This window comes from Oryctolagus cuniculus, chromosome 2 (genome assembly GCF_964237555.1).
Source record: "Oryctolagus cuniculus chromosome 2, mOryCun1.1, whole genome shotgun sequence".
NCBI classification, from domain to species: Eukaryota; Metazoa; Chordata; class Mammalia; order Lagomorpha; family Leporidae; genus Oryctolagus; species Oryctolagus cuniculus.
This window is the reverse complement of record NC_091433.1, coordinates 157,463,128-157,534,579: the sequence shown is the minus strand read 5'-3', so window position 1 is coordinate 157,534,579 and position 71,452 is coordinate 157,463,128. Positions and strand designations below refer to the sequence as shown.

Genomic DNA, 71,452 nt, shown 5'->3' with positions numbered 1-71,452 from the left:
ACGAACCAACAGTTGGAAAGATTTCTTTCTCTCTCTCTCTCTCTCTCTCTCTCTCTCCCTCCCTCCCTCTCCCTCTCCCTCTCCCTCTCCCTCTCCTCCCCTCCTCCATCCCTCTGCCTTTAAAAATAATAATAATAATGCCTTACTGAGATACATAGATGGCAGAAGCACTAAAAATAAAAAAGTATGCTGGAGACGACATGGGACAATCAAGACAAGCACACTGTGGATGGTATAGTGTAGTAGAACCACTTCTAAAAGCTATCAGGATCTGCTGGAACCACAAATTCATAACCCCAGACCCAGCAACGGCATTCCTGGTATAGACCCAAGATTGCATTCATCCATCAAAAGGAATCTCTATATATTGGCTTGTATATTTCGTGTGTAAATATAAACATTTATTTATATATTTATCAAATTTATTCATTATGTCACCAACCTACAAACAACCCAGACTGTAGTATACTTGTACCAGGGTCTCAAAAAGCTCACAGAAAAAGTGGAATTACAGATTTGGAAATCCATGTATATGAGGGGGGTCTTCCCAAAGTTCATGAGAAATGCATACTATGAAAAAGCTATGCATGGATTTCAATTTTTTTTGCACCAAGATAAATATGTCTTTCACTACCATGAACTTTTTGGAAGTACTCTTATATAATGGAATATCATATAGCAATGAAAAAGAACTTTTTACACACAGTGTGGATGAATCTTATAACACAGAGTGAAAGGAGGCAAGCATCAAAGAGTTTACACTGTGCGATTTCATTAACATGCAGGACGTGTACAGGCAAAACCAATCTATGGTGATGGAGGCAAGATAGGACTTACTTTTGCTGGGGGTGAGGGGGTGTTGTATTGATTGGGGGGGCACAGGGGCCCGCGGTGCTGACTTATGTTACTGACTTTCTGAAAAGTGATTTGGAAATGTGGTCAAGTAAGAGCAGCCTGCTGTCCTGCAGAGCTGGTCCTCCTAACTGGTTTTATGTTACAAAAATATTTGGCTTGAGCTGTGTGACCATGAAGGAAGCACAGAGGCAAGCTACACCAGCAGAAGATTTCGACAACAGATTTATCTGACAGAAGGCTTGTGTCCAGTGAGACAAATGCCAAAGACTGGAAATGCTCTTTTCAAAAGCACGTAACCAAATGGCCAGCAAGTGTGCGGAAAGCTGCTCAACATCATTACTGGTAAGGGAAATGCAAACCAAAACCCTGATGCCTGTACGGATACACCCACCAAAACGGCTGCAATTAAAAAGACTGGCAGTTGCAAAGGTGGGCAAGCATCCTGGGTGGTGGACCCCTCCTGCACTGCTGATGGGAACACACAACAGCTTGGCTGTGTCTGTTAATACTCACCATGTCTGTCAGGCTAGGTTCTGGCTAGTCTAGGAACCAAGGTAAATAGGAACGGGATGAGGGGGTGGGCATTTGGCACAGTAGTGAGGATGCTGCTTTGGGACGCCGGCATTCCATACTGGAGTGCCTGGGTTCAAGTCCTCGCTCCACTTCCAGTCCCAGGTTCCTGCTAATGTGCACCCTGGGATGATGTGGGTAAGGGCTCAACTACTTGAATCACAATCACCCTTGGAAGAAATGTGGATTGACTTCCCGGCTCATGGCTTCAAGTTGGTCCAGTCCCAACTATTGTGGGCATCTTGGGAGTCAGCCAGCAGATAAAAGACCTCTCTCTCTCTCTCCCTCTCCCTCTCTCTCTCTCTCTCTCTGCCTTTCAAATAAGTAAAAATAAAATAAATTTAAAAATTAAAAAAAAATTAGGAATGTGGAGAAGAACCAGGGATCTTATCCCACGAACTCTTCCAGGTTTAGGAAACTCAATTGCGGCTGTTTGGGATTTTCCTTAGGTTTCTAGTAAAGTTCTTTTTTAAAAAATTTATTTATTTGAAAGGCAGTTATAGAGAGGCAGATGGAGAGAAGGAGAGAGAGGTCGTCCATCCACTGATTCACTCCCCAAATGGCTGCAACAGCCAGAGTTGGGCCAATCTGAAGCCAGGAGCCTGGAGCTTCTTCTGGGTCTCCCACACAGGTGCAGAGGCCCAAGCACTTGGGCCATCTTCTACTGCTTTCCCAGGCCATAGCAGAGAGCTGGATTGGAAGTGGAGCAGCCAGGACTTGAATTGGTGCCCATATGGGATGCTGGCACTGCAGGCAGAGGCGTTACCTACTACGCCATAGCGCGGCCCCTCTAGCAAAGTTCTTGTGCGAGATCCCAGCAATATCTTGGTTTAAAGACAAAAGGGAAGAGATCTGTTGTATATCACGGTGACCATAGTTAATAGATATTGGCTTCAATAAGGTTAGAAGATAACCTTATTCTGTTGCAAAAATGGTTGAAATCCATATATATGAGGAGTCTTCAAAAAGTTCATGGAAAAATGTGTATAATGAAAAACTATGCATGATTTCAAAATTTCTTTGCACCAAAATATGTATCTTTTAATTCCACTTCTGTGAGCTTTTGGAAATACCCCTGTATTATATACTAGAAAATTACTAAGACAGTAGATTTTGTGTTCTTGCTACACAAAAAGGTCATGCATATGTTAAGTAGCCATTCCACAATGTATATATACACCAAAACATGTCATACAGAATAAACAGACAAATTTTACTTGTCAATTAAACATTTATGGGTGAGACAGGAGGGAGAGTTGGTAGATGTAGTTTGGAATTTTAAGGAAGGAGAGCGAGCAGGTCCACTGGTGAAGTGGCCAGCCACCACGCTGGGAGTCCGGGCATGAGTGAGTCAGGATGGCTAAAGGGTTCTCACGGGGCCCCAAGTGGTGAGACTGAGAAAGCCACTCACCTCTCCCCACCGCTGTCCCTTAGAACTCAGCTGCCCGCGGTGGCGTGCAGGACACACTGCTGCCGAGCCGGCGTTTCTGCAGCCCTCGCTTCTGTGCAGGAGCCGGTGCCGCGGGAACTGACACGTGAGCCCAGCAGGAACGTGCAGAATCCAGCTTGGGCAGTGGGGAAGAGGAACAAAGTGCCTGCAGAAGCGAAGCAGCCCAGACCCGAGGGCAGACGGAGGCCTGGCCTGTAGCTCTCCTCCCTGGGCCCATCTACCAGCACGGCCTCCGGCCACACATCCACGCTTCCCATGGAAATCGGTGCCCACCGGGATGGGCTCCAGGGTGACTCATAACAAACAGCCAGCAGCCAAAGAATGGCTGGGGATTTCACATCTGTTCTGCGGCCCCTAATTAAAACTCCTTTTCCCCCAAACACTGAGGATGGGAGTTCCAAGTGCTGGCCTTAGTCTGTCACCGTCAGGGAATTTTCCCGTGGTTCGAGAATTTTCTCAGGAGGTAGAACCAATGAAACAGCTGCCCCAGATTTCCCAGGTCCTGTGTTGAACTTCCATGTTTTCATTGTCTCATGGCTGCTCCGTCCTGGAACAAAATCTGCAGTGCAAGATACTATCTCTTTTGCAAAAAAAAAAAAAAAAGATTTTTATAAAAAGATACTGATAAACCGGGACCCTATTTTCATGTCCTGTTGTGTTCATTTGGCTTTGAGATTTGGGAGACTGCCTTTGCAACCTCACATTCACTGCTGTCGTCGTCCACTGTGTGTGGGAATCTGTCATAGGCAGGATGTGCACAGACGCATGAAAGGTACCCACGGAGTGACCATGGTCTCGGCGCTAAATCCCCAAACACCGTTCATCCGTTCAGAGACTACTCACGAAGCCCTGCCATGTGCCCAGCGCCATGTAGCAGCTGGCAACACACTGAGTGTACCAGGCCAGAAACAGTCTGTGCCCCTGGAGGGCCCACAGTCCAGAGAGGGAAGAAGATGTAATTTTCAAAAACCACTCCATTCTGCACATTTCCCCCCTTCCCCCTGAAGGAAGACGCTTGGCGACCTCAGGATTGGCAGAGGTCCACCGTGGGACACGAGCTCCCTGCACCCGGAGATGGAAACAGAGGGGCAGAGGGAGAAAGAAGCAGACAGGCCGAGGCAGTTGTGGATGGTGGGTCTACCATGCGTATTAAGGGACTTGGGGGTGTTGGGTGGAGGGCAGCTGTGACACCCTCCAAACCAAAAGACATGATCCTGGGGGAAGACCTGGTTGTGAGAGGCCTGCACCCCCCACGTGGTTGAGAATCCCCACTGACTTGGGAGAGCAGGCAGCACCTGGGGTGTGGGGTGGGGGCTTGGGGCAGGCAGAGCCCCCGGCTGAAGGCAAGGACAACATCATTCCAGGCGTCTTGCACCCTGACTCGGTCCCTACAAAGAGGAAGGCAGGCCAGGAGATGAGCTGAGGTGGCTCCTCACCTATGAAGAGGAGAGGTGATGTATTTGCAGCAGCTGTCAAACTTACAAACGCCTTCACATACATGATTGCATGTGTTTCTCTTAACGGCCTCTGAAGTAGCCAAGGCTGCCCACTTCACAGATGAGTGCATTGAGGCTTCTTTTCACAGGCTACAGAACTTGCCCCATACCTGCAAGTGGCAGAGGGGGACTGGAACCCGTTTCCTCTGACTGTGAGCCCTGCGTTCTTTCCACAGGCATAAGTAAGTTTCCAGAGCCGAAAGCACGGATGAGCTCCCCCGCCGAGGAGCCCAAGAGCTCCCAAGGTGGAGGTCTGCTTCTGAACTTGGCAAATAGCAAGACTGTGCCGGGAAGGAATTCTGTGTTTGGCGGGATGCTTCCCAGGAGGACTTGTCTCGGTGTGAAGAGAAAACAGATGTGGGGGACAGGTTCTCAGCCTCCTACACAGTCCACACAGCTCTCTTCCTCAGACAGAACAAGGCTGGGCCAGGGCCCTGCACACAGAAGAGACAGCCGTCTCCACCGTGTGCTTCTAGATCAGCAAGCTCTGCACGGGCCAGACAGTAAACGTGCTCTTCGGGCCACAGGTCACCTCCGTTACAGCTGCTGAACCGGCCCCAGACAACATGTACAGGGAGGGGCACAGCCGTGCTGCAGTCAAGTGTATGGACACGGAGCTGCCTGTTTCATTCGCGTGTCACTCAACACTGTTCCGTCGATTTCTTTCAGCTTCTAGAGAGTGTAAGCATCATTCCTAGCTTGTGGCCTATACAGAGCAGGTTGGGCCGCTGGGTAGTAGAGTGTTAATCTCTACTCTAAAAGACCAACGAAGACTCTCAGCCTCAAATACTGCCCCTGCAGCTGGCGCTGTGGTGTAGTGGGTTAAGCCACCTTGGCTTGTGGCACAAACATCCTATGTGGGTTCTGCTTTGTATCCTGGCCGCTCCTCTTCTGATCCATCTCTCTGCTGTGGCCTGGGAAAGCAGTAGAAGATGGCCCAAGTGGTTGGTCCCCTGCACCCATGTGGGAGACCCAGAAGAAGCTCCTGGCTCCTGAGTTCAGAACAGCCCAGCTCTGGCTGTTGTGGCCAATTGGGAAGTGAACCAGCTGGTGGAAGACCTTTCTTTCTGTCTCTCCCTCTCTATGTCTGTCACTCTCTCTCACACATAAATAATAAAAAATCTTGAAAAAAAAATGCTGTCCCCACAGATAGCTGGAATTCTAGCATTAGTGCTTCATTCCTTTGGGTTGAACAATCCTTCTCCAGCTTTCTTTGTACAAAGGAGACATCCCGGGTGGAGAAACGTTAAATTCCTAACATCTTCATTTTAAAAAATCCATTAGGTGAGTTAGAATGTAAGTGCCATGAGGACAAGGCTTTTTTTGTTTGCTTGTTTGTTTTGTTCACTGTTAAGTCCAGCCAGTATTGCCAAGGACAGTGAACATGGTTGTAAGCATGCTCTCTCAATGCTGATGGAAGGGGTGAGTGAACTTTCCTCCCGAACCTGCAAGGTAGGAGCCATCAGAACGTTGGTACCTGGAGTGGCAGCGCCAAGGCCCAGTGGACTCCCTGGGTCCATTTCATCGAGGTGGTGCAGTCCCTGATAAGGAAAATGTTAGGCCTTTTCAAGATCTGGCAAGTTCCTGAGCCACGAATCTGCAGTGTCAAGGTCAAAGGGCCTTTTGGGAGATGGGGCAAATGGGATGTGAAATCCACTCCCTGAGCTGGGAAGTGTCAGGGAAGGGAAGGCTAACACAGGGCAGAGAACAAAGACCCTGGTGCCCAGACCTGGGCACCACCTGTCCTGGGTCCAATGCACCGTAAAATGCTGTGGTGGGGCAGCTTGTTATCAAAGACAGCCAGGGCCCCTCACTGCGAATGTCCTGACAAACATCCACCGGGACACCTACTGGGCGGAAAAGTCTGTGATGATGAACTGGCTCAGCACAGGGGCTTCGGCTGGATGTCTCCTGCTGAGCTTCCCTTGTGCAGAACGAGGTTCACAACCAGCCATTGCCTTGCCCCTAGTTAGGTGACCATCATCCCCCGTATGGACCTGGAGATCTGACTTGGCAATTCCAAAGTAGACAGAAATGGACCAGATCAGCACTTCATCCCTGGTTAGATATGGCAAGCTGGGGCCCCCTGAGATCTTCCAGATGTTGGTACAAGGGTAAGGTCCCCACACACCTGGTCCCAGAGCCCCAGGATGGGGAGGAACTCTTAGGACAGAATGAGTGCTCCATTTGACCTTGGGTCTGTACCTGTGACACAATTCAGCATTTGGAGCCAGCACAAGAATGACACAACTACAGAGAAGGCTTACGATGGGTTATGGACACGCGCTGATCTCTTCCTAATGCACCCATAGCAGTTCAGCTAGCAGCTAATAGTCCACTCACTGGACCTGTAATCAAATCTGGACTTATTCTTACTAGCTTTGTTCTTTATTTATTTATTTCAGATTTTATTTATTTATTTGAGAGGCAGAGTTACAGACAGTGAGAGGAAGAGACAGAGAGAAAGATCCTCCTTCTGGTTCACTCCCCAAATAGCCACAATGGCCAGAGCTGCGCCGATCCGAAGCCAGGAGCCAGGAGCTTTTTCCCGGTCTCCCATGTGGGTGCAGGGGCCCAAGCACTTGGGCCATCTTCCACTGCTTTCCCAGGCCATAGCAGAGAACTGGATTGGAAGAGGAGCAAGCGGGACTAGAACCAGTGACCATATGGGATGCTGGCATCGCAGGTGGAGGATTAACCTACTGTGCCATGCACCGGCCCCACTAGCTTCTTTCAAAAATGATTTCTTCCTTTCTTTCCTTCCTTCCTAAGTCAGAGTGACAGACAGACAGACACACACACACACACACAGAGAACTCATCCATTCACAAGCTCACTCCCCAAATGGCCTCAACAGCTGGATTTGGGTTGGGCCATGCTGAATCCAGGAGCCAGGAACTCAATCCTGGACTCCCACATGGGTGGCAGGGGCCCAAGTACTTGAGCCATCTTCTGCTACCTTTCCAGGGGCATTAGCAGGAAGCTGGATCAGAAACAGAGCACCTGGAACTCAAACCGGAGCTCATACCAGATGCTGGCATTGCAAACAGCAGCATAATGCACAATGCAAGCCTCCTAGCTAGCTTTCTGTTACTGTACCTGTCTGTGGCTTGTTTCATCAGCGGTCCAATGGAGCAATGTACCCCTCACTGGCTCGTGGTGAGCGCTGGCTGAAATGAAATGTGTCATGCAGCTAGCATGGCGCCTGGCACGGAGCAAGTATGGGATAAATAGTATTTGCCGTAGTTGTTTTTTAACTGCAATTTGTACAACCATTTCCACGTGCTCTTCCTTAGCAGGGCTTCCAGTCCCCATTGCCCCGCCTCCATGAAGACAGGCAGTCCACCTATGTCACCTGAGTTCAGAGCACCTGACCCCCCAGGAGAGAGTGAGCAGCAGGGCTCCAGTTGGGTGTGGCCCAAAGCCACAGGACATTCCTGGGATGTCATGTGAACATTTGGACATTCTTGCCAATTTTGCATTTCGTGCCACAGGATGTTTGAATGCATGTGAAGTCTTGGGAAATCCATTCTCCCAGAATCAACATAAACACCTATCCCTGCTGGAGAATTTCAGACTCATTCCCCCCCTGCCTGTGGCAGGTCCCAGGTTATACGAGGGCGATTTCAAGTTAGACCGTCAGGGTGACTCCCTGGAGATGGCCAGGCCTGTGCTAACCCCACAGGGCATGCAAACGCGGAAAGAAGGAAGAAACGCCGAGAGCTAAGGTCTGGAAGTGGGGAACACAAACGAAACCCAAACGACCACGAGGACACTTTGTTGCAGGAACTGGGGTTCCTTCTCACCTCTGTGCATCTTTCTAGAAAAACCCGATCCCCAGGAGCCTGTCCATTTGCTGTCCTGAGACCCTCAGTCACCTTTAGCAGCCCTAATCTCCTCCCATCCTCCCCACCACTCCCTACACAGTTTCCATCTGGACAGGAGCCCCCGTGTAAGCCGGGCTGGCGCCAGGCCTTGCTCACATGCCTCCCTCAGGACTCACGGTCATTAGGAAAGTCTCATAAGCAGCACTCAGGCCCCAAAGTGTCCAGGCTTCCCTGCGCCTCTCAGCGGGCAGCCTTCAGGGCCAGGCCTCCCCAGGCCAGGCCAGGGACCTTCTTGTTGTGGGAACTACCCTGGCTTTGCTCCCTCTCCCCTTTCCTTCCTCTGTGAAACGGCCTTCCTGGAAGTCGTAACAGAGGCTCCAGGCCGAGGGGAGCCCCTGCAGAAAGCGTGAGCCACCTCCGCGAGCACGGCTAAGCGGCTTCTGCACCAGGCCACCCCACTTTTCCCTTCCCACGTTAGCATCTTCCTCCACCCAGGATGCAAAGCAAGGCGTGCTCAGCTGGGAGCTCGAACAGTGCCCTCCTCCCACTGGCACCCTGGCCAGCACGGAGGGGGCTGCTGCAGGAGCCCCTGGCAGGGGACGGGACCCCAGGGACCCACTGTGTCCTCAGAGTTACTCTTGCTGTTCGTGCTGCATCTTGAAATGACAGCTGTGCCTCTGGGGCATGGCTGCAAGGGAGTTCGGGAAAGTGCACACGTGTTTCTGCGTATTCCAAAGCAGGGAGGCTGCCCTGCCTCGGGGCCATTACACTTGGGGGAAGATTCACCGGTCTCCAGCCAGCAAGCTTTGCTGTCTAGCCACCAGCATGCAGCAGAGAACAGGGCACTGATGCTCTGGCACCGTACGAGGAAGCAGGCAGGAAGACGAAAGGTGGAGAACAGGCTAAGGCTTCCATCAGTTACTACAGTCTAGCTCTCCATCTGTCAAATGGGGATAAAGTTACCCAAATCAAGGTGTGCCGTGAAACCACTGGCAAAGGGCAATACTCAGTATACCTCCCAGTCATAATCCCTTCCTTCTGCTTGCCTGTGAATGTTCATCCAATTCAGGATGGGAAAAGTGAAGCGGCTCCTTTGGAAGCTGTGTTAACTGACACCAGGATTCTCCATCCCTGTGGGAGTGCACACCTTGCGGCAGCTCTGATCCCACTGAATTTCCAAAACTAAACTGAGTAGAGTCTGTTCAATATCTGTGTAGCTTTTTTAAGACAAATGTTTATTTATTTATTTAAACAATTTGAAAGGCAGAGAGAGAGAGAGAAAGAAAGAGAGAGAGGATCTTCCTGAAATGCCTGCATAGCCAGGGCTGGATCAAGCTGAAGCCAGGACCCCAGAACTCAACCCAGGTCTCCCACAAGGGTGGCAGGGATCCAAGCACACGAGCCATCACCTGCAGCTTCCCCGAGTGTGCATTAGCAGGAAGCTGGAATCGGAGGCAAAGCCAGGATTCCATCCAGGCACTCTCCTAGAGGATGCGGGCATCCTAAGTGGTGAAAAATGCTGTGCCATTCGCCCACCCCAATATCTGTGCACCTGTGGTAACTGTATTCCACATCCGGAATCAGTCAAAGAGCAGTGAGGTTTAGCTAGACTGGGTTTGTTTTGCAGCTTTAATGAGAGGGCAAGAACTGCCGACTTGTGTGGAACCCACCCTCTTTCTTAGCAGGGTGGTCTTTATTTAAGTAGCACCTTCTTTCCAGGAAGCTTGTAAATCAACAGAGGGTGTCCTCAAGGTAGATGGGTAATGACGTGAAGAGGGTGAGTCACCCACCCGGGTCACACCGCACGGGGAGGCGGAGGCACGGCAGCAGGCAGTTCTCCAGCTTCCAGTTCACAATTCTCTCGGGCAGAGGGGTGTGGTTTTACTTAAAATCTCAGCCCCTGACAAGGACACCCAAGTCTTGCAAATGCAGCTCCCACATACCAAGAGAAGACCTTCCGGCTGTAGACTGTCTCCCTGGCTGGCAGGGAGGGGCCGCCGTGCCTCGGGGCCATTCTTTCCGCTGCTCCCCGCAGCTGCAGTGCCATCCACGGCCAGAGCCATCTCACTGCTACTTTTGGGGTTTTTCTTTCTGCTTCCAGCCTGCCAAGAAAGGCTGAGCAAGTGCAAGGCGGTGCAGCCGGGCTCCGTCTGCAGTTGGATTCCTAGCGCTGCTCCATGCCCGTTCCTCAATCCTGCTCCGCTCTCCGTCCCCATGCCTGCCCGCCTCCCGTGTGCAGGCCACCCCACTCTCCCATCCCTCACTCTCTGCACACGGTCTCACTGCTTCCTCTCCCGACAGGCTGTCAGCACTCTCCCCGGTCTGTGCCATCACCCGGCTTCCTGCAGCTTTCCAAGGCCAGCCCCTTTCTGCTTCTCCAGGATCCTGCTCCCTCAGAGGCCCCTCTCTGGTGCCTTTTTCTTTTCTCTCTCTCTCTTTTTTTTTTTTTTTTCAATTTGACAGGTAGAGTTATAGACAGTGAGAGAGAGAGACAGAGAGAAAGGTCTTCCTTCCATTGGTTCACTTCTCAAATGGCCTCTATGAACAGCACTGCACCAATCCGAAGCCAGGAGCCAGGTGCTTCTTCCTGGTCTCCCATGCAGGTGCAGGGCCCAAGCACTTGGGCCATCCTCCACTGCCCTCCCAGGCCACAGCAGAGAGCTGGACTGGAAGAGGAGAAACCGGGACTAGAACCCAATGCCCATATGGGATGCTGGCACTGCAGGCAGAGGATTAACCAAGTGAGCCACAGCGCCGGCCCCTCTGGTGCCTTTTTCATTTCTCCCTCCTTGCTGATTCCTGCACCCAGGAAAACTCTCCTTGCATCAGCACTGTGAGTGCCCCCTCTTGCTGCCTCAACTTCTCACGCCCGACCCAACTCCCCTTTCCCTTGGGCTGTCTTCCCGGGGATGGCCACTGTCCTCTCCCTGGCCAATCTCCACCGCCTTGCCAATCTGGCCAATTGCCCTGACTCCTCAGGGTCCCCAGCGTCCACCCCTCCCTTGAGAGACACTGCCTGTGCCCTACCGGCCCCTCCTCCCTGTCCTGAGCTGTTGAAGTCCCCTCCACCCTGCAGCCTCCAGTGCCTCCCCTCCTCGACCTCCCCTTTCTTACGGCTCACAGGGTCTGTTCTGAATACACCAGGAGATCACCGCCTTATCCCTCACCCACTCACACCCACCCTCAAGGCTCCAGCACCTGTAGTGGGTGCTCCTGGTTTGGAAAACAGAGCATGGCCTCTGTAGCCTGCTGATGGAGGCTGTCAAGACAGTCCCATGTTTCTTTCCCATTCCATGTCCCACTCCCTTCCAGTGCCTACCTCCCCCCACACACACCACACAGGCGCAGGTACCTGCCTATCCCCCATTTGCTTGGGACCATTCAGCATTCTCCGGATACACCTTGCTGGCTCCTTACCTCCCCTTTGGATAGCCTACTCATCCTCAAAGGCTCTCCTCTTCCATGCAACTTTCTCCATTCCTCCTGGAACAACGTGCTCCTTCCTCCCCTGCTGTCTGTAGCATTCTGTGTGTCCCTGCCTCCTGAAAGGGCCTAGCAACATGGCTGGCACACATGAGAACTTGAGAGCTGCCGGATGAATGAATGAGTGAACAAACTGTTCCCCTGCCACAGCGCGGAGTCGGGGTGCTGTAACAGCTGTTAGAATGTCAGTGGATGATCTCAGAGCTTCCAGGTTTTCCTGTTGTACTTGCAACAGGATCTTGGCCCCATCTCTGCGCAGGAGTGATCTGCAACTCTACATCCACACTGCCTTTCCAGTCTTCTCTCTGGGGCATGGGCTTCTCTGCCCCTTTGCACCAGAGAGCATGAAGTATCCACTTCTTCCATAAATCCACTGGCTGCCATTTTTTTTTAAGATATATTTATTTGAAAGGTAGGGTTACAGAGAAGGAGAGGGAGAGAGAAAGAGAAAGAGAGAGAAAGACAGAGGTCCTCCATCTGCTGGTTCACTCCCCAAATGGCCACAACGGCTGGAGCTGGGCCGAATCCAAAGCAAGGAGTTTCATCTGGATCTCCCACGTGGGTGCAGGGGCCCAAGCATTTGGGTCATCTTCCACTGCCTTCCCGAGCCATAGCAGAGAGCTGGATTGGAAGTGGAACAGCTGGGACCCAGGCAGCGGCTTTACCTGCTACACCACAGCACTGGCCCCATGGTTGCCATTTTTAAAATGAAGATTTGTGTATTTATTTGAAAGGCAGAGCAACACACATACACACACAGAAAGAGAGAGAGAGAGAATCGATTTCCTGTCTGCTGGTTCACTCCCCAAACAGCCACAGCAAAGCCAGGATCCTGTAACTCCACACAGGTCTGCCACGTGGGGACAGAGGCCCAGACACACAGGTGTGTTAGCAGGGAGCTGGGTCAGAAGGCAGGACTAGAACTGGCACTGTGATACGGGATGCCAGCCTTTGCAAGGGGCAGCTGAATCCACTGCACAACTCCAGCCCCAGTAGCTGCCATTTAACCAAGTAACATTCTCCGGCTTCATGGCGCCATGCTGAGGGTGCCCGTTGGCTTCCATGCTTGTCTCTCCACTCCTTTGCACCTGCCGCTGCCTACTGTTCAGAGGGCAGGCGGCCTGCTGGGTGTGGCCTTGCCCCTGGCTGCCGCCTGAGTGGAGATGCCAGTCCCCATGTCTCCTCTCTGAGGGCTTTCGCAGAGGCTTCTCCGCTGACTGCAGTGAAGGGCTTTGTGCCCTATCTGAGGCACCTTGGCAAGGGCTTTGGAAATGGGTCCCCTCCTTTATCATCCACTGTCCTACGGAGGCCGGGACCCCACGGAAGCCCTTGCCTAGGCTCTAGCCCAGGCCACAGCACAAAGAGCCCAGCCTGGTAGGACAGCTTGTGATTCTGGCCCGTGCTCCTGGGTGAGTCAGCATTTACGCAGTCGGCCTCTGGCTCCTGGCCCCCGGCTCGGCAAGAAAAGGCTGAGTGGCATACCTCGTGGGCAGCCGCCCTTCCCAGGCCTCAGCCAGCTCGTGGGCCTCAGACCCTCCCTCTCGGCCTAGGACATGGGACCTAGCAGGCTCCAGAGCTGTGGGCGGACTGGGAGGCTACCCCGCTGGCGGTCAGATGAAACGCAGGCCTTCGGGGAAAGGCCAGAGCCAAAGGCCTTGTGTCCGCTGCCTGAGTCTGCGAGCAAGAGCAGCAGGGCCCCTTCCCCAGGCTGCTGCAGGCAGAAGTGGAGCCAGCCACTTCCCGCCAAGCCCACGGCCCGCCAATCGGCCAGTCCAGGTTTCCATTCAGGAGCCTGTACAAGTGCGAGGCTGGAAGGCCGCCTCTCTTGCCACCAGCTTAAGGTGCTGTGCATGGACCGCGTCCAGATATGTAAGAGCCGGGCTCTATTTTCTATAAGAAGATTGATGCAAAAATAAATTTACCTAAGGGGGAAAAAGTAAAAAAAAAAAAAAAAAAAAGACAAACAGAGGGACAGATCTTCCCCATTGACTGGCTGCCAGCGAGTGAAAGATGGAGGAGCCATCCCCCTGGGAGGAGAGGGGCAGCTGCAACGTTTCACGGGGTAAAGTCGGCGAATTTCCACGGGCCCGCCTGCCAGAGACCACAGGCCGGTTTCAAACAACAGCTCGCTTCATGATATTTGTGCGTGTGCGTGCATGCATGTGCGTGTGTGTGTGTGCGTGTGTGTGTGTGTGTGTGAGAAAGAGGCCAGGGCAGGGGCGGGCCTCCGGGAGAGCTGGAGAGAGCCCTTGGCTGGCCGCTGCAGCGGGCAGGGGCGTCCTGAGCAGATTGATGGAAACGTTTGGCTGGCACGAGGGGTTTGCTTGCCCCACTGCAAAATTGCTTGCAGATTGGAACACAGCATGTTTCATTTCAAACTCATTCTCTTGCCATACATTAGCACTTGTCAGTGTAACCATTAAGCACGGGCAGTGCAGAAATTTAATTACAAAACCATTTATTTTATTGAAAGAAAAATAAACCCAAGCTACCTCAAATGCATTAGGTAGGTTCAAAACATGTTCAGCTGATAACACCCAAGGGTAGGGAGCTGCTGCCGGAATCAATGCGTCTTTCATGTGAAGCGGGGACTCCATATTAGAAACAGCTGCCTATGGGTCCTCTTTATTTAAGTTCAATTATGGATTAAAAAACAACTGAGTTAATGAAGGCACTTCTTCTAGCTGAGGCTCCTCGGCTGTGGTCGCTGCTCTCTTCTGCCCATTTTTGCCTCTGCTTTTGCGCGTCTGAATTAAAAATGCTAATGAGACGCACAGAACTTTTTATTGAATGAGTCTCCCCGCCAGCCTCCCTCCTCTGCCTCACCCCGGCTCAGGCTCGTCTTTTGTTCTCCTAATGCAAGAATGCAAGGGCTGTGGTATTAAAGGAAGTCACAAAAATGTGCTAAACACATCAAAAAGTCTCCAATCTGTATCTTATTTATGCCAGCCTCCCTCTCCCCAGGTCCGTCCTCCCCGCAGCCGCAGCCGGGGCTCGGCAGGCAGCGCGCAGCTCTCTGGTGAAACGCTAGATTTTGGGTCAAGCGGTGGGCTGATGTCATGCTGGAGGCTGCCTCTCCTTAGCACTAATGGGCTGCCAATAACGACTCTGTTTTACTATTCTGCTGGAAAGCGTGGAGGGGGCGGGGGGTAGGGTGGAGAGGGAAGAGTTATAGCCTTAGTGGTTTGGACTGATTTGTCAATTTAAAGTGCATTTTCCCTCCCTGTCTGAGCGATCGCCCCACCACTGCTCAACGACATCTCATGCAGTCCCCCCAGGAGGAATCTGGAAAGCCAAGACCTTCCTGATTTTTAAAAAATTTCCCTGGAGAGGATATGAATCCGCAGCGTTCCTGGGAGGCAGCATTTGACGGGGGAACAGGAGGCAGAGAGAGCGCGGCTGCTCTTGTACTGGGGTCGCCTGCTGCTCTTGTCACTAAAGTACGCCCAGGAGCAGACCTGTGTGACTGGGCCAGGGTCCTTCCTTCCCAGCAGGGAGTCATGTTCCAGAAGGGTCTGCAGGCCTGTGCTGCCCCTGGCAGAACCACGCAGGGCTCCCCGTGTTGGGGTGGGGTGCCCATAGTACTGTCTGAGCTGCCCCACACCCACTGGGAGCCAAGGCTGGCAACCACTAGGAGCAGCCACCCTGGAAGTGGTGGTGCGCCCCAGCCCGCTGCCTGCGACCCGGCCACACAGCCTGGGAGCCTGCAGCAGGAAAAACAGAGTCGCTCCCCGCGCCAGGGGGCAGCCCCTTTCTCAGCAGACTCTACATCATCAGCCACATGGAGGGGAGGAAGGAGGGCAGGAGGAAGCCGGAAGGCGAGGCGGGGGAGAGCCACTGGGGCGCAGTTTAATATTCTACGAGAACTGGCATTTGAATGGAGTCCTGCCAATGGAGGAAGTCCCAGACTGAGCGGGCCTCCATCCTGTTATCACAAGTGTCCCAGCAGAGAAAACAGCAACGCTGCACAGCATGCGCGCGCTCGGCGGGTCAAGAGTGCGGAGAGATCTCCCTGCACTGCCTGCGCTAAGCAAGGAGGTGGGGGTGCGGAGAAAGGACCTGATTGGCAGTGCGCCGCTTCCCAGTGCGCCGCCACTTGGGCACCCGGTGTGGGCGGCGGACCTTCTGCATATCCCACCTCTCAGTGGACGCCCTGCCAAGGCCACGTGCCTTTCCCAGGTCTCCCCTGGCAGGGCTTGGGGAGCAGGAAGGTGTGCTCCCTGGCTTCCAGCTCTGCTGAGTGTGCATTTCCTAATTACACGATGCTCCCAGCTCGGGTTTCAGGAAGGAGAGTTCCAAAAATGAAGCCTGGCTTTAGAACCAGAAATGGTTTTTAAAATCCAGCAAGGTGATGGATAATTCCAGAATGACTGCTTTTTTTCTTGGGGTCAGGGATTCTTAGCAGTCCGGTTGGAGAGGGGGTGGGCAGCCAGGCTCTTCGTGTGGCTCAGAAGCCAGAAGAGGGGAAGGCTGAATGTGCTGGCATCTATCGTGGACATCATGGAGAGGGTGCAGGGCCCAACCCCGCTGTACACAGCACAGGGTGCCCGGGGAGTGGGCCAGCTGCATGTCCCACCCAAAGTGCCACTCTCAAAGGCAAAGCCACTCCCTGTCCCTACGGAGCTGCAGGGACCATGAGGGCTCTTCCTTCCAGGCGGACTCACAACAAGGGCATGGCCCCTGCACAGAGGACTTCCTCTCGACACCTCTATCCTCCACCCCTGACCATCTCCCCACTGTGTGACACAGGGATTTGATAACAAAACCTTCAGCTTCAGTTATAGACATTTAGCCACACATTTGTTGAGGACTTACGTCTGCTGAGCACTCTACTTGGCAGGGGGAAGTCAATAAAGATCAAGATTGTGCAGTGCTGTGGTGTGTAGCAGGTTAAGCCACTGCCTGCAACACCAGCATCCCATGTGAGCGTGGGTTCATGTCCCAGCTGCTCCACTTCTGATCCAGACCCCTGCTGATGCACCTGGGAAGGCAGCAGAAAAATGGCCTAAGTGCTTGGGTTCCTGCCGCCCACGTGGGAGACCAGGATGGAGCTCCTGGCTCCTGGATTTGGCCTACCACAACCCTGGCTGTTGCAGCCATCTGGGGAATGAACCAGCAGATGGAAGATTGATATCTCTCTCTCTCTCTCCCTCTCTCCCTTTCTCTCTTTCTCTCTCTAATGCTGCCTTTTAAATAAATAACTCTTAAAAAAATCCAGGGATGTTTATTGTCATCACTAGATCAATCATTAAAAAAGTAATGTAAAAAGGTATGATTAAAAGTTTAAGTAGGGGTTGGCACTGTGGCGTAGCAAGTAAAGTCACCACCTGCAGGGCCAGCATCCCCTATGGGCACCAGTTCAAGTCCCGGCTGTTCTACTTCCCTAACAGCTCTCTGCTGTGGCCTGAGAAAGCAGTGGAGGATGGCCCAAGTCCTTGGGCCCCTGCACCTACGTGGGAGAACCAGAAGAAGCTCCTGGCTCCTGGCTTCAGATCGGCCCAGCTGCAGCCGTTATAGCCAAGTGGGGAGTGAACCAGTGGGGGGAAGACACCTCTCTCTCTCTCCTCTCTCTCTCTCCTCTCTCTCCCCTCTCTCTCTCCTCTCTCCCCTCTCTCTCTCCTCTCTCCCCTCTCTCTCTCCTCTCTCTCCCCTCTCCCCCTCCTCTCTCTCCTCTCCCCTCTCTCCTCTCTCTCTCCTTTCTCCTCTCTCTCTCCCCTCTCTCTCCTCTCTCTCCTCTCCTCTCTCTCCTCTCTCTCTCCTCTCTTTCCTCTCTCTCTCCTCTCTCTCTCCTCTCTCTCCTTTCTCTCTCCTCTCTCTCTCTCCTCTCTCTCTCCTCTCTCCCCCCTCCTCTCTCTCTTCTCTCTCCCCCCTCTCTCTCCTCTCTCTCTCCTCTCTCTCTCTTCTCTCTTTCCTCTCTCTCCTCTCTCCCCTCTCTCTCCTTTCTCCTCTCTCTCTCCTCTCTCCCCCCTCCTCTCTCCTCTCTCTCTTCTCTCTCTCTCCTCTCTCTCCTCTCTCTCTCTCCTCTCTCTCCTCTCTCTCTCTCCTCTCTCTCCTCTCTCTCTCTCCTCTCTCTCTCTCCTCTCTCTCTCTCCTCTCTCTCTCCTCTCTCCTCTCTCTCACTCACTCACTCACTCTCTCTCCTCTCTCTCTCTCACTCACTCTGCCTCTCCTTCTCTCTGTGTGTAACTCTTTCAAATAAATAAATAAATCTCAAAAAGTAAGTTTAAGTAAATAAGTTAAAACAAAATTATAAAACATTCAAACAATCTGTAAGAGGAGAGGAACTATGGAGAGGAAATGGGGAACAGAGAAAATAAGAGTGGACAACAGAATACAATCAATATAACCAGATGCATAATTGTATTACATGTTAATCAACAAAGTATTTCTATTAAAGGGCAGAAATTACAATAGCTTTTTTTTCTCAAAAAAGCAAGATTCAACTCTGTGCTTCAAAGAGATGCATTTTATTTTATTATTTTTTAAAAGAATTATTTGAAAGACTGAGTTACAGAGAGAGGTGGAGTCAGAGAGAGAGAGAGCTCTTCCATTCCACTGGTTCACTCCCAAAATGACCGCAAAGGCCAGAGCTGCACCAATCTGAAGCCAAGATCCAGGAGCTTCTTCTGGGTCTCCCTTGTGGGTGCAGGGGCCGAAGGACTTAGGCCATCTTCTACTGCTTTCCCAGGCCATAGCAGAGAGCTGGATCAGAAGTGGAGCAGCCGGGACTCAAACCAACGCCCATATGGGATGCAGCGCTGCAGTCTGGAGGCTTTAACCTGCTGTGCCACAGCGCCAGCCCCAAAAGATGCATTTTAAAGAAAAAAGGTCAACTAGTAAGAAAGACATAATCGTAAGTGCATATGTGCCGATGAATATTAGAACCTCAAGATACATGAAGCAAAAATTGGCAGCATAAAAGAAGAAATAGAAAATTTTACAATTAGAGCTGGATATTGGAACACCTGCTCACAGCAATCAATAATACAAAGTACAGAAAAACCAGCAGTCATAGAAAATCTGGTAAGTTTCATCAACATCTTATTATTTACAAAATGCTCTACCCAACAACTTAAGAATGCACATTGCCAACTGTACACACCTTGAGAGACCATATGCTAAGTTATAATAAATATAATTAATAAAATCAAGGAATTTAAGTAGCAACAGTATATATCCTCTGATTATAATGTAACTAAATTTGAAATCAAGAAAAAAAAGTTCACCATGAAAAATTCAAACATCAAGAAATTAAATGTACATCTAAACAATCCATGGGGAAAAGAAGATATCAGAGAAAAGTGTTCAATTATTTAAAATATTATGATGGGGCCAGCGCTGTGGCATAGCAGGTAAAGCTGCTGCCTGCAGTGCCAGCATCCCCTATGGGCTCTGGTTTGAGTCCTAGCTGCTCCACTTCCAATCCAGCTCTCTGCTATGGCCTGCGAAGGCAGTGGAAGATGGTCCAAATCCTTGGGTCCAAATCCATGCACCCGTGTGGGAGACTGGGAGGAAGCTCCATGCTCCTGGCTTCGGATGGGCGCAGCTCCGGCTGTTGCGGCCAGTTGGAGAGTGAACTACCAGAGGGAGGACCTTTCTCTCTGTCTCTTCCTCTCACTGTCTGTAACTCTACCTCTCAAATGAATAAATAAAATCTTTTTTAAACAAAAAGAACACATAAGAATATTTTACAAAACTTTGTACCAATAATCTACAAAATAGATGAAATGGATAAATTCATTTAAAAAATACAAATCATCAATAGAAAATCTGGATCCTAGATCCAACTAATTTCATTGGTAATATTTTTTTTTTTGTCAAACACTCAAGAAAGAAAATATACCAAACTTACAAATAATCTTTCAAAACATAGGAGGCTAGAGTACCCACCCCAATTCGGTTTATGGTACCAGGAAATTCTAACACCAAAACAGGGCAAAGACTTTATAAAAAGGAACTTCACTTTACAGTCCAGCATCCCTCCTGAACTTAGACGCAAAAATCCTTCACAAGAGGTTGGCAGACTAAATCCAACAGTGTGTGTATAGAGCAGGGTAATTCATCATGGTCAAGAAGGGCGATCCCAGGAACACATGTTAGTTTACTACTTGAAAATTGAACAGTATAATTCACATTAATGAATAAAAGAGAAAATCCATATAATCATTTTAATAGATCCAGAAAAAAATTTTAGAAAATTTAGCATATATTCATAATGAAGAAAAAATTCCCACAGTCCAGCATGGAAAATTCCTTTTCAATATGGTGAAGGCATCTTTAATGATGAAATACTGAACCCTTCTCTGCAAGCTCAGAAGCAAGATAAGGGTGCTCTTATTACTTCTGTGCAACACTGTACTAAGACAAGAAAAAGAAGTAAACTTTTAAATAGCAAGAAGCCAGAAAATAGAAGTGTTCCATTTGCACATGACATGATTTCTTACATATAAATTTCTAAAGAATCTATAAAACTAATATTAGGACTAATATTTAGCAAGGTTACATGTTAAAAGATGAATATACAAAAATAATTTTCTATTTTATAAGCTTGTAGCAAGCAATTAGAAAAAAAGACATTAATTTATAAGGATGACAAAATACAAATAAATTTTACAAAAGATGTGTGAGACCTATATACTGAAAATTACAGATTATTTCTGAGATAAATTAAAGAAGATATAAAGAAAGAGATATACAATATTCATGGATTAGAACAGCCCAAATCCCACATTGTCAGGATGTCACTTCTCTGCAAATTTGTCTATATATTCCACTTGAAATTTCAGGTTTTTTTTTTTTTTGGTAGTAATTAACCAGTCAATTATAACATTTACATGGGGGGGGGGGCGGGCAAGCATTTGGCACAGCGATTAAGGCACCACTTGGGATGCCTACATTCCATATTACAGTGCTTGGTTTTGAGTCCTAGCTGTTTCCAATTCCAGCTTCCTGCTAACTTCCACTGTGAGAGGCGACAGGTGGGGCTCAAGTGGCTGGGTCCCTACCACCCACGTGGGAAACCTGTGTTGAGTTCCAGGCTCCTGACTGTGACCTGGCCTGGCTGCTGGGGAGTGAACCTGAGGATAGAAGATCTCTGTCTCTGCCTTTCAAATAAATAAGAAAAATAAAAAATTTCAAAAACGTACATTGAAATACAAACGACCTAGGATTGCCAATGCATTTTATAATAAAAAAGGACCAAATTGATAGTCTTACTGGCTTCAAATTTATAATAAAGCTACTGTTATCAAGACAATGTAATGTTAGTCAAAAGACAAATGTATACATCAATAAAACAGAACAAAGGGGTCAGAAACAGATTCACAAATCTATTAGTTGACTTTCAACAAAGAAGCAAGGGCAATTCAATAGTGAAAGGATGGTTTTTCAATAAATGGTACTAGGAAATTATACCTCCACACACCAGAGAGAGAAGGAAGGGAGGGGCGGAAAGATGGCACAGACGGAGGGAGCAGGAAGAAGAGAGAAAGACAGGGAGGAAGGAAGGGAGGAAGAAAGGAAAGAAGGAGAAAGAAATTAAAAAGAAAAGAAGGGAGGATGGGGGGACAAGAGAGAGAAGAGAATCTCCCTTTTTAAGAAAAGATTTATGTATTTGAAAGGCAGAGTTACAGAAAGAGAGTAAAAGAGATCTATCTTCTATCTTCTGGTTCACTCCCCAAATGGTTGCAATAGTCAGGGCTGGACCCGGCTGAAGTCAGGAGTCAGGAACTCCATCTGGGTCTCCCACAGGGGTGCAGGGGCCCTAGCACGTGAGCCATCCTCTGCTGCTTCCCCAGGCTCATTAGCAGGAAGCTGGATTGAAGTGGAGCAGCTGGGACTTAAACTGGCACCCATCTGGGATGCTGGCATTCATGGGAGGTGGCAGCTCAGCCTACTGTGCCACAAGGCTGGCCTTGACCACCTCCCTTGACTCTTTTTACTTTGAAGTGTGTTCAAAACTAAACAGGATCACAGGCCTGCATATAAATCCTTAGATTACACAATGTCTAGGAAGAAACAAAGGAGAAATCTTTTGGTGACCTTGTGCTTTGGTTTGAGTGTTTGCCCCCTACTCCCCACGTCCCAAACTCATGTTGAAATGTAATTGCCAATGTAAGGGTATTGGGCAGCAGCACCTCTAAGACGTGACAAGGCCGTTTGGGTTTCACGCCTTTAAGGAGGGGCTTGCGGGAGTGGGTTCCCTCTCTTGCTCTTCTGCCACGGACAGATCAGAGTTCCTTCCTTCTGGAAGATGCACTGCTCAAAGCCAGAGCCCTTGTCAGCACAAACCAGCTGACACCTGGACCTGGGAGCTCTCAGCTTCCAGACTGGGAGAAGTGTCTGTTCCTCACGAAATTCACCAGTCTCAAATATTGTTCGAGCAGCCTCAAATGGACTAAGACAGTCTGAGGAGGCTTTCTTAAGACAATACCAACAATGCAATCCATAGAAAAAAAAAATAAGATAAATTAAACTTCATTCAAATTGAGCAGGAAGCAAAATAGTGCTTTAGTGAGAGCTGAAAATTGATGCTTCCATAAAGTCACGTGGCCACCAACAAGCTGCACCTAGAAAGGCACTGAGGGCCAGCAGAGTGCCCTACAACAGCTCCATTTGCAGGCAGTGCATGAGAGGCAGTGCCTGCAGCCGCTCAGCTGTGTCTCGGGCTAACCCATCACAGAGCGGCCCCCATCCTCCACCAGGACCTGGGAAGGCCTGAGTGCCTGCGCTGTAGCAATGCTGAATGAGCTTTCAACAAATGCAGCGATGCTTCATTGCCAAAGAAAAATGTTATGAAGGAGCTGAGGCCTGGGCCTTCCCTGAAGACTTGCTAGCTCAATCTGGAAGGCTTGTTACTGCTGAGAGCCAGGCCTGTCTGTGTGATTGGTGTCACCCCAGGGGCGCTGCTGTAGTAAATGCAGCCTTAGACCAGCGCCTGCCCAGCAGTCAGGGCCTGTGCTGGACGGGATGGGCAGGCTTTGGGGCTGCAGTTCTGCAGCGTGGGTGCTGGCTTGCAGTCCAGGCCACTGAGTCTTTCTCTCCTGGGACTAAGCACCTAGCAGGGCTCTACTATACCCCATCAGTGGCTCTGTGGCCCTTCGAGGTCTCCATACAGTGACGTGTGCTTGAGAGAAGGCTTGTGGACGCCATTATTCACACTAGGGATTTATTGGCAACTCAGCACTCCAGAACTCAGACCATTAGATGAGCAGGCTTCCAAAAAGCACTGAAGCTGTTCATGACCACACTGTGGCTAGGAAGACTCGAGAACTGAGGTTCTCAGCAGTAGCTTCTCCTTCCCTAGCAACCAAGAGAGAGTTCAACAAGAACAACACCTCGAGAACACTTTCCTCCTGCATTCCCTGTGTGCAGTCACTTATTTTCAAAAGGTCAATTAAAAATCCTCATACACTACATTTCCAGGAAGGCTCCCAGGCCAGCTAGAGAACCGGGAGTGCCGGGCCGGGCTCTCAGTTTGCTGTCTGTTATGGCCTGAACGTATGTGTCCCCCAGAATCCATTTGTTAAAAATCCCAAAGTGACATATTGGATGGTGGGGCCCTGGGCATGGGGGATGGTTGGCTCAGGGGGTGAAGCCCTCACCAAAGGGGTCAATGTCCTTGTGGAAAGGTCCCTCACCCCTCCCACTGTGAAGACTCATGGAGAAGACACTGTGTGCTACTGGACACAGAGCAAGCCAGCGCCTTTAACTTGGACTTCCCGGCCTCTAGAGCTGTGAGAAATAAATCTGCACTGTTTGGAAGCCACTCAGTCCATGGCATTTCAGAAGGCAGCCAAACGCACCAGGCCAGCCCTCCTCACACCTGAAGGCCATGCCACACTCTGCCCAGTGGAGGACACGTTGTGCCTCCATCTCCCTCTGTCTTGCTGGCCAGTGCGGAGTGACTGCTGATTGAATGTCTTCAAGAGTCTCTCTCTGTCCCACCCGACTTCCCTAGGAGACAGATCAAAACCCGAGGCAGCCGCTTCCCCTCTCCTTTCTGAGAGAATCCAGTATGTATGAGGATGTGTCAGAAAGCTCACAAAAAAATGGAACGAAAATTTGGGTGCAAAATATTTTTGAAAACTGTGCAGTTTTTCATAATACACATTACGAAGCTTTTTGAAGACCCCTCATATACGAGGCCTGTGGCTAAGGAAACACAGCCTGCCTTCAGCAGGCAATGCATCTTCGCAAAGGCTCGGCTGAAACCCAGCCCCACCGGGCCTTGGATGCAGACGCCGGATTCCTTCAGGTCCCAGCCTCCCTGCCTCATCGTCACGTTTCCTTGCCCTGGTTTCGTGGTTGCGAATCAATCCCTTGCTAAAATCAACCCCTGAGTGCAGGCAGTAGTGCCACTGGCCTTACAAGGTCCCTGACAACAGGTCCTCTAAGGTTCTAATCATTGCAGTCACAATGTCATTCGTTTCTCCAACAGATAGTATCTTGGTGTTGGGCCTCATCTCAAGGGGTTTCTTTTCCAGGAACTCTAGGCCCAGAGCAAGTAACTACCACCTGTGTGTAGCCCCTAGGCTGACCAAAGCCCACTTTACCCTCTTCACAACTCCTCAAGGGCACTCTGCTGCCAACCAATAGAGGGAGGGCCACAGCCCTGCAAAGCAGCCAGGAGCCCGGACACGAGCTAACCATGCGCCTCTCAGCCCCAACTTCTGGCTGGAAGAACCTGCACCCCTAACCTCTCGAGAAGCCCAGGAATTCAGCGATAGCTGCCCGGCAATAAAGCCCTCCCCTCTTCTGCCACCTTCAGTCAGGGAGGGGCTTTCTGTGCAGCAGGCAAGTGGACCGGCTTTGGGAGTTCTACAGCAACTCCTCTAACTGGTCTCGGGGGTGTCCTGTATCACAGCTAAGCAGTGAGAGAATATGGCTCAACCCCAGAATATGCTGTACATGGTCTGACTGCCGTGTGGGGCTGCACCGGGCACTGTGGCCTGGAGGAGCTCACGGAAAGGCTGAGCCAGGCCTGAGGGCCAGGACCATAAGGTGAGACCAGAGAGCATGAACAAAAGCCAGGGTGGAAAAGCGGCGGCCTGGACAAATGCACACACGACCACGCCTGCAGGGGTTGGGAGCCAGGGCCTCTCCAGCGCGTGCTTCTCTTACCTGCACCTGCCCAAAGTCCCACAAACATTTCCATCCCGAGTTCAGCCAGGTAGGGGGATTTCATCCTGCCAAAGACAGGGGCCAGGGGCTTATCTGCCCTGACCCTACCACGACACTTATCCCACTGCGCACCTGCCACTCCTCGGCAGAGACACGCTCTGGAGGTCAGAGCACTTGCACGGCTGCGTTTGCTGGTGATGTGCTGGTGATGCTCCAGCAGTTTGGCAGAGTTTGGAGGGAAGACGACACCAAGAAGGCTGGGACACTTTGACTCCACAGGACGCCTGCTGCAAGAGCAAAGGAGAGGGGCTGGGCAGTGGGGCAGAGGGAAGCCTAGCCCCTCAGGGTCATCCCCCAACTCCACGCAGCTGTCCAAAACCTCTGGTAGGTTGGGCCCCTTTGAGAGGGCAGCTGAGTCACGAGGAAGCCCCAGGTGTCTGCAGTGACTGTAGAGTTACAGTCACGGCACAGATAAAGCTGCCAACGGGGCAGCCAGGGGTCCCAGTCCCTACTGCTTGGGACTTACTCCCAGGAGGGCTTTGAGCACCGTAGTTGCCTGGGAATTCAGATTAAGGGAAGGAGCAACCACACCAGGTACAATATTGCAGTCACTTGTCATAGAGTCCCAAGCTTTTGGGGTGCATTACAAACCCATTGTGACCAGGAGGTCGACGCCTAAAAATATGACCCTAATCCATCTACCCAGCTAACTGCTCCCTTGCACAACACATCATGCACTCCAGGAGGCGAGCATTCTCAGTTCTTCACTGTCCTGTCCTCCATCCAGGCACCCCTTTCCTCCTCTCCCCTCTGTCCTAATCCTACCATCCCCGGCATCCATAAAGCCTTCAGAGGCCACAGGTCCACACCAAGTTCCCCTGGCTGCAGGGCGGGGCTACCCAAGCTGCAGCCCACACTCGACTCAGCACTAGCAGAGCATGAGGGACTAACAGCATTGTTTGGAGAGGATTTAACAGCAGCTTTCTTTTTATTTATTTTTTAAAATATGTACTTATTTGAAAGATAAAGTGAGTATAGGCTGGTGGGGAGGGAGAGAGGAGGGAGGGAAGAAAGGAAGGAGGGAAGGAATATCTTCCATTAGCTGGTTTACTCCCCAAATGGCCACAACAGCCAGGGCTGAGTTGGGCTGAAGCCGGGAGCCTGGAACTCCAGCCAGGTCTCCTGCATGGGAGTGGGCACCCCGCACTCCACTACAGGATGCTGGTGTTGCAAGTTCCATCACAAACGGCAGCTTAATCCTCTGCGCCACAACACCAGCCCTCGGAAGTTTGACTTTAAAAGTACTGAAATAATCACAAGGAGCAAAGTATGAAATTTCTCTAAGTTCTTTACTTTCATTGTTTATAGTATTGGTTTTAAGTGTTATTTATTTATTTTTAAATATTTATTTATTTGACAGGCAGAGTCACAGAGAGGCTGAGGCAGAGGAGAAAGGTGGGGAGAGGGAGAGGGAGAGGGAGAGGGAGAGGGAGAGGGAGAGAGAGAAAGAGAGAAAGAGAGAGGTCTTTCATCCACTGGCTCACTCCCCAAATGACCGCAATGGCCGGAACTGGGCTGATCCAATGCCAGGAGCCGGGAGCTTCTTCCAGGTCTCCCACAAGGGTGCAGGGGCCCAGGGATTTGGACCATCTTCCATTGCTTTCCCAGGCCATAGCAGAGAGATGGATTAGAAGTGGAGCAGCTAGGACTCGAACCAGCTCCCACATGGGATGCCGGCACTGCAGGCAGCAGCTTTACCCACTACACCACAGCACCAGCCCCACTAGTATTATTTTGTAATTACAAGGGGAGGGTACCCCATAATACCCATCTTATTTTCAGGGCTTGGTCCCCCAGCTCTGCAGCCAGCCTGGCCCTTCTCTACCACCTCGGGCAGTGACTGCCTGTTCTGCACATCAGGGCCCTTACTCAGGTGTGTCTCACGTATGCTAGTGTCACTGCTTCCTGTCTTACTTCCCGATTAGATTAGAACCTCCTCCCAGGCAGCCTCTAAGCCTCTGCACAAAGGGTGTGATGCCGGAAAAGGTGACAGGACAGCCTCGCGTGTGGTGACAGTGCAGTATATGTCAGCTACTGCTGCTATTACTATTATTATTTTACTTCCTTGCATCACCCCAGAGAAGAGATGGTTACTTTCTTCAAAGACTGGGCATGGGCAGCTGATCAGAGCTTAGTAAGTCCCTGTTAAATTTCATTGCAATGACACAGTAACACTAGTCAAATGGTAGACTAGAGCCAGTGCAATGTCACCACTGGAAGCAGAGTATGCTGGCTTCATGCTTTTGGGTAGATTATGCAACTTGTGGGGAGGAGATGGTCTCTGTGGCCTTGTCTGGAGGGCCCGTGCCACGGGTTTGTCATGAGACTTAAATGGGTTAATAGCTCTATAGTGCTTCAAACTGTGCCTGGTTTAGGGTAATCTCTTAGATAGGTGTCTTAAATAAAGGCATCACCAAATAGAGTGGGGTGAAAATTTATCTTAGAGAAATCATTTTCTAAGTGGTTCCAAGAACTCTGGTACTAGTGTGTTGATTTGAGAAACTGAACTCCCCTTTCCGGCAGTGTCCTTGGCCTGGAAGCACTTACGGGACTAATTTCACTGACGGTCAACTCTTCTTCCAAACGCATGCAGCCGTTTCTCCGGCAGGATTTGACTAATGACTAATGACTGTCTGTCTGGATCTGTATAGATGCCATTTATTTGAACCTCCTCTCCCTGGGGGTTACAGATGCTGTGATGTGACCTCCAGGACTGTCGGGAGTGTGGCCAGTTGCCAGCCCTCTCCAGAAACCTGTCCCCAGCTGGAAGGAGTGCTAGCACCAGCCACGTCCAGTGACTGGCTGATGTGCAGCACAGAGGCTCGTCCCCCACACCTCAACCTGGGACAACCCTGGAGGTCATCCTGGCCTCAGAGCTTCCTAGGGGGGCAGCTGCGGTTTTCAGCGAGTCCAGGGGTGGTCCAGCTTCCCCCTCTGCCCCACCTTGCCTTCCGCCTTCCCCCTTTTCCTCCCAGGTGTCAATCCCAGGCATGCGACCTGGTAAACATCCAGCATGCTCCTCTCCATTTCAAAGTGCAATGCCAAGGAACCCAGCCTTCAGCACCACTTCAGGTGGACAAGTTTCTTTGTTTCATTAATTCTAATTTGACCCCTAATTTGCAATCACCTGCCTGGGACCATCTGTTCGCAACTTTAACTACTAAAAAGTGTAATTATTAGTAGCAGTGCCTATTACTTTCACAATATTCCAGTTTGAACAAATTCTTTAGCTACCCTAGCTGCAAACAGCCCTCAGCCTGGAAGAATAAGGTTGTGTTGACACAGTCTGTATTCTGGAGCCCCACCGTGAGCAAAACTTTGGATTCTCAACTGCCCTGCAGGGCTCTCTCTCCATTGGTCCCACCCCGTCCTCCCTGAAACACCCGAGCAGCCCTAGGATGCCTCACTCTCAGCAGCCACACTGCTGCCAACCATGACGCTCAACCCCCTGCCCAGGTGGCTCAGCCATGGGGTAGATGGCCTCCTTGCTCCCTAGAGCTATGGCTCCCTCCGCACTGCAGCTCCCGGGTAGCAGCAGGCCAGCTTCACCATGGCCACAGACCCAGATGGCCCCAGGAGGCCCCACAGACGCCCAGCCCAGAGCAGGCCTTCAGTCTCTAAAGGTCAGAGCTTGATGTATTTCCCCCATTCCCATCCCATAAAGTAACATATCCTCTTTGTCTCCGACCCATTCTTTTGGCTGGCTGGCATGCTGAGTAGTGGCCCCTACGTGGGCACACTGACTCATTTTACCCACAAAGCTCTTCCCATCTCAGGATTACACACAGCCCATCAAGGTGGCTGCCTCCAACTGGGGTCAAATACCAGCCTCCAAACTACACTACCTGCAAGCTTTATTCCTCCCTAATCCCAGTGGCTCAAGTTCTTTTTCCAGAAGTTTCCTCACTCACCACATAAGCAAATTGACCCAAACAGATGTGAGGAAATCGAAATCTAACTCCACATAAACCAGGTATGTACACAGGCAGTCCTTGCTTAGCACATAGCACAGGGCCATAAAAAGGGCTGTGTAAACTGAAACCACGCAGAGCGATCTTAATAATCAAGGGGTAAAATTACAATTGTTCTGCGCCCTTTAAATTTTTTTGTCAAAACATTAAAAACTCTTACTGTTGGTTATAAATGCAAAGGGAAATGAAAAATTAGTAAAACTAATATTTATTTATTACACTGCAATTTAAAACATTAGAAACATTGAGAACTATAGTATTTTATTTCTTGGTTAAAAAAAAACTTATCAAAAGTAGTCTGGGGACCAGTGGTGTGGCGAGGCGGGTAAAGCTGCCACCTGCAGTGCCGGCATCCCATATGGGCGCCGGTTCAAGTCCTGGCTGCTCCACTTCCAATCCAGTTCTCTGCTGTGGCCTGGGAAAACAGTAGAAGATGGCCTAAGTCCTTGGGCCCCTGCACCCGTGTAGGAGACTTGGAAGAACCTCCTGGCTCCTGGCTTCGGATCAGCCCAGCTCAGGCCATTGTGGCCATTTGGGGAGTGAACCAGCAGATGGAAGACACCCCCCCCTCTCTGCCTCTGCCTTTCTGTAGCTCTGCCTTTCAAATAAATAATAAATCTTAAAAAAAAAAGTTTGAACAGCCCTTACCTCTTTCTTCTCATTGTGTAATTAGGACACAGAGCTTACACGTTTTCTATGCCTTGGTGAACTGTTAGACTCCTAAGATTAGATCAGCTGCCAACATTTTATTTTTTGCTCTTACAATGTCATAACCTATCACTGAGAATTCCTTGAAGGTGAGATTCTTTTCTGCTGGTGCCACCTCTTCTGGGACACCGTTTTCTTGGAATCCAGGCACACATATCACAGCAGCACCATTATCTGTGCTAGAAGCTTCTCCAGTACCTTGCCATCAATTAACTCATGCTCAATCCTGAAATGAGGAAATCAGCCTTGGCTGTCAGTAAAAGGTTCTTCTTCGTCTCCTTATAATCATCATTTTCTTTTGATGTGGCAACTAACTTCAGTGCTTTGGCCTGAATGCTAGCCAAACTAATCAGGATTTTGAAATAGTCTTCAGTCCAGATGGGAGAAAACACTCCATTTCAACCATAAGAGCTTTCTGTTCCTAGTGCAACTTAAACTAAAAGACAACGGAGAGGATTTTCCTTGTGTTTTACACTCATTGGACTCTTCTGATACACCAGGGCTTCATGCAGACCATGCTTCTGCCTATCTTTGCACCGGTGCTGCCATTTCCAAGCCTTCTAGTCACCCCCAGGCCCAGCATTATTGCTGGTTCCTTGCTGCTCTTTTATCTTTGTGAGCTCACCTCTATCCACTGTCCATGTTTATGAAACATCACATGGGAGACAAGAAGGCAGCACAACTCCACGCTTTGCTGTCTGTGCATGAACTGAGTATCTCTCACACGTGCAGGACCTGTCCCAGACTTTGAATGGAGTGATGTTATTGGCCACATCATATGTGCACCTGCCGTTTATGTAGTGATTTGTGGACTGACAGTGAAGTAAGGGGTAAACAACACATACCTTCCATTTCCAGCACGGTCTGTACTTGAGCTGTTGATGGTGAATATCCTGTGGTGACGGACATTTGAGCCAGGCTGTTGCGGGACTAGAGACTACTTAACTAAATCAAAGCTGTGCCAGGCCCAGCAAGGACTGCTTTACTCACGTGGCTTTCAACATTACAGATATTTCTGAGCACATCTGTAGCACAGAACTCTGGCTCTTCTTGTGTCTGAGAGGTTGCATGTGAGCAGCGTGGCCAACGGCTTGTGAGTAGAAGTTAAGTACATCAAAGCACATGCTGGCCAGGTGGTTCTGACACAGCCCCTGAGGGCACCTGATGAGGCGAATGCTCCGTTAGCCTGGGTCCCTGAGCCACTAAGATGAGCAGAGGCCCCTACTGAGATGCCTGGCCATGTAACCCAAGCAAGAAGGAAAAAGTAGACCTTTGTTTTAAGACACTGAGACCTTGGGGCTATTTGCTTCTGAAACATAACAGCCCATTCCGATTGGTGCAAACTATAATTAGGAGAGAATCAAAGAAAGGAGGATGGTGAGACAGATTTCAGAACCTAGAAATTGGCAGCTGAGGGTCTAAAGGGTTCCGAGTTGGTGGGGGCAAGTATAGAAAAACAACCAGGGGCCGGCACCGCGGCTCACTAGGCTAATCCTCCGCCTGCGTCGCTGGCACCCGGGGTTCTAGTCCCGGTCGGGGCGCTGGATTCTGTCCCGGTTGCTCCTCTTCCAGTCTAGCTCTCTGCTGTGGCCTGGGAAGGCAGTGGAGGATGGCCCAGGTCCTTGGGCCCTGCACCCCATGGGAGATCAGGAGGAAGCACCTGGCTCCTGCCTTCAGATTGGCACAGTGTGCCAGCTGCAGCGTGCTCAGCCATGGCGGCCATTTGGGGGGTGAACCTACGGAAAAGGAAGACCTTTCTCTCTGTCTCTCTCTCTCTCACTGTCTAACTCTGCCTGTCCAAAAAAAAAAAAAAAAAAGAGAGAGAGAGAGAGAAATAAAGAGAGAGAACCAGGGGCACGTACTTGAAGTAGACAGAAAATCTTTATGTGATCTTTTAAAAGCACAAATACAGAAAATAGATGCACAGCTTAATAAGAATTATTTAAGCACTCTAGAACCTTTACCAAGTCAAGAACCAGCCTCAGCCAGCACCCAAGAAACCCCACTTGTGCCCCATCCCACTGCCCCCGCCCCCACCAGCCCCCACCCTCCTCACCTGCCTCTTGTGATAATACCCTGCTTCCTTTCTGATGGTGCTATCAGTCCTCACGGGCAGCCCTCGATGCTGTAGTCTGTTTTACTTTTTAAATATTTTCAAGTCTCTTTAATGTACAGACTTCCCTTCTACCCTGCTCCTTTCCCCTTGTGAATTTATTTGTTGAAGGAACTGGGTCATTTGCAAGGTTTCCCACAGCATGGATTTTGCTGCTTGGATTCCCATTATGTCGTCCATGTGCTTCCTGCATTTCCTGTCAATTGCCTGTTGGGTCTATAGGCTTGACCCAGTTTTGCTTTGATTATTTTTGGCAAGACATCAGCATAGATGGTAGTGTATTTGTTCACTAAAACATACATAATCATCCACAAAATGATGTTTTTGTTGAGTTTATGAGCAGCCATATATGTTCAACTCTATCCATTTATTCATGTGGGGTTTCATAATGATGAGTTTTAAAAAAATTTATTTATTTATTTGAAAGGCAGAGTTACAGAGAGAGAAGGAGAGACAGACAGACACACATACAAGCAAACACACACACAGAGAGAGAGACAGAGAGAGAGAGAGAGAGAGAGAGATCTTCTATCTGCTGGCTGACTCCTCAAATGGCTGCAACAGCCAGAGCTGGGCCAGAACAAAGCCAGGAGCCCAGAACTCCAGCCAAGTCTCCCACACGAGTGCAGGGGCCCAAAGAGTTGGGCCATCTTCTGCTGCTTTCCCAAGCATGTTGGCAGGGTGCTGGACCAGAAATGGAGCAGCTGGCATTCCAACTGGCGGCAGCACGGGAGGTGATAGCTTAATTGACTGAGCCATTATGCTAGCCCCTAGAATAGCGAGATACTAACCCAAGTATCCCTTATTCTACTATGTGGTCACTGGTGACGCAGTTCAAACAGAAAAATCAGAGTAAATGCTTGCATATTTGTTTTCTCTGATCTTAAAGTTCAGTCACATCCAGATAAATTAACAAGGCCTGAATTCAGCAAAACTGTCAAGGCCAAGCTGGCCTCCATCGGCCCAGCCTTCTCTTGCTAGGTCCTTTGTCTCCCTGAGAGCTCACCTGTTGTGGGGTGGCCCCTGGCTAGGCTGGGTCCAGGTTCTTCTCTTGTCAGAAGAATTTCAAGGAGGAGAAGCAAGATAGAGGTTAGCAGAGAAGCAAAGCAAGACTTGCTTACACCCAAAGCAAAAGTGCACATTCAGAAGGCAGTGTGGGCACACTCAGGAGAGAGAGCTCCAAGCCACTAGGACTGGGGCCATCCTTTTATACAAGTTGGAGGCACAGGAAGTGGTATGGGGGGCAGGGCTTATTTGAACAGTCTAAGGGAGATGGGCTTGAGTGCCATTCTCATTTCTTTGCCTTTCTGGAAATCTCAGAAGTGTCATAGTGTCACGTGTATGATGGCAGTGGGACTGTCAGCCACAGTCATTTCATGATAAGTACATTATAATGATCTAAACGCCACTGTGAGGGCACAGCCCGCAGACATACTGGCTGTTTCTAGCTGGTGCTGGTTCTAAGTTGCAATACCGTGGAAGTTGGCTTTTCCGCTACTTGGAAGGTGGGAGGGGGCTTGGAGGGGTGCAGGGAGGAGAAGTGGTTTGAACAGCATGGGCTGGACTGCGTGCAGGGTTGGCCAGGGTTGTCAGGCAGGCTGGCCAGGGCTGGCGAACCTCGGTTCCTCCCTGCTACATCATCCCCAAGGCCAGTGCCTGCTCGGGTTTTCTCTTCACCTCCCACCCAGCAGAGCCCACCTTAGGAAGGGGAAGTCCTCACTGTCTCCCACCTTAGAATGTACATTGTGTTCATCACCCATCTCTCACTTGATCCTCTGGGGTTGAAAACAAATAGCCTCAAGCCCAAACCGTCACTGCAGTCATGTCTTGTGGCCAACACGGAGCGTATTTGCTTATTGGTTTGCTTTGTCTTTAAGCTCAACAAGACTGTATGTATGTAGAGGGCATAAGCTGTTCAGTCAGACCACAGCCCATCACCTCCTGTGGTACAAGTGTTACCCCTGCCCTGTGTTCCCAGGGCCCCTGCCTGTGTCTTCTCTGTCTTACAGCAATCTGACACGTAGGTGTCACTAGCCCATTCTGCACATGAATGACCACGAATTAGAGAACTGCTGTGAACGGCCTGTGTGAGGCACCATGGACATGACCATACCCTGAGCACTCTGGGAAGGAGACCACAAGGCCAAAGCAGAGGCCACACCAGGAAGAACATACCGGCCACAGGGGCCTCTGCAGCCAGCCGGGTACAAACTAAAACCCACGCTCCATTTGCTTCCCTGCTACAGACACAGTTCAAGGAGTCAAAAGGCCTAAGATAATTCTGGGGGGAGGCGGAGGGAGGGTGTGTGTGTGTGTGTGTGTGTGTGTGTGAGTGTATGGTCTGTTTGCATTACACCATCAGGCAAAGAGGAGGCAGAGAAAGACTTGTCCCAAGTGGCAGGGCTGGAGAAACACAAATCCAGTGCCAATAGCTGGAAACACAAGTGTTTGGTTTCATTAAACTTCTTTTTTAAAAAACATATCTTCTTTCCATTTCCCAGGACAATCCAAGAGAAGAGACAGAGAGGGTAAGAGACAGGGGAGGGATGAGGGTGGGGGGCGGGCTGCAAGAGGGCATGTCTGGAGGAACCTCCTCCCCCTGAGTGTCTCAGCCAGCCCAGGAGGTCAGCAAGCCTGCCACTGGTGTCCTCTGCTAGTCCCAATGACTTGCTAATCCACGGCTGGGGAGACAGAGGGCAGCAACAAAGTTTGTTTTTGAAAAACCAAGTGCAAATGAACAAACAGTCAAATCTGAGTCGCCCCACCCCCGCCCTGGCCCCGACAAAATGATTTGACTTCTGTGTTCTCCCATGGTCCTTTCAACAACAGCTGCCAGCTTTGTTCCTCCCACACAATGCTGGTTCCTGGCTGCCCAAGGCAGAGGCCACATCGACAGAAGCGGAGGAAGGTAGATTAAGAATGCAGGTTCTAGGGGCAGGTGTTATGGCACAGTAGGTTAGGATGCCACTGGAGATGCTACCAGAGTGCCCGGGGTTGAGTCCCACCACCACTTTCAATTCTGCTTCCTGCTAATGCTCCTGGGAGACAGCAGATGATGTTCCAAGTACTCGGGTTCTTGGCAGCCATGTAGGAGACCAGGGTAGAGTTCCTAGCTCCTATCTTTGGCCTGTCCCAGCCCTGGCTGATGTGGGCATTTGGGGAATAAACCAGCAGACAGAAGATCTTTCTTTCTCCCCCTCCTTCTCTGTCACTCTGCTTTTCAAATAAATAAATCTGTTATTAATATTTTTTCTAAGATTGCAGGTTTCAGTCAGACAATCTGGGCTTTCAGGTTACAATCCCAGCTCTGGCCTTTGCTGACCGGGAAATTCTCTGTGCCTCAGGTTCCTCACCTACAAAATGGAGAAATCATAGTACTCCATGGAGTGGAAAAAAAAAAAAAAAAGATTCAACAAGGGGCCGGCACTGTGGCATAATAGGCTAAGTCTGCCTGCAGCACCAGCATCCCATCTGGGTGCTGGTTCGAGTCCCGGCTGCTCCACTTCCAATCCAGCTCTCTGCTATGGCCTGGGAAAGCAGTGGAAGATGGCCCAAGTGCTTGGACCCCTGCACCTTCATGGGAGACCCGGAAAAAGCTTCTGGCTCCTGGTTTCTGATCAGCCCGGCTTTGGCTGTTGTAGCCATTTGGGGAGTGGACAAGCAGATGGAAGACCTCTCTTTCTGTATCCCCTCTCTCTGTAACTCTGCTTCTCAATAAATAAATAAATCTCAATAAATAAATTAAAAGGAAAAATGCATAGTGCAGTGCTTCATGTGTGATGTTTAGTAAATGTTTGGTGCTATTCCATTATTTTTAGAGTTCTTAGTCTTTGCCATTGTCCTATTATATCCTACTTCTTCTTTTTTTAAAAGATTTATTTATTTTATTTGAAAGTCAGAGTTGCACAGAGAGAGGAGAAGCAGAGAGAGAGAGAGAGAGGTCCTCCATCAGAAGGTTCACTCCCCAGATGGCCACAATGGCCAGAACTGCGCCAGTCCAAAGCCAGGAGCCAGGAGCTTCCTCCAGGTCTCCCACGTGGGTGCAGGGGCCCAAGGACGTGGGCCATCTTCTACTGCTCCCCAGGCCACAGCAGAGAGCTGGATTGGAAGTGGAACAGTCAGGTCTCAAACCGACGCCCATATGGGATGCTGGCTCTTCCAGCAAGGGCATTAACCCACTGCGCCATAGCACCGGTCCCCGTATCCTACTTCTTGACAGACCTACTGGATTTTTTCAAATAAATTGATCTCGCTCCAAAAAACAAAAGCAGAGAATTTCTGCAGAGAATTTTGCACTCTGTCCACCCAGGCCCTCCTTCCCAGTTAGTTTCTGCACAGCTCCCTGGATGCTGCACCCTGACCCTCACCAACACACTTGCCTACATTGCCCTCTCATTCACCTCCATCCACCCAAAGCTACCTCAAGACCTTCTTTCTTTCCTTTCCTTTCCTTTCCTTTCCTTTCCTTTCCTTTCCTTTCCTTTCCTTTCCTTTCCTTTCCTTTCCTTTCTTTTTTTTTTTTGACAGGAAGAGTGGACAGTGAGAGAGAGAGACAGAGAGAAAGGTCTTCCTTTGCCATTGGTTCACCCTCCAATGGCCGCTGTGGCCGGCGCACCACGCTGATCCGATGGCAGGAGCCAGGTGCTTCCCCTGGTCTCCCATGTGGGTGCAGGGCCCAAGGACTTGGGCCATCCTCCACTGCACTCCCTGGCCAGAGCAGAGAGCTGGCCTGGAAGAGGGGCAACCGGGACAGAATCTGGCGCCCCGACTGGGACTAGAACCTGGTGTGCCGGTGCCGCAAGGCAGAGGATTAGCCCAGTGAGCCGCGGCGCCAGCAAGATCTACTTTCAACAGAATGTTTTCAGTTTCAATTCTACCAACTCCAGTTCAAACACAAAGAAAGCAAATGAATTAACCACAAGGTTGAAAAGCCCAGGGGTCTGGCTTCAGGCTTGGCTTGACTCAGGGTTCACATGAAGTCATTAGGACCTGTTTTCAGCCCTTGGTCTCATTTCCTCCCACTGGCTCCACTGTTACAGACTCTACACTCCTAGTGGCAAGAGGTTTGCTTATAAAATGAACTCTAGGTCCAGGCCCGGTGAGCCGGAGAACTTCCCTCTTTCCTAGTAACCCCGGCAGACCTGACGTGTGTTCTGTGGTGTTCTGGGTCACACGCCTGCCCCGGGATGAAGCAACGTGGTGCTCCCACCTGCAGCCTCACCTGCAGTTCATGGGCTGATGGAGAAGACGGGGAGCTCCCTGGAAAGGAGGCAGGGTAGTTCCCCAAGTAAGGGATAATGGACACAGGGGGTCAAAGTATCCACCACACTCATCTTCCCCAATACCAAAGCCCCCAAACCCCGGAGTCCTGGCAAGATTCCTCGTGACGCCACGATATTGTGTGTTCTGTGAAACCCCTTCCACATGGAGCCGCTCCTGCATCCTTCATTTGGCAGTGAACTTCGCACTGCCTTCTCCCACGGCACCGGTCTGTCCTTTTACTGAAACTAAACTTCTCACATGTGTGTGCTTTACCTCTCTTACACATTGTAAACTCCTCCCGGGCAGCAAACAAGGATACCTTGTTTGTAACAAGGGCTGCTAACAGGCTGTTGATTGAATATTTCTTCTCTTATACTGACCATTGGTTGAGTTTATAGTAGGTGCTACATAATCTTAGAGCCCTCAAGTTTAGCAGGAGCACTAAATTTGGACAGACCTTTATAATCGAATGCAGCGCCCTATGTTATAGGCATTAAAAACAAAGGCCCAGAGTAATGAAGTGCTTAAGTAAGCAGGTTAGCATGGAACATAGTTAGTTCTTTGTAGGTTCATGGATTCATTGTCAATTCAGTGACTTTTCCACTGAATCCTTCTGTAAGATCAGGAACAAGGCAAGGATGCCCACTCCTGCCACTCCTATTCAACACAGCACTAGAAATCCTAACCAGAGTAATCAGGCAAGAAAAAAGAAATAAAAATCATGCAAATCAGAAAGAAAATTATCTCAGTCCATGGGTAACATGCTCTTATACGTGGAAAACCTAAAGATTCTACACACAAAAACTTAGGACTAATACACCAATTCACCAAAATTACGGGATACAAAATCAGTATGCAAAAATCTGTTACATTTTCACACTGTAACAATAAATGCTCCAAAAATAAAGAAAATAATCCCATTTACGACAGCATAAAAAAGAATAGGATACTGAGGAATAAGATGAGAGACTGTACAGTGAAATGTTCAAAGTATTGTTGAAAGACATTAACTACAACACAAACAAACACATCTTGTTCATGGATTAAAAGACTTAGCTTTACTTAGCTTCAGCCTATACAACTCAAAGTGACCTACATACTCCATGCAATTCTTATAAAAATCCCAATGGCATTTTTGGGTGAAGAAATAGAAAAAACAATCCTAAAACTCACACACAAAAAGAATCCTGAATAGCCAAAACAACCTTGAGAAAGAAGACCAAAGCTGTAGGCCTCATATTTCCTTGTTTCAAAATGTAAAGCAACAAGAAAAAAAACAATGATGTGGTACTGGGACAAGGACAGACATAGACCAGTGGGACAGAACAGAGATCCCAGACATAAACCCATGTGTAGACAGGCAACTGGTCTTCAACAAGGGTGCCAAGCCCACACAGTAGCAAAAAGATTATACAGTAGGTGTTGGATAGCTGGATGCCCACATGCAAAAGAAACTGGATCCTTATGTTACATTATGAATTAAATAATTACACAGAAGATTTGAAACTGTTAGAAAGAAACATAAGGAAAAATCTTCATGGCATTGGACGTGGCAGTGATTTTTTGGATATGATACCAAAAGCACAGACAACGAAAATAAAAACAGACAAGTGAGACTGCATCAAACTACAAACTGTACAGCAGAGTGGAAAGGTAACCCAAGGATTGGGAAAAGCATTTTCAAATTATATGCCTGATAAGGGCTTAATATCCTAAGTATGAGTAAATAAGGAGATCCTGCAACTCAGTAACAACAAAAATAAAAATAATGTGACTTCAAAATGGGCAAAGGAGCTCAACAGACATATAAATGAGAGAAGACATATAAATGTGTAAAGATACTCAATACCACCAATCATCAGGGAAATGCAAATCAAAACCACAAAGAGATATCATACCTGCTGGAGTGGCCCTAACAACAACAACAACAACAATAATGAACCTAGCAAATAATAAGTGCTGGTGAGATGGAGGAGAAATGAAAATGCTTTACCACAGTTCATGGGAATGCAAAATGGTGCAGTTGTGTGGGAAATGGCATGGAGTCTCCTCAAAAAAATTAAAAATAGTATTATATGATCCAGCAATCCCCCTTCTAAGTATACTGCCACAGAACTGATGTCAGGATCTCCAAGAGATATTTGCACTCCCAAGTTCACTGCACCATTGTTCATAATAGGCAAGGTGGAGACAATTTAAATGCCCATAGATACATGGCTAAAGGAGATATGGTACATCCTACAGTGGAATACTACTCCATCCTTTAAAAAGAAGGAAATCCTGTCATATGTTATGCCACAATGTGAATGAACCTTAAAGATGTTATTAGGTGAAATAAACCAGTCTGGGGCTAGCAGTGTGGTGCAGCGGGCTAAGCTGCCACCCGTGACACTGGCGTCTCCATATCAGAGCAATGGTTTGACTTGTGGCTGCTGCACTTCCTATCCAGCTCCCTGCTAATGTGCCTGGGAAAGCAGCAGCAGATGGCCCAAGTGCCTGAGCCCCTGTCACCCACATGGGAAACCTGGATGGAGTTCCAGGCTCCTGGCTACAGCCTGACCCACATCTGGCTGTCCTGGCCATTTGGGAAGTGAACCAGTAGATGGAAAATCTCTCTCTCTCTCTCTCTCTCTCTCTCTCTCTCTGTCTCACCCTCTCTGTCAGTCTACCTTTCAAACCAATCAGTCTTTAAGAAGAAATATGCCAGTCTCAGAAGATTAATACTGCATGATTCCACTCATATGAGGTACCCAAGTAGTCAAATTTTTAGAAGCAGAGAGTGGTTGCCAGGGGCTGGGAGGGAGGTGGGAGGAGTTTAATGGGTGTAGAGTTTCTGCACACCAGATGAGAAAGTTCTAGGTATATGCTGCACGATATTGTGCATACGATTCACAATACGGCACTGGACACTTAAGTTGTAACATTTTTACCACAACAATAATAAGTTGTCAGTGGTTAAAATGTCTTATATCTACTAGTGCCATTTAGGATCTCAGGCTTTAGGAATCAGGGATGTTTTGGGGTCAAGGAATTGTCCCCCGACTCCTCTAGGCACTCAGACCTCCCCCTGAGCCTCATACCCTAACAGCTGACACGCACTCTGCACCTCTGGTCAAGCATCACTGGGGTTCTCCCTCGTCTGCCAGCGGGGGAGCCTGTGAGCTGGCCCCAGATTACAGACCTGTTGAGCCCAGCGCAGGAGACAGTACAGCCCTTAAACCAATAAACAAACAAATGAAAACCCTATCTTGTCATGCTTCAGGGAACAGAGATAAAAGCAGGACAAGTCCTTAGGAGAATGACAGAAATCTACTAAATTAGAGAAATGCCCAACGTGTTAAACCAGTTCGGACACTTATAGACAGCTTTGGCTGTTACTTGCTGGGATTACACAGCCAAGCTCCTTTCCATCTGGAGAGAAATCTCTCCCAGGTCCTAGACTCCTCTCGGCGACCAGATAGGGTGCTGGATCCCAACCCAAGCTAAGCTCTGGGCAGGGGCCAAGGGGAGCCTGCCTCAATGGGTTCCCAGGCCAAAAGCCCCAGGACACTGGCCAGGCCTCAGCCCAGGGAGAGGTGAGACTTCAAGCTTTCTTCAGGCCTTAGTCCTCCTTCTTGAAGGGAGGGGTCCCTAGGAGCCAGACCCCAACCACCCACCAACCCTGCCTTCCACTGGGGGCTTTGGGTGGGGCTGGGGCAAGAAGTGGAGGCACAGCCTTTATTTTCCTGGAGAAAGAGGGAAACCATAGCACAGTTGAAAGGATCCTGTCAGGAGACCCCAGATCTGATCCCCCTTTGGCCATTTTGCAGCATATCCCCAGGCACCCTCTCACGTGTGGCTGTCCTAACCTTAGGAGGCCGTCAGGTTGGATAGGGCCCTCCCTGCGTGAGGTTAGCTGGCCTGAGTTCTGATGAGACGCTGCCACCTGTGGCTCGAAACACCAGCAGCCAGACACCCAAGTTCCTCAGTGGACACTTCAGGCCGAATCCCCACTGTTGCACGTGCTATGGGGCCACCCTCTGGAGCCTGGCTCTGCCCCATCCTCCCATCTGTAGGGCTGTTGTGAGGAGGTGAGTCAGGCGCTCTCTGAACAGAGCCTGGCGCGCGGGGGAAGTGCAGTGAAGCCGGCTGTCCTCAGTCTTGGGGCACGGGGTTCCACCAAGTGCAGCCTGGCGCGCGGGGGAAGTGCAGTGAAGCCGGCTGTCCTCAGTCTTGGGGCACGGGGTTCCACCAAGTGCTCGGATCTCCATCTGAGCTCGCAAAAGGCCCAGCGTGTGGCTCCGAGACCTTCCTCTCCGGCAAAGCTGAGTCCCCCGGACCCGGGGCCAGGGATGTTCTCGCCCTCACTCTCAAAGGTGAGACTCGGCTGCCCGGCCTGGCGAATGGACGCCCCTCTCCACCCTGGCTCCAGAGGGCGGCTGGGAACGAGCAGCTGACCGTGACCGGCGGCGTGCGCCACCTTTGCCCCAGGCGCCGGCAGGCCGGATGTGGCCTCCTTTCACAGCGGCCTCTGCCAGGCGCGGCTTCATTACCCTGGGTGCATTTCAGGCTTCTCACTGTCATCAGCTTCTCACTTTCAGCTGCTGGATCAGGGGCAGGATCCTTCCGCTCCTCCCTCCGCCCCACTGCTGGGTGTTTGTTTCACACCGACCTGGACTGTCGCGGGGTGGGGGTTGAGGGAACCCTGCTCAGACCCACCCCCACCCCATCCCCCACCCCCTACACCAGCCCTCACCTCTCAAAGCTGGAAGCCGACTCACTTCTGGCAAATGAGGTGGGCAGGGCCAGGTCCTCGGTGTCCAGCCCGTGCCGGGCGCAGCAGGAGCTGGACTGAAGAACCAGACCTGCGCGGCAGCACCCGGAGACAGGGGAGGGGAGAGGAAAATGATGGAGGAGGACAGAGCAAGGTTTGCGGAAACTCCGCGTGTACGAAATCTGTACTTTCTGCCTGCTTCTCCGGAGTGCCCCTCCTGCCCGCGGTCTCTTCTCCTCTCCTCCTGAGGCCGGCAGGGGGCTGAGCCGCGGATTCTGCTCCCCCCATAACCAGGTCAGAAAACTTCCTCGTGTTCCATTAAAGTCGCTAGAAGGGGTGTGGAGGAAATTGCTGCTTTGAATAAACAATTCTTTCAGCAAAGAGCTCGAGAGAGAGACGAGTCCTTCCAGGGGGAGGGACAGCTGGCAGCTGGTCCCTTACCCTCCCTGCTGTCCTCCCTGCCCCCAAGTGCTCAGGTCTGCCTGCCTGCCTGCCCAGGTGAGGGCGGCACCCTGTCTGTCCCCACTGGCAGAGCTGAGACAGGATGGAATTCTCCAAAAATAACCCCACGGAAAAATCAACGAAATGAACAAAGAGAACAGAAGTGGCCGGACAAGAGAGGTGCTTACTGAGTGCAGGAACCTGGTCCTAAAGCAACCAAAGTCTTGTCTCCAACAGGCCACCAGGGGCTGGGTGGTCTCGGTCCATTGCCCAGCCCTGCTCTGCTTTGTGATATTCCCACCTCATCCCCAGCCTCGCATGAGGAGGTGAGACAGGGGTAGCAGTATGCGGAGCACAGGGGGCATCTGGCCTTGTGTCTGAGTTAAGCTGAAAGGGTAGGGGGGTCACTGAGTCCCCCGAAGGGAGCAGAAGTCAGCTGGGTGAAGCAGTTCGCCATGCCAACTCGGGGTGACCTTGGAAAGGGAGACCTAGTTGGGGGAGGTGAAGCCAGGTTTGAGCTGAGGCCAAGGTCTAGAGCTTGGGCAGAGGTGCCTGGCTCCAGGTCTGCGTCTATCTGGGCTTCGGTTTCCCCATCGGTAAGAGGAGGATTTGGGGTACATGATTTTGGAAGTCTTTCCCCTCTAACGTTTCTCTATCTCTGACCACCAGGTCTCCGAGTTTAGAAACTCCAGTCCACCTAGCCAAGCCCCAAACCCCAAGTAAAGACATCAACTCCCAACACAGCGATAACCTCTAGCCTTCCTGCATGGTAACCAAGAGCCAGAAACTACTGTGGCTCCGTTAAATGTCTTGACTCATTTCCTCCTTGCAACAGCCCTAAGCCCAGATTGCCCATTTCACAGGTAAGAAACCAAGGCACAACAGCCCAGGGCGGGAGGTGACGGGATGGGGCCTTGGCAGTGCTGCTCCAAACCTAAGCTCTGATCCCCCAGACCAAAGCACTTTTTCTCAGAAGAGTACCTATCAGAGATGCGATGGCCACAAGGCGGCGAGAATCCAAATGCCCAACAACAGACAAGTGGATTAATTCAGTGGCCTATCGTTCTGCCTTCAGAAGGGTTGAAATTATGACACAGGTGCTTTGTGCATTGCCTCATTTAACCTTTACAGCAACCCTGGTCCAGGCTACCTTGTCCTGCATGCTACCTGCTGTATAGGTGAGGGGACAGAGGCCCAGAGAATAAATTCCCTAGGGACCCACAAGTAGTAGGCAGCAGAGCTGATGCATAAAAAATGGGTGGTGGTGAGCGCCAATTCAGAACAGGGGGCAGGGAAGTCTGAGAAGTCTACGAGTAGACCACCTGCACCCCCACCTGCACGCACTATAAATTCCAAACTCTGCAAATCCCAGGTACGCCTTTTCTCACCTTTCTCCTGCATTTGTTACGTTTCCCCCCATTTTATATCCAACCTCATCTTCCTGCCTCACTCCATGGATCACTTGCTCTGCCTACTCTCTTTCCAGACCCCCTCTCCACCGCCACCCCCAGCCTTGTAGGACAGCCCCTGCGATTCGGAGGTGGGAGGAGGCCCACATGAGGGAGAGGAAGGCTGGGGTCTCTAAGGGAGATCCTGGACGCTTTTCCATTCACCCAGCTCCCCGGCTTCTCCAGGGGGTCCTGCCCGGACCAGGGGCAGCTGGCTGATACTTGGGCCCACAGGAGCCTCACACTGGCCACGGTCTGGTGGGTTTCTAGTTTAATCTGGTCTCAGCTCAGCTCCTCTGTGAGCAGGCAGACAGGGAGCTAGCTGCCTTTGCCTCCTAAGTAGCCGAGAAGTGTCTGTTCCCACAGAGGCACATGGTTTTTGTGTCCAGGACACCCAGGAAAGCCAAGCACGCCTGCATCCACGTCACCTCACCAGGTCTAGCTGCAGCCTCTAAGGCTTGCACCCAGCCCCACAGGCCCTCAGAACACCACACACCGAGGGGCTCGGGCAGAACCGCCGGATGCCAAAGCTGCTATTGTGGGATTGCTGCACTTACCACCTGCTTCTCCCGGGGCGTGTCTTCTGCATTCTGTTCCCCCAGGCCCTGTGCCCAGCTGGTGACTGTCCATCCCAGAAGGTGTCGCCTGATGAGATTCCTCTCAGGGAATCCTGCACAGCTAACAACAACCCAAGGAATGACGTCTGTGAGGTTTCCATGCCACAGGCACAGTGTCGGGGGAAGGCTTTTAAGCAGCCTCCCCTTTAACTGTGCCCAGGAAGGACCGGGGCTACCAGAAGCTGGGTTGAAAGCACAGGCTCCCACACTCTCAGGAGAGTCGCTCTCACTCACAGCAAGGATGCATGGGCCATGACTCTGCCACTCACCATTCACCTGACCTCAAGCAAGTCGTACAAAATAGAGACGATGCCAATACTGCTTGCACCTGCAACCACTGTCCTGTTTGTCTTCACTTATCATCTCGTGCCTGTCTCCCTCTCTGAGCTAGGACCTCTCTAGTGCTAGTTTCACCCCCTCACATCCACACCCACACACATGCGCTTCACACCCCAAATTGGTTCCTGGCTTCCCCACACGCAATTTTAAACAGCTTTATCGATACATCATTCACATACTATATAGTCCATCCATTTAAAGGGTACAGTACAATCGCTTTTAGTATACTCAGAGCTGTATGCCCATTACCATACTCAATTTTAGAATATTTTCATGGCTCCTCCCAAAATCCCATTAGATACCCCTTAGCCATTTATCCCGTTAAATATCCTTTAGCCATCACCTCCCAATTCCCCATCCCTCCAAGTCCAGCCATAGGCAATTACTAATGCATTTTCTGCCTCTATTCATTTTGTTTAAATGCATCATATAGGAGTGGGCATATGGCTCAGTGGTGAACACACCACTTGGGACACCTGCATGCCATATAAGAGTACCTGGGTCTAAGTCCCATTCCAATCCTGATCCTAATCTTCTGAAATTAAGTCCCGTGGGAGGCACCAGGTGATGGCGCACATACATGGTGCTTTGGGTTCCTGTAATCCATAGGGAAGACCCAGACTGAGTTCCTGACTTCTGGTTTCAGCTGGCCCAGCTGTAGCTGTTGTGGTCATTTGAGGAGTGAACCAGTGGTTTCTCTGTGTCAGTGCGTGTATATATCTCTTTCTCTATCCCTCTCTGCCTTTCACACAAATAAAATGAATAAATTAAAAAATTCTTAGCAGAAACAAAAAATAAGAAGAGTAACACAACATGTGCCTTTGTGACCTACTTTTTTTTTTTTTTAAAGATTTATTTATTTCTTTGGAAGAGTTACACAGAGAGAGGAGAGGCAGAGAGAGAGAGAGAGAGGTCTTTCATCCGCGGGTTCATTCCCCAGATGGCCACAATGGCTGGAGCTGCGCCCATCCGAAGCCAGGAACCAGGAGCTTCTTCCAGGTCTCCCACGCAGGGGGAAGGGGCCCAAGGACTTGGACCATCTTCTACTGCTTTCCCAGGCCATAGCAGAGAGCTGGATTGGAAGTGGAACAGCTGGGACTATAACCGGTGCCCATATGGGATGCCGGCACTGCAGGCCAGGGTGTTAACCCACTGCACCACAGCGCCTGCCCCCCCCCCTCTTTTTTTAACCTACTTCTTGCACTTAACATAATGTTTTCAAAGTCCATCCATGTTGGAGCATATATTAGCACTTCATTTCTTTTTATTGCTGAATAATATTCCATTGTATGCATATAGCATATAGTATTTCTCAATGACTACTATGCACAAAGCAGCTATGAGCATTCACATGTAGATACTGATTCATTTCTCTTGGGTAGACACCCAGGGACAGAATTGTTATGTGACATAGTAACTTTATGGTTAAGTATTTAAGGAATTGCCAGAATGTTTTTCTTTCTCTCTCTCTCTCTCTTTTTTTTTTTTTTTTTTTTTTTTTTTTTTTTTTTTTAACAGGCAGAGTGGACAGTGAGAGAGAGACAGACAGAGAAAAAGGTCTTCCTTTTGCCATTGGTTCACCCTCCAATGGCCGCCATGGCCAGCGCACCGCGCTGATCTGATGGCAGGAGCCAGGTACTTATCCTGGTCTCCCATGGAGTGCAGGGCCCAAGGACTTGGGCTATCCTCCAGTGCACTCCTGGGCCACAGCAGAGAGCTGGCCTGGAAGAGGGGCAACCGGGACAGAATCCGGCGCCCCGACCGGGACTAGAACTCGGTGTGCCGGTGCCGCAAGGCGGAGGATTAGCCTAGTGAGCCGCGGTGCCGGCTGCCAGAATGTTTTTTCAAACCAGTGGTGCCATTTTAAATTCTACCAGCAAAATACGGTTTCTCCACATCCTTGCCAACCCCCACTATTATCTATATTCTTTTTCTTTTCAAAGATTTATTTATTTATTTATTTGAAAGGCAGAGACAGCAGCAGCAGAGAGAGAGAGAGAGATGTCTTCCATCTGCTGGTTCACTCTCCAAATGGTCACAATGGCCAGGCCTAAGCCAGGACCCAGGAGTTTCATCCTGGTCTCCCGTGAGGGTGCAGGGGCCCAAGCACTTGGGCCATATTTCACTGATCTCCCAGGTGCATTAGCAGGGAGCTTGATCAGAACTGGAGCAACCAGGATCAGACCGGCACCCATATGGGATGCTGGCACTGCAGACAGCGGCTTATACCACAGTGCCGGCTCCTATCTTTTATTATTGAGTCGTAAGTTACTTATATATTCTAACTACAAGTACCTTATTAGATATATGACTTGCAAAAAATTTCCCTTCAAAGCAGAAAAACTTTTAATTGTGATGCCATTCTTAGTAACTTTTCTAAGTGGCATAAAAAGTAGAGGCAAAACGATCACAATTTATAGATAATATGGTAGTTTATCCTGAAAACCCCAGAAAACCTGCTGAACCACTGTTATCAACAAGAGAATTCAGTAGTGAAGCCAGCTGGAAAATTAATAGTTTATAAACAACTGCTTTTATACATAAAAATATGGATGAGTTGGAAGACACAGTGGAAGATCCTATTTTCAATAACAAAGTATAAAATAGCCTTAAAATGTGTAATAAATATTTGAAGAAAACTTTCCAATATTCTTGAAGACACAAAAGGGACTTGGAAAAAATGGAAAGGTATGCCATATAGTTAGACAGTAGCCCACAATCCTGCAAATGTCAACTCTATTCAGTTATTTTACCAACCCAACACTCTCTCTACAGATACCCAGGGGACCTTTTTACTGGAACCAGAACAGTTGATTCTAAAGTTCATATTGAAAAAGAACCAAGTATAGGCATGAAAGCTGGGGAAAGAAGAGAAGTAAGCAAGCTTTGGGGTGAGAATCGAGAAAGCAGGACTGCAGGCCCGGTTCTGCCCTAACAAACGAAAGGACCACTCGACATTTCAGTTGGGGCATGAGCTTCCTCACCAGCCAAAGGATGCACCCAGGCTAAAGTAGATGTCTAATCTTCCTTTCAGCTCTACAATCCTCTGATTAATTTTGTCATAAGACTATTAGTTCAAATGCTCCAGATTTAGTTGGTACCATGTCCAGGGCAGTTGAGCTTGGCAAAGCACCTAAGAGAGTGTTTAGCTGTGTCTGTGAGCTTTTGAGACTCGAGGAAATCCCTTTGGCTAAAAGTGGTCCAACCCTTACCCCGATTCTGTCTCTGGTATTGCTCTAGGGGTTTAATTGATTGATTTGACTGGACTTCTCTCTCAATCACCTGCCTAGAGAAGTCAGCAACGTATCTGCGTGTCGGCTCCACTCTGATACTCACTTAGGAGCCAGTCTGAAAGGAGAAGGGAGAAGACAGGGAGCAGGGATCTAGCAGAAGGAGGGGCCCTAGGGTGAGGGAAAGGGTGAATGAAGACACAGGAAAGAGAAGATGGAGACAGAAACCAAACAGTGCGGATAGCTCAGCCCAAGAGAGTCCGTTCTGACAGCATCACCCCTGTTGAGCCAGCCCACAACACAAATGGAAACTCAGAAGATTCTAGACATACACCCAAACTGCAGTTAAGTCAGTCAGTATCCTTCCCTATGAAAGAGTAACTGCATTACAGATTAAGCTCAGTATGTGTCCCTGGGAACAGAATCATTTGCACGAGAAGGAAAGGAAGACATTCCCTTCTATTCGCCTCCCAGTCAGGAAGGACATTCTGCGGAAGGGAAGATTTGAAAGTAGGTCGAAGCGAAGGGGAGGTGATGCATCGTGTATTTGTCAGTTTTTCATTACTATAACCAGGTGCCCAAGGCAACTAACTTTATAAGAAGAAAAGAATTATCTGGCTCATGGTTTTGGGGTCCACAGTCCAAACTGGGCATCCCCATGGGTTTGACCCCTGATGAGGGTAGCAGTGGGAGGTGAGGAAGGATCACATGCATGGTGAGCCAGGGCGCAGACAGAGCAGCTGGGCCCAACCCAGCTTTCGTGTTGTGTTGTGTTTTGTCTTAATGATGTATATTATTTGTTTATTTGAAAGGTAGAGTGACAAAGGGAGATAGGGAGGGACACAGATCTTCCATTTGCTGGTTCATCCTCAAACGACCAGGCCAAAGCCAGGAGACTGGAACTTCATCCAGGTCTCTCACATGCATAGCAGGGGCCCAAGCACTTGGACCATCTGCCACTGTCTTCTCAGGCACATTATCAGGGAACTGAATCCGAACCAGTTCAATGCAGGACCTGAACTCGTGCTCATGAGATGCCAGCACTGCAGGCAGTACCTGAATCTGCTGCATCACAACACAGTCCCCTGTTCGGGTTTTTATAATCAACTCTTCTATAAGAACTACCTTCTGCAGTCACAACCCTAATGCCCTAAGGACCTCCCACTAGGCTCACCTCCCAAACACTGTGATTGGATTAAGTGTCAGCCCTCCTAGTTTCATTAACTCATGACTTTGACATTTAAATTCCCATGTGAGCTTGGGAAACAAGCTCAAACCATAGTACTTAGACAAATCTTGTTAGGATGGACTTTCTCCCAAATCCAGAGAACACAAGAGAGGGAAATGGGGGTGTGGCAGAGGTCCAGGAGGAAATCAACCTTTACTTGAAGAAAATGAGGGACTGAGGAACTGGGGAAGAGACACTGGCCTGGGGGAGCCAAGCACAGTGAGATGTTCTACAATGCATGGACATAAAGTAAATCAAGCAACGTTCTCTATGGGAAGGGGCCACTTCCCCAGGACCCAGCCCTGCATGGGAGTTTGGAGGCTCTGGGGACTGGAATAGCTCCCTCTGATGAGCAGACCACCCCCAGCACTCTTCACCTAGACTTGGAAATGTAAATCACACCATAGGTTTGCTAGCGCCAGGCCACAGCTTGAATCCAAGCAAGTCAAGTAACTGCTAAGCTCTCCCCGAGAGTCCAGCTTCACATTAAGTAAGGGCTGAGGGGAAGAGAGAGGAAGCAGTGTGTAGGATCCTTGTGCTAAGGAGCATAAAGCTGGAAAAAGAACAATTCATGACTGGGAAATTGTATGGCTCAGAGAATTCATCCAAATCTAGCATTGAGAAGGTAGAACTCGATGCCACCATGTGTCAAGAGGCTAAGGTCCCTCTTCCTGCCTGCCTGCCCCTGGGTCCACCCAGGGGTGCAAGAAGCAACTTGCCTTCTGGAAGCTTTGCTCTCACTTGGACTCTATGTGAGAACTTTTCCTGCCCTGTCTTTGTTTGAAAAGTGAACAGATTTTCCTGTGACAATAGCCAAAGAAACAGAAAATAAATCAAGGGAGGAGTGGCAAAGGGCAGCCCTGGAAGTGAAGTTAAAATATCTCGGCTTGGTGAAGACACAGCGAGATGGTTTTCTCCTCATAGTGGACGCTCAGCTTAGGGGTATGGAGGTCAAGTGCTCCAACGGATCTGGGGACAAATTCTTCTCCCTGACAGCTCCACCCACTCCCTTCCCTCCCTCTTTCTTCCAAAAGCCTTTTGCAGGCAGCACCTCTCAGCTCCCAGAACCAGTCTGGAGCAGTGATTAAAATACTGCAATGCCAGGAACCATTTTTTTTCCTTCTTCTTCTTGTTCACCTTGGCAAATGCTTGAGCCAACTAAGACCCAGTGAGTCCCTTACGAGTGACAATCAAGGTGCTGGAGAGAAGTCAAGGAACTCGCCAGGCATGGGGCCAGTCCTCGGGAAAGGGGCTGCTGGAGGAAAGGTAGGATTTTGGGAACACTCTCTGCAAACACTGCATCCCCCCAGGTCACACTGAAGCCTCTCTCCGGCCTCAGTGGTTCCCTCCTTACTTTTCCCATTCCCAAGGACAAGAATGGCTTCCGTCTCCACCGGTTTACTACATATTACAGTTATAATAAAACCCAGGAAAGGAAATAATGCAAAACTCAAGACCTTACAGAATCTGACAACCCTAAAGAGTCCTTTCCACAACACCCCATGTCCCATGGACCATCTTCCACTGCTCTCTCAGGCGCATCGACAGGGAGCCAGACCAGAAGTGGAGCGGCTGGATCTCGAACCAGTGCCCAACGGGATGCCTGTGTCACAGGCAGTAGCTCAAGTAGTTGAGTCCCTACCACCCAAAGACCAGATTTCAAATAAATACAATGAATATTTTATAAACAGCAATAAGATTTGAGAGCTTATGTATCATCTTATTAGGGGAAAGGAAGGTAGGACGAAGGCCACTTGGGGGAGTATGAATGACTTTTAGGAGAGAATAACGGATGGGGAGTATGAGTTTGTGACAAAGTTTGTTTGGGTGTGGTGTCAACTTTTAGTATCCTCTCCTGTGGTAAGAGTCAGGTTTCCCTAGTCAGCGAAACTCCTGAAGAGGGGATTTCCTACAACTGAGCTGCTTTTGGGAGCTTTGTCTTCAAGCAGACAGGTTCAGAGAGAGTTTCTTCCTGCATTGGCTGTTTTTCAAATGCTTTAAGATCAAAATAATCAATATACCTGCAGCATGTTGTGGGCCAATCTCCTGAACTCCTTCAACTCCTTGTGGGCAGGAGGGAGAGCCCAGGGTCTGGCTCTCCATAATGTTTGCTGAGTGACATCAGAGGTGAGAGGTGAAGGCAGATGCAGCCCTTTTGTGCAAGTCTGGCCATGCTGCCGCTCTCTGTGTTAGGTCTGTGGTCCTCACAGTGAGTCACAGTGGATAGCCAGGGCACCCAAAACCTCCCAGATATGTGTACACACAGAGTTTTAAGGGAATCCACATTCTAGAGTTTCAACGTCCATGACTATTTTTCCTAAAACATCTGCCTGAGAAGGTCTCATGGGTTCCCCTTCCCGACTTGTTTGCACAATCCCACTTTACCAAAGAAAGGGACCTCCCCACAACCCCGTCCTGAGCGGTAGTAACTGCCGGGGACCGTTCCCGGGAGACAGACTGCCCGGGCATCCGACTAAGGGGAAACTTGAGACCTGTTTAATGAACCATCTCGACCCTTCATCCCTGAGTGTTACTGCCAAAGAACAATCTCTTCTGGGGGAGGGGTCCCGAGAAAGCAGAAAGGGTGCCAGAAGAAACAGTGAAGGTGGCAGCCCCTTACTTCCTGCAGGTGACAAACTCACGGCAAACCTCTGTCCCTGCTCTTTCACTAGAGCTGGAGTTCACGAACGGGACTGCAGGCAGCACGTGTGCCAACATGCTTGCCTGAATTACAAAGTGAAGCCTGACTTTTTCTGACTGAGAGTCACTCTGATTTGGCCACTTGGTTTGATGGTGAGTTTTGGTTTGACTGCTTTTGTTTAAAGATAGACAAAGTTCATGAATTGAATGAGTGTAACCTGCAGCTCCAAAAAAGTGTTTATATATATATATATATATATATTCTATTTAAAAATAACTTTGCATGAGCAAGGCAAATTAAAATGAATAACCTTTTGATATTTTAATAGCTCTTTCAACACATATGCGGTTAAAAATGCACTTCTATCTGAAACAGTGACCCGACATAGGTGTCATTCCAGAAGGCATGGTAGGGTAGGGCCTTTCCACTGTATTTTCTAGAAATCTGGAGTCTGAATAAATGCAATGACTAAAAATAAACGTCCCTGGTCAGTAGATTATCCATTCCTTTCATTTAACTAAGTGGATGGAAGACATAATTTGATTGTCAGTGGATCACTAAAAACAATTTTTGATGACAGGTCACCATGTGATTTTGACATACGAGAAGTTAAAAAAGAATTGTGTATCACTGCTCTAGCATGACTCTTCCTATCTCATCCTATTTCTATGAACATGTTTTCTTTTTCTTTTTTAAGATGTTTTTCATTTTATTTATTTGATAGGTAGAGTTACAGACAGTGAGAGGGAGAGACAGAGAGAAAGGTCCTCCCTGAGTTGGTTCACCTCTCAAATGGCCGCTACGGCCAGAACTGCACCGATCCGAAGCCAGAAGCCAGGTGCCTCCTCCTGGTCTCCCACGCGGGTGCAGGCGCCCAAGCACTTGGGCCATCCTCCACTGCCTTCCCGGGTCACAGCAGAGAGCTGGACTGGAAGAGGAACAACCGGGACTAGAACCCGGGGCCCATATGGGATTCTGGTGCCGCGGAGGATTAGCCAAGTGAGCCACGGCACCGGCCCCTGAACATGTTTTCTCAGCATATATATCTACAAGAAAAGAAAACCAGGAATAGCATTAAAGCTAAACACTGTTTCATTCAGCTAATAAGCAATATTCATCCACAGATAGAAGAATAAACTGAAAAAACCAAGCCCTACCATGTCAATAAAAGATGTATTTCCTGGGACATTATAGCTATTTATTAAAATGTATATTTTATTTATGGCATTTTGATCAACTATATAATAAAACTATTTTAATGGATAATCCAGAGATTGGTTTCTTACACTGAGAGCTTATGATCACAGGAGGCTTGTCCAATTAATTTCAATATATACAATCTGCTAAAAATTTTAATCTTAACTTTTCATTTGAGAGGTGGATGTGTGGCAGGGATAGGTACCTCCCATCTTCTTGTTTGCTCCCCAAATGCCCACAATGGCCTGGGGCTGGGCCAGGCTGAAGCCAGGAGCCCAGGACTCAGTCCAGGTCTCCCACATGGGTGGCAAGGATCCAGGTACACGAGCCATCACTGCTGCTTTCCAGGATGAACATTAGGAAGAAGCAGGAATCAAGAGTAGACCTCGGGAGCCAGCACTGTGGCAAGAGGTCCAGCTACCGCCTACGATGCAGCATCCCATATGGGTGCCAGTTCCTTCCCAGCTGCTCCACTTATGATCCAGTTCTCTGCTAATGGCCTGGGAAAAGCAGCAGCAGATGGCCTGAGTGTTTTGGCCCCTGCCACTCACATGAGAGACTTGGCTGCAGCTCCTGGCTCCTGGCTTTGGCCTGGCCTGGCCCTAGCTGTTGGGTCCATCTTGGGAAGTGAACCAGCAGATAGAAGATTCTCTCTGTCCCTCCATCTCTTTCTCCTCTCTCAGTAACTATGACTTTTTTTTTTTTTTTTTTTTTTTTTTTTGACAGGCAGAGTGGACAGTGAGAGAGAGACAGACAGAGAGAAAGGTCTTCCTTTACTGTTGGTTCACCCTCCAATGGCTGCTGCGGCCGGCGCGCTACGGCCAGCGTACCACGCTGATCCGAAGGCAGGAGCCAGGTGCTTCCTCCTGGTCTCCCATGCGGGTGCAGGGCCCAAGCACTTGGGCCATCCTCCACTGCACTCCCTGGCCACAGCAGAGAGCTGGCCTGGAAGAGGGGCAACTGGGACAGAATCTGGCGCCCCGACCGGGACTAGAACCCGGTGTGCCGGCGCCGCAAGGCGGAGGATTAGCCTAGTGAGCCGGCCAACTATGACTTTCAAATAAATACATAACTCCTTTTAAAAAACAGGAAAGAGGCCAGCACCGTGGCTCACTTGGCTAATCCTCTGCCTGTGGCACCGGTATCCCATATGGGTGCCAGGTTCTAGTCCCGGTTGCTCCTCTTCCTGTCCAGCTCTCTGCTGTGGCCCGGGAAGGCAGTGGAGAACGGACCAAGTGCTTGGGCCCTGCACCCACATGGGAGACCAGGAAGAAGTACCTGGCTTCGGATCAGCGTAGCTCCAGCCGTGGCGGCCATTTGGGGGTGAACCAATGGAAGGAAGACTTTTCTCTCTGTCTCTCCCTCTCACTGTCTGTAATCTACCTGTCAAATAAATAAATTAAAAATCTTAAAAAAATTCTTTAGGAGGAGCAAAATGAAAATGCAGATTCAAGGAGAAGTAAGAACAATGTAAAATTTCTGGCTCAAGAGCTTATTCATGTGTTTTTTAAACAGGTGATGGTGGGTCTCAACTTGCTATGGTATTTATATTCCATTGGAAGCATTAAAAGAGCAAATGTTACAGTTTTATTTTATAACTGTCAAATTTTCAATATGCCCAATGTTTCACTCTTTGAAATTTCCATTTAGGTTTGTGATGACAAGCCTGTAGCACTCTTTGTTCCAGCTTAACTGCAGAATGTTTGTGCACAGGTCGGAAGGGCCTGGGACTGGTGTGCAGGAGGCACAGGGCAGAGGTGCAGGAGCCCAGGGCTCACTGCCTGCAGCACAGCTTTGTCCCTGCTGCCCTCTCTGCACGTTCCCCAGAACCAAGCAGAGGGAAATCCTGCGCCTCCCTCAGGGACTGCGCTCTCTGTCCACACAGCACAGGTGCCCCGGGACTTTCAGGCCTCAGACCCCTCCAGGCCCTCTGCCCTGATCAGAGATACTTGGGTTCCTCCAGGGAGGTGGGCCTTGGGGCAGACACACACAACCACCCACCCATCTCCCTCCTGGAGTAAGCAATGGATACGCACACGGGAGAGAAAGAGAGGGAGGACTGATGCCCCCAGACTGATGGAGGAGATGGGAGTGGACACCAGAATCCCTCCTCTGCCCCCACACGGGATATTTGTCCTTAAAGAATGGGTACCCCAAGAGCCGAGGTGGTGACAAGACTGCCTCGTGGGACACTTATATCCCAGACTGGAGCGCCAGTTCAAGTCCAAGCTATTCCACTTTCAAGCAATCCAACTCCCTGTCAGTTCATCATGGGAGGGGGCAGATGATGGCCCAAGTACTTGAGGCCCTGCCACCCACAGTGGGAGACCTGGATGCAGTGCCTGGCCCAGCCAGCTGGCAAGTAAACCAGCAGATACAGGATCTCTCTGTGTCTTTCTGTATCTCTGTGTGTGTGTGTGTGTGTGTGCCTTTCAATTAGATGAAAATAAATTCTTTAAAAAAGAATGAGTGCTTTAAAGGGTCCAGGTCCAGAGAGAGTCTCAGTGTTCCTTCAGGACCGGCTACAACAGAAAAGAATCACCTATGTAAACAGCAAGGCCATCTAAAAGAAAGTAAAGTCTTATAGGCAACCCAGGATGACTGCCTGGAGGAAGAGCAATATCTAAACCACTTTGTAAAGGAAATCTGAGTTTTGTGGAGGCTACTAAGCAACAATTCCCATGTTTATTGTCTTCTAGAATGTTCCCTCTGTGGTCAGGAGCTGTAACATTGAAAAAGCAGAGATCAATGGGTGACAGATAACCTGGAATAGGGAAAGATTAGGGAGAGGGCTGGAATGTGAGGAAAGAAAAGTAAATCTGATCTCAAATCCAACAACACTGCCTTGCTTCACTTCATGACTGTAATTGAATGGGGTTTATAAGTGAGGACAGTGTAAGCCAAAACGCCATGCCCTGGGATGAGCATATCAGCTGCCTCATAATTACAGACTACCACATTGGTCTGCGTGGGCACTGAGAACTGACAGGCAGGTGCACCTTCCTCCAAGACGCAGGACGCCGCAGCAGTAAAGGTACAGCAATGCATGGCAGTGAGCCTTGTCGCTGGCCCTGGCTCAGGGCCTCGGCCAACGATCTGGGCCCAGCCCTGGCTCAGTGGCACGGCCAAAGAGGAACAGCCAAGCCCATTGCTCAGCCTCCTCGCCCATGTGAGGGGAGCACAGAGCAGCTTGGCATCTGCTGATTTTGCCATCTGATCTGGCCACTCCCTTCCAAGAACTTTTTTTTTATATTTATGTAATTATTTGAAAGGCAGAGTTAGAGAGAGAAGGGAGAGTTGGGGGTGGGAGGTGGAAGGTGGGGGTGGCGATTTTTCATCTGCCCAATGACCAGGACAGGTTGAAGCCAGGATCCTAGAACTCCATCTGGGTGTCCTGTCCCCCAGGTACATTAGCAAGGAGCTGGATTGGAAGTGAAGCAGCTGGGACTTGAACCAGTGTTCATATGGGATGTTGGCAACACAGGCAGTGGGTTAACCCACCATAACACCGGCCCCATTCCAGGCACTCTTTGTTCCAGCTTAACTGAGCTGCTTGCTCCAGCCTGCAGCTCCCAGACCCTGGTTTTCCTGCCCAGGCCACTTCCTTTCTTGAAATGCCTATAGTTTGCCTATGCTAGGCATGGCTGTTGCGGGCACTGTCTGCCTTCTACTATCCCTTCAAGCCCTACCTCTATGGCCTCACCTCCACAAAAGCTTTGCTGATTCCTCATCAGGTCCCTTGAGCTAAAGGTCATCTGCTATCCTCTGGGCCCTTGACCTGCAGTTCCCTTGTGGTCACATATGTGGGGCCTGATGTCTCTTCCCAGATGGGGGCAAAGATGATCAGCCCTTCTTCACTTCAACTCCAGGAATGTGAACTGAGCACCTGTGGGGTAGCAGGCAGAGCACATGACTGAGGGAGGACGCCCCCAGCCCGGCAGCCAGGAGCCTGCATCCCAACAGGAGGGCCAACACCTGGACAGCCTGGCGCGCTGCCTCTCTGGCCTGGCTCAGTGCTCCTCCTACAGTTTTAGCCCAGAATGTGATTCTAGACCAGGTGACTGGAAAGTGCTTTATTTGTAGCTGAGTGCTGGGTGATGTGACTGGGAGGTGGTTGGAAGGAGGTCCCACAAATACCCCTCAGTGCTCAGTCACTCGGCCTGGGCCTCCTCAGAATGGCAGATGCACCATGGGTCATGATATTGGACCGATCTGGAGGCCCAGGGGAGCCCGACCCAGGCGGAGTGCAGGGAGAACATGCAGCTCCAACCTGTGGGCGGCTCCTGAGTTCCAAGCGGCCAGACACAAAGACACACACGGTTCATGTCTGCTTCACACAGTTTCAGGGCATCGCCTACTCTCAGAAGCCCATCCATGTGCACCTGCACCGCTCTTGACCTAGCAGGGGTGGGTAACCTTTTTTTCCTACCAAGGGCCATTTGGACATCTGTAACATCATTTGCAGGTCATACAAAATGATCCACCTAAAAATTTGCCTGTTGAAGATGTATTGGATTTTGTGTCCTGTATGTGGTTGGCTTGGCAGAGCCAGGCCAAATGATTTCTCAGGTCAGAAGTTCCCAGCCTTGAATGGGTCCCTTTAAGTGGTTGCCATGGAACCACAGGCAAAAGGCTTGGGGAGCAGGGTGCTCCAGGAAGTGTGTGTCAGATTCATGAATGACCACGTCCGATGAGGCCAAGATCTCCATGTCTGCCGATGGCTACTTCCCGTACTCCCTGGTACCCCACATAGTAGCCCTCAGCCATAGCCCTCCCAGCCCCTGGCATCATGGCATTTGTGGGGTTCAGGGTATGCTCTGCTTCTCAAAAACATCGACTTCCAACAATTTGCCTTCAAGCCCTAAAACTCTACCATTAAAACAACATCCTTTGGAAGCAAGAGCTCAGGGTGCCTGAGTCTATGGGGCCCTCTTCTCCTTCTAGGGGGGGCTCCAGAGTTAAGGACAGATGCTTGGGGTAGGTGGGGACTGGGTACCCGAAGGTCTGGAGCATCACACCTGGGCTCTGCCTCCCCTGAGGGTGACATTCGAGCTGTGCAGAACTGCAGAGGTCTGGAGACCGATCGCCAAGAAAACACCACCCTCGTGAGCTGGCAATACAGACATATACAAAATCCTGGAGAACTGTCTGTGAGGGAGTGACAGCTGTCAGAGCCCTCAGTCACCAGCAAATTTGCATTTGTTCAAGCAGGAAAGGGTTTCCCAAAAGGGCTATGGAGGGAAGAGGCTGAACATTTACTGGGATTCTATTATGTACCAGATGGGTCCCACCTACTAGCTCATTTAATCTCCACAATATAAGGGAAAGAAGGTATAATTTCCTCCATTTTTTTCTTTTTTTCTTCTTTTTTATTTATTTGACAGGCAGAGTTAGACAGTGAGAGAGAGAGAGAGACAGAGAGAAAGGTCTTCCTTCCGTTGGTTCATCCCCCAAATGGCCGCTATGGCTGGCACTGCGCTGATCCGAAGCCAGGAGCCAGGTGCTTCCTCCTGGTCTCCCATGGGGTGCAGGGCCCAAGGACCTGGGCCATCCTCCACTGCACTCCCGGGCCACAGCAGAGAGCTGGACAGGAAGAGGAGCAACTGGACAGAATCTGGCGCCCATATGGCATGCTGGTGCCTCAGGCAGAGGATTAACCAAGTGAGCCACGGTGCCGGCCCCTCCTCCATTTTCAAGGATACACAGCCAGCCAGGTGTAGAACCCAGATTCAAATTCAAGGGGGTCAGTTTTCAACCCCCAAGAGCTTTCCTACTGTACAGTATGTGGTTTTTGTTGTTTTCAGGCCAGAACACAGATGGGGCTTTACAGAGCAAACACTGAATTTGCATCACCATGAGGAGAACAAATCACTTTTCAACATATACAGCCTTCAGACCCCTAGGGCCTTCACAAGAGCTGAAAGGGGGAAGACGTCCCCGGACAGCATGGGTGTCAGTCCTCCAGGGGCCAGGATGCTGTTACGATGCACACGGACAGCAGGGTTGGAGGCCTGGAGGAGCCCAGGAAGGCTGGCCCCTGTGGCTCCGGGGGAACTCAGATGCGCATGTTCCTTGAGGAACACGAACATTACCAATCCAGGGAGCATTCACTTCCAACACTCTCATTATTTCAGTTACTTATTTTTTCCTTTTTAGAAAGTATCTTCACTTACTTTGCTTCTTTGGCTTTGCCTGTTACTTCTGTGAACAAGCATACTTTCAGATACCATCATCATCCTCCTCCTCACGGCTAATACCCAGGAATTCCTCTGCAGTCGAAAAAGCACTTTCCCAAAAAGGCAGATCATGATTAAGAGCCATCACCAAGGCTTCGTCAGAGTCCACAGTGAGATAACTCCTTCTTCTGTAATAAACAACTTTGGCTATGTTTATTAACTTGCATTCCTGGATTTTTCCTCCTCTTTTTTTTTTGTAGATAAATTTAACTTTAATGAGATGATTTTGAATAAACCACTCTCCTACTGACCCCATTAGACACAGAAATAGGGATCAGCCAGCGTATCTCCATGTAAATCAAGATTTCTGCATAGCAATATTTGCAAACTGATAACTTTTAAGGTCTAGTTAGAGAGGTTGCCCAGACAAAAACCATTTGGAAAACACTTTAATAATAGCTTTTCTTATTTAATAGAAGGTTCTGCAGAAAAGATTTTGGCACCTCAAGTTGTCTTGTTGCTCATCAGCTATTATTATCGGGGTTCACACCAGAACTATGTCCTAAAAGCTCTTTAGCTCAGTTACATAAGCAGAATGGCATTGCAAAATCTCATTTTTAAAAGGCATTAGTCACCAGTATAACAAAACACATGCTCTGGACCAATAAAATTTAATGCTCAAATAAAAAATGCTTGTTTACACGCATTTTTATATGCCTTGCTATATAAAAGAAGCTGTTTTCATGAGATGTTTCCCTTAGGTCACTGGACACTCCTTCCCATTTTTCTGCTTCACATGACACCAGCCCATCCCACTGTCAATCACCCCTGGAAAGGAGGCAGAAATTCAAGAGGAGGAGCAGATCCAGAAGAGAAGACCTTCTGACTCAAAGCTACGTGGTAGCGCCACTTTCCCCCTCCCAGCCTGGGATGGCGTACAAAGAACTATTTCTACTGGCAGCTGATTATTGGAAGGGGCTTGAGCACATCTCTGTTCAAAACTCACCAGGTTGGGAACCCTGCAAGAGGGTCGCCCTCCTCTCCATGCTAGCAGTAAAGACAGCCAGATGCATGTATCAGGGCAAGGACAATGACAAAGGCTGGAGCTTCCTTTTTATCCCCCACTCCAGAGAACACTGCAGCACAATAACTTCTTGTGAAATCTGACTTATAGTGGGGGGGGGGGGGCGCTGAGGCACAGCAGGTCAAACTGCTGCATGCATGCTGGCATCCATGTGGGTGATGGGTCACATGCCAGCTGCTCCACTTCCAATTCAGCCTGCTTCTAACGTGCCTTGGAAAGCAACAGAGGTGGCTGCAACAGCCAGGGCTGAGTCAGGCCAGAGACAAGAGCTTCTTCCAGGTCTTCCACATGGGTGCAGGGGCCCAAGCACTTGGGCCATCTTCTGCTGCTTTCCCACATACATCAGCAGGGAGCTGGATCAGAAGTTGAGCAGCCAGGTCTTGAACCAGCACCCATAGAGGATGCCGGCGCTGAAGGTGGTGGCTTAACCCAGTATGCCACAGCAGCAGCTCTGGTTTGACAGATTTCTTACATGCATTTAGCTTCACAGGACACAACCCTGTCAGCATTCATAGTCTGGCAATCATGGAAATGGGTTTCCAGAGTTGAGGATGGAGTTTCTTGCAGTTAGTATTTTTCTTCTTGGTACTATAAACACAAGTAAGTGTTATATTATATAATATTCCATCCTAGTAAGAGATTGATAGGCTTTTTAAAGACCACTGTCCTAACAGATAAAAGAAGTTCATAGCTGGCACCGTGGCTCACTAGGCTAATCCTTCCCCTGCGGCGCCGGCACACCGGGTTCTAGTCCCAGTTGGGGTGCTGGACTCTGTCCCGGTTGCTCCTCTTCCAGGCCAGCTCTCTGCTGTGGCCTGGGAAGGCAGTGGAGGATGGCCCAAGGGCTTGGGCCCTACACCCACATGGGAGACCAGGAGGAAGCACCTGGCTCTTGGCTTTGGATCAGCGCAGCGCCAGCTGTAGCAGCCATTTGGGGGCTGAACCAACGGAAGGAAGACCTTTCTCTCTGTCTCTCTCACTGTCTAACTCTGCCTGTCAAAAAAAAAAAAAAAAGTTCTAATCAAGGTCATTAGTGCAGAGAGGGACCACAAGGACAGAGAAATATACTCAAGAAACTGTTTTTTGCATGTGCGCACATTAATGCTTCTTTGCTCGCCTGAAAGCCTCGCAAATTCTGGACAAACGACTTCGCTGTCAGAGTTGGGAAAGAGACTGAAAAGCCAAAACGAAGCTGACACCATTTTTGGCCCACGATAACATCTTCTGTCTTCCAAAGCCCGTGGGTCCGATTTTGATGTCAGGGTGCGTAACTGTGCAGTGACAGCCCCCAGTGTGCTGGAAGAGGGAAGTAACCTTTCAGCTCTGCCGCACTCATTTTTCCCCACGAAGACAAAGACAGCCCAGGCCGAAATCACTTAGTGTCAATCAAGGGAACCAGATCAGCTCGGCGTTAATAATGAATTTGGTCACGTGGCCCCGTGGTGAGAGAAGTGCGAGCTAGCTGAGTACTCTTTCTATGCGACACCCCCAGCTTCTGTGTCAGGCCCCAGTGCTCCCAGCCCGGTTGGGAAGCAACCTGGTAATTTAATCTGCAACCCACTCTAACTGCTACACAGAGAGAGCTTTAAGGAGCGTGGAGTCTGGGCTTGGGGGCTGGTGTGTAAGCCACACCTGGGCCTGTCACGAGGGGTACTCCCAGATTTCATGGGGTCTGAGGCTTTTCCAGCTCACGCTCCCCTTTTCAGGAAAAGAACACAAAATTACAGACATAGAATGAGGAGCAGGGCCTTGGAAGGGGCCCCATGCCAGTGACAGTCCCCTGAAGCTTAGCTTAAATGACATCAGAGGCACAATGAAACCACACATTGTTGCCAGGGAAACCAAAAGAGGTGAGCCTCTTGCCTGTATCCTGGCTCCTGGATTGTCTGCTCCACGCGGTTCACCCTCTCTGTTCTTATGTAATCCTTGGCATTGTCTATGTCCTTGCACAAAGATGAACCACACAAAACTCTGCACAGTCATGGCCACGCAGCCCCTGGTCCACCTCAGATAAACACGGGATTGTGTTCCTGACAAGCACTGCTGTTCTGCCCCAGCTGTCCTCTATGAGGTCCACTTTGGAAAGCTGAGGAAATGTTCCAAATATCCCTAGTTTCCCCTAATAACCTGCAATGAAACCCTAGAAAAGGATAACCACAGACTCAATTATCAGAAGCAAAAATAATAGAATGACAGAATCGGGGAGGCCCTTCCAACAGTCACTTTAAGGTCACAAAAAAGACTACTTGTCCTATTTAAGTATTTATGAGCAAACTTAAAAAGCATTTTTAACCACAAATGGGAAAAATAAAATAGAGTTTATTCCCTAAAATGCAATGTCAGTTCAACATTTCAGAATAATATTGAATTAATGGACTAAAAAAGGAATAATTACAAGATCATCTCAACAGAAGCAGAAAAATTATTTCACGAAATTTAACACCCATTCCCAACACACCCTTACCGAGCTAGAAACAAAAGAAAATTTTCTGTTCTTGATAAAGTATATCAGCTAGAAACTTAAGAAAGCATCACACTTAAGGATGATCTTATTCTCCTATCTCGGGAATAAGATAGGAATGTCTATCACTATTTTCTCATATTGACTGAGAAGGCGTAGACGACTCAATGACAAGGAAAAGAAATAATAGAGGAAAGATTCGAAAGGAAGAAACAGAAGGGTCAGTATTTGCAGCCAACATAATTGTGTACCTAGAAAATCCGAGGGAACCATCTGAAGGGAATCATCAGAATGCACAGAGCTCTTTCAGTTAGGAGGCAGGTATGGCGTTAACATATGAAAACTGTAGCTTGCCTCTATTTCACAATAACTACCAAAAATATCATGAAAAACAGAGTCTGTTCACAAAAGCCACAAAACTACAAAATACCTAAGAATAAACTAAAAATGTGCAAAAACTAAATGAAAAAAAAGGATAAAATTTTACTAAAGAATATAAAGGAAATGTTCACATGTCTGGCTGAAAAGACTTGGCACTGTAAAAACATTCACTCACCCCAAGTTATTCCGTAAGTTCAGTGAAATCACAATCAAGTCCCCTGTGGGATTTTTCAAAGAACTTGTAAATGGATCCTAAAATTCTTCTGGAAGAGAAATGTGAAAGGATATCTAAGGGAATTTTGAAAAAGAATTTCTAAACACAAGAACATGGCTGTTCCAAATCTCTAAAGTAGTCCAATAAAGACTGGATGAGTTGAGGATGCGCAATAAGGAATTCCCAGATACATACAGTGCACAGAGCACAAGGCATCGCCAGGACCTTCAAGGATGTGAGGCCGCAGAAAGCAGGGGGGCTTGGCGAATGCAGCTTCTTGGTCTCCCCTCATTCTACCAAAACAGACCGGCTTGAGTGCTGGCCAGGGTCACCTACCAGGTGACGGGGAGCCCTGAACAGCATTTTCTGGAGGTCAGATGTCCAGAATGGCTTTAGAAAGCCACTTTTGATGAGTCACATTATCCAGACCTATTTTGAGGTTTCATTTCTTGCTTTATTGCTATTATGCCATGTTGTTGCACTGGGCACAAATTAAATGACAATAACCAGGCATCTCACGCACCAAGTTGTACTAAGACAACATTAACAGGCCCTGTGTGATGCCTGGCTATCCTCACGACTCATCCTTAAGCCCATCCTGTGCTGGACTACTTTAGACGTGCAGAAAAGCAGATTTTATCTTTCAAACCTCCTTTTCCAATTTTCAGGCAGGCAAGTCATTTATCTACAGGGTGGAGCTGAGCAGAACAAGCCTGGCCATTGGTTACCACAAAATCAAAACATAACATAAAACAACAGGAAACTAAACATTGTGATCTTGGTGCAAGGATTAAAAGTATAGCTCAATGGCCTGGGGAAGCAGTAGAAGATGGCCCAAGTCCCTGGGCCCCTGCACCCACATGGGAAGACCCAGAGGAAGCTCCTGGCTCCTGGCTTCGAATTGGTGAAACTCCAGCCATTGCGGCCAACTGGGGAGTGAAACAGTGGATGGAAGACACACACTCTCTGTCCCTCCCTCTGCCTCTCCTTCTTTCTCTGTGTAACTCTGTCTTTCAAATAAAATGAATAAATCTATAAAAACAAAACAAAAAAACGAAGTATAGCTCAACAGAGTGTAAAGGGGAATGCACAGGTAGGCACAAATATATAGGAATGCATTGTATGATGTGGGGAGCAACTGAGACTAGACTAAATTACTGGAACTAAGACTAATTCTATGCATCTGATCTCCCACAATTTGGCGCTGAGAGAGAGTGAACAACTCCTACGCAGCTGCCTCACCAATTTGACTGATAAGCTGCAGGAGCTGATCCTGCTCCTGATTGGAGGAGAGCAGCGTGCTCGTCGTGTGGGCAGCAGAGCATGGATTGGTGGGAGAGGACTATAAAGGAGGAGAGAGACAACATGCACCAGGAACATCTGAGGAACACCTGAGCAGCCCCCGAGAGAGCCGGCCGGAGGTGTGCCGCTCCTCCGCGGAAGCTGAAGCAGGGAAAGCGGTGGGGGTGCAGCCCCTCCATGGAGGTGGGGGGGGGGGGCGGCAGCTAACCCGGGACAACATCGTTCTTCTGCGAGTGAGAGAACGGCAGCTAACCCAGGAAGCGCCGGGGAAAGAGAACAGCGCAAGGTTTAGTGTTGTTCCTCCGCAAATGGGGGAGCGACAGTATGATAAATGTGCCATTTCAAATCAATGAGGAAAGGGTAGGCTGACCATTCAAGTGGAATAGTTTGCTCTTCACTTGGGAAAAATGAACTTATAGTGTTAATTTTAACTAGTCAGAAATAAAAGTTCCAGAAGGATAAGTCTCAACACAATGCAAAATCATAAAACATTAGGAGAAAGTATTAGAGAATGCGGCAGGGAAAGCCCGTGCAAAAATCACAAAGAAAAGAGTGGTTAGATTTCACTTGGTCAAATCATAAAATTCTGTCAACATAGATCACCATATGCACACTGAAAGAAAAGCAACGGATTAGGACAGATATCTGAATATATCTGTTAGATACAAGAAATCTTCGAAAGTTCATGGAAAAATATGGATTATGAAAAACTATGGATTTTAAATTTTTTGTAGCAAAAAAAAACTTATCTTTAAAAATTTTGATAGGCAGAAGTAGACAATGTGAGAGGCAGAGTTTGCATTCTCTGGTTCACTCCCCAAATGCCTACAAGGAATTGGCCTGTGCTGAAGCCATGAGCTGGGAACTCAATCCAGGTCTCCCACCTGGTGGCAGAAACCCTATTCCTTGAGCCATCACTGCTGTTTCCCAGGATCTGCAATGGCAGGAAACTGGAGTCAGGAGTCAGAGACAGGAATCAAACTCAAGTACTCCAATATGGCACATGGCATATTAACTGCCAGGCTAAATGCCTGCCCTAAACCAATCTTTTAATTCCATCTTCCCATGAATTTTTTGAAGTATCCTCATACATAACAAAGAATTGCTTTTAAAAATATATAAGGAACACCTTCAAGAAAAAGACAAATTATAAAAAATGGGTGAAAGATAGGAACTGGTAATTCATATAAGATAAACTACAAGTTAGTACTACACATAAAAAATTACTGCTCACAATAGATTATATGACAGTGAAAAAAAATTTTTTGCTTGTGTTCAATGATATTTTCGTTTGTCTGAGAAACCTTTTTTTTCTCTTTTATTTCTGAAAGACATTTACATGGGGTAAAAAATGCTGGTTTGACAGTTTTCTTCCCCCAGCACTTTAAATATGTCACTCCACCATCTTCTGGATTGCATACTTTCTGACAAGGAGACTGCTTTAATTTTTATTTTGTCTCTGTGTGTATAATGCCTTTTTATCCATATCACCTCCAAGCTTTCCTCTTCTTTGTTTTTCCAACAATCTGAGTACAATATACATAGGTTATTTTGCTTTGTTTTTATTTTGCATTTATTCTATTTGGTGTTCTCTGAGCTTCTTAGATCCATGGTACGATCAACTGGAAAATTCTCAACTATTATTCTATAAAAGTATTTCTTCTGTTCTTTTCTTTTCCCCTCCTTCAAGAACTGTACTTTACAAGTATGGTAGACTATTTGATACTGTCAAAGATTTTACGTGTTCTGTTGTGGTTTTATTTCTTTTCCTTTTTGTACCTTCAGTTTGGGTGACTTCTACTGATCTAGCTGCATGCTCATCGATTCCTTCCTGCCTCAAGTCTGCTGTGAGCTCACTGAAGGCATGCTCCATCTCTATTGCTATGTCTTTTGTTTCTACCATTTCCGTTTGATTTTTTTCTTACTGCTTCCACCTCTCTACTATAGAAACCCATTTTCTATTGCATATTGGCCTTCTTTTTCCTTCAGTCTTTAACACATAAACAATAGCTATTTTAAATTCTCTGTCTTACTATTCCAACATCTGTGTTGCATCTGAGACTAATTCTATTGATTGCTTTGTCTCTTGACAGCACTTTATTTTTCCTTGCTGTTTTACATTTCTTTTTTCTTTTTCTTTTTTTTTTTTTTTGCTGAAAGCCAAACAACTTTTATATGATCCTAGAACTGACCTGAAAATGAACATGCCTTTTCCTCTGTGAGGCCTTACGTACAGGGGAATTTGTGTCAGTCTGTTCAGGAGATGCCTTGCGAGAGCCACATGTTTGATTTTAAGCTAATCATGGAATTCTGATCCCCTTTGCCAGTGATGGGTTTAATGCGGCATAGGACTGAGTTCACACCAATGACAGACAGAATGAAGGTTGCAGGGAGGAGTACAGGAAAGGTTCTCCTACATGACAACAAAAGAGGAATGTGGAAGAGACCCTCAACCCCTCCCAGCCTCGTCACCTTTCTGCCATGTTGTTTGAAGCTATGATGCCAGCCGTGACCATAATGGGAAACCAAGGGGACTCTAGAGAAACTGATCCAGAGCCCTAATGCGATTGAACTGTTTAATAAGTCAACTGTGAGATCACCAATCACTGGATTTCATACTGTATAAGATCATGAAAAACCCCTGTTGCCAGTCTAGTTTCTTATAAGGGAAGCTATCCAAAGAATATAATGCATAAAAAACATCCATTGGCAGAATTAACACCAGGCTCAAGGGTAGGCCTCTGCTTACCCTCCGCAAAGTTCTCATCATGTCTCTCCACCTCTGCAATGCCCCAGCAACATCTGACTTCTTCCTGTGCCCCCATGGCTTGTGCATGCTGTCTTCTCTGTCAGAAACTTTCATCCTCAAATCTTTGCCTAGCTATTCCTCCTCATCCCTTAAGTGTCACTTAGGGCATTGCTTTAGCAAAAATGTACCAACTATACTCTGCCCCCCACCCCAGTGTAGTTGAGTGTCCCTTATATTCTCCATGACACCCAGTTCTATCCCCTAGGTAGTGTGGTTATCATCTCTCACTAGACTGTAAGCTCTGGAGGCAGAGACCATGTCTACCTCATTCACTGCAAGTTCCCACAAGGAGCCCAAGGAATAATTTATTATTTATGAAATATTTATTGACTAATGAATGAAATCTTAGCATCTATAAAGGAAAAGAAGGTATACACATAAAATAGAGATAAAAATATAAGTCAGGGTATGCTAAGTATCCAATAACCTCCACTAAAGCTTAGGGGCATTAGATGGAGTAACTGGGAAAAGATTCCCAGAGAAGGGAGTGAGCTGGTAGTATTCCAGAAGGATGAGGACATTTCCAGCAGCGTGAGTGTTGAGGTGCTCGAAATAGGAACAGCGGGAATCAAGCAAGAAGGCTGGATCCAAGGTTCCAAGTTAGGCGAGTGGCAGAAGCAAGGCTGGCCCAGGTTTTTGAGAGCCAGCTAAGGGATTTGAGTTCTATTCTGTAAGCAAAAGGGAGTCCCTTAATGATTTCTTATGGGAAAGTGGCAAACAGAGAGTGGAGTTTTTGACTACTAAACCTTAACACAGTGTGGGATGGATGGGAGCTGATGGGCAGGAGCCATGGCAACCAGCGAGGCAGTCACCGTGCCTCTCCCACATGTGTCAGGAGACAGCAGTGTGCACTGAGGAACCACCCCACTACCATTTTTGTAGCCTTTGATTGTGGAATATGAACTGTGGTTATATAGAAAACAAATACAAAAGATACTTTGGGAAGACAAGTGGCTATGACTCCCCACGAGAAGCTGAAGGGATGCCCCAGGGAACCCGACACCCACAAGAACAAGCACTATGAGCCTCATTCTTTTCTGCTAGGGTTATGGGGAGAAACCGGGCTCAGTTTTGCAAATTCCAATGTCATCATTCATGGTTTGCTGTGTTGTCAACTGCAAGACAATTTCCAGTTGTCACTAAGAGCTGCAACTTTTCTTCAGACTGCAAAGTTCAGGTCAAAACAACACCAAAGTGGCTGAGGTGCTTTGCTCCAGAAGTGACTGTTAAGAAGGGGCGAGAGGACAGATATTCAAGTGAGATTTTTTTCTTTTCATCCCACAGCACTTTAATTATGGTAACAGTGTGAAAATTCCTGACACCTTTCAAGTGAGGTGATCAAAAGCAATTTTATCTTGCTCACTGTTTTATTTATATGCAGAAAATCTCTTTGGGTTTCAGCAAAAAAAAAAAAAAAAAACAAAAAAACGTGAGATTTCTTATATATTTGTATAAAAGATATAAAAGATACCAACTTAGATACCTGACAGCAAGTCGTATTTTATCAAAACAGGAAGTCTTTATTTATTTATTTATTTGACAGGTAGAGTTACAGACAGTGAGAGGGAGAGACAGAGAGAAAGGTCCTCCCTGTGTTGGTTCACTCCCCAAATGGCCACCACAGCCAGCGCTGCGCTGATCTGAAGCCAGGAGCCAGGTGCCCCTTTCTGGCCTCCCATGTGGGTGCAGGGGCCCAAGCGCCTGGGCCATCCGCCACTGCCCTCCAGGGCCACAGCAGAGAGCTGGACTGGAAGAGGAGCAACTGGGACTAGAACCCAGCGCCCATATGGGATGCCAGCGCCACAGGCGGAGGATTAACCAAGTAAGCCACGGTGCTGGCCCCCAAAACATGAAGTCTTAAAATCACGCTATCCCAGTGCTTCCAGGCCCTCTTGGCTGTGAGCATTCCTGCCCAGCTCACCCAAGAGAAGGCCTTGAACTTTGCTGACCCTGTCGGGTCAAAGGCATCTCTCACACCCATCATACCTGTCACAGCTCTTCTTGACAGTCATGGGTGAGACTTAAGAAATTCTCCACAGGAAAGACTTCCAGGGCCAGCACTGTGGCTCACTTGGTTAATCCTCCGCCTGTGGTGCTGGCATCCCATATAGGCACCGGGTTCTACTCCCAGTTGCTCCTCTTCCAGTCCAGCTCTCTGCTGTGGCCCGGGAGTGCAGTGGAGGATGGCCCAGGTGCTTGGTCACCCGCATGGGAGACCAGGAAGAAGCACCTGGCTCCTGGCTTCAGATTGGCACAGCGCTGGCCGTAACAGCCATTGAGGGGTGAACCAATGGAAGAAAGACCTTTCTCTCTGTCTATAATTCTACCTGTCAAATAAAAAGAAGGAGAAGGAGAAGGAGAAGGAGAAGAAAAGAAATTCTCCGCAGGAAAGACTTCCAAACACAGAGTGCACCTTCCACTCACATCTGCAGCTGTGGCTGCAGTGGGAGCTTCCTGACGGAAAGGAGGGGATGTCCAACTCCCGCCCCGGAGCAGCCTCTCCTGGGGCTTGTCTTCCCCTCCTTTGTCCTCACCTCAAATTTCCCCTTGAGGAACCCTCTTCTGCCTGCTGGTACCCAGTGTCCTTGAACCCTCCCAACAATTGCTGCACCAGCCTGGCCTCCCCTGCAGGACTCAGTCAGCTGTGAGCCATGCCCAGAGGCCCCGGCTGAGAAGTCCAGTGTCACCACCACCCAGGAATCCTTAGACAGTCCATGAGGAGCCTTCAAAAGATGGCAGAAACTGGGACTGAAAGGTAAGCTCCTCTTAGGGGTGGGCCTTTGCAGTGGTTAAGTCTCTGCTAGGGACTCCCACATCCCAAGTCAGAGTGCCTGCTTCAAGCCTCGGTCTCTCTGTTTCTGATCCAGATTCCTGCTAATGTGCATCCTGGGAGGCAGTGGGTGATGGATCAAGTTCTTGGGTCCCTGCCACCCTTTGGAGAGACCTGGATTAAGTTCCCAGTTCCCAGCTTCCACCTGTCCCAATTCTGCTATTGCACGCATTTGGGGAGTGAAGCAGCAGATAGAAGATCTCTTTTCATCTGTCTGTCTGTCTCTGTCTCCCTCTGCCTTTCAAATAAAATGGAATAACAAGATAACTTGATTTGAAATCCATGCATTTGTGGGATCTTCAAAAAGTTCACAAAAAAATGTGTATGACCAAAAAATTATGCACGGGTTTCAAAACTTTTTTGGACTAAAATAAATTTAACTTTTAATTCCATTTCCCACAAACTTTCTGATGCACCCTCGTAGGTAGGTCTTGGTACTAGTGGGGGGACTTGGGACATAGCTCTGTGGATAAGGGAGGGGGCTACTGTACTTGAAAATGCTGAGGCCCATTTGAATCTGCAGCTCTGGGGAGAGGCTTATGTACCAGCTCAACTTCCAGAGCAGCCAGGTAACTGTGATCTGCAGCCCGGACTCAGAACCACGGGCTGGAGGACCTCTGAGATCTGCAGCCTGGGCTCAGAACCACGGGCTGGAGGATCTCTGAAGTTCCATCTTTCATAGTCCACGATTCTACGGACTGCGATGGCTCACTGGGGTGCCTCTCCCGTTCCTTGCACTGTCCCTGGAAACATGATGGCTTATCCCAGAGCGGCACTACTGTTCCAGGACAAGGACCTACAGATGGCCTGGCCGTGGTTGTCCAGGGATCTGCAGGGAGCTTCCAGGCAGCATCGGGGCTGAACGGGAAAGAGCTGTGGTCAACTAGCAGGGTCTGCCGCAAGCAATGGGGAGAGACGGATATTCAAGATTTTTCTTAACCTGTCCTAATCCAAAGAGGGGACCACAGTGGGTGAGGCCGCAGACCCTGAGGGAGAACAGTACCGTCCCTTATTTCAGCTGCGGGCTGCGATGTAACAAAACATTGCTGCTCATAATGACTTGAAACGGGGACCATCTGCTCATGATGGTGCAGTTTAGATGGGGCTGTGAGTGCCAGCTCATCCGTGTTCCAAGTGGGCAGGGATGGATAGTGATTGGGACTGGAAGATCCATGTCCAGTGCCATGCCGTGGCTGGGGAGGCTGGAACAGCTGGGGTGGGGAGGTTGGCCAAGCCACCTTGTCCAGCAAGGCAGTCAGCCTTTCCTGTGTGACGTCTTAAGCTCCACAAGGGTGAACGTGGAAGCTGACGGGCCTTTGGGCCAAAGCAAGTCACGAGGGCAGCCAGGTTCAAGAAGAGAGAGGCAGCCTCCACTTCCAGATGG

The 71,452-nt window shown here is 49.1% G+C and overlaps 1 protein-coding gene across 1 annotated transcript; it reads right to left on the bottom strand.

The window, feature by feature from the left end:
• Positions 1-20,970: 20,970 nt before the first annotated feature.
• On the bottom strand, positions 20,971-43,566 carry LOC108176360 (uncharacterized). Its single transcript, XM_070069520.1, has 3 exons — positions 43,562-43,566; positions 41,653-42,099; positions 20,971-25,090 (listed from the first exon to the last, which is right to left on the bottom strand). The coding sequence occupies exons 1-3, from the start codon at positions 43,564-43,566 to the stop codon at positions 24,547-24,549; spliced, it is 996 nt and encodes a 331-aa protein (XP_069925621.1). The 3' UTR covers positions 20,971-24,546.
• Positions 43,567-71,452: the final 27,886 nt, after the last annotated feature.

What these genes read in the sequence shown, in the direction of transcription:
- LOC108176360 (XM_070069520.1), bottom strand. An exon ending in TCGGCTTCCAGCTTTGAGAG is followed by an intron (nt 25,091 to 41,652) that starts GTGAGGGCTGGT and finishes TTGCTCTTGCAG; the next exon opens with CAGGCGTCCTGTGGAGTCAA.